At 44.2% G+C, this 72,089-nt stretch overlaps 1 protein-coding gene across 1 annotated transcript; it reads right to left on the bottom strand.

Moving 5' to 3' along the window:
- Positions 1–31,124: 31,124 nt before the first annotated feature.
- On the bottom strand, positions 31,125–59,262 carry FGF6 (fibroblast growth factor 6). The gene is made up of 3 exons (XM_088478983.1): positions 58,482–59,262; positions 53,534–53,637; positions 31,125–31,301 (listed from the first exon to the last, which is right to left on the bottom strand). Exons 1-3 carry the CDS (start codon positions 58,816–58,818, stop codon positions 31,125–31,127), a joined length of 618 nt encoding a protein of 205 aa, XP_088335109.1. The 5' UTR covers positions 58,819–59,262.
- Between the last annotated feature and the right edge of the window lie 12,827 nt (positions 59,263–72,089).

Genomic DNA, 72,089 nt, shown 5'->3' with positions numbered 1-72,089 from the left:
ACACCTCCCCAGCCATTTTTTGGTGCTCGCTAAAAGCAGTTCTCAGGGGTTCAGCCATTCAAGCAGCAGCCCGTCTACATAAGGCGTCTATCCTCCAACAAGCTAACATCGAGTGTCGAATAGCAGACTTAGATTCTAAACATAAACTTACCCCAAACGACGATTCAATTCATAGGGAATTGCAGAATGCCAGAGATGAATGGAACTCTTTGGCACTTAAAAAAGTCCATCAGACAATGTTCAAACTACGTCAAAAGCTCTATACGCAGGGAGACAGAGCGGGTGGTTTGTTAGCACGAAAGTTAAGAGGGAAAAGAGCAAAAGACAGCATAAGAATGATTTCCAATATTAGAGGTCTCAAACTCACAGATATCTATGCTATAGCGGAATCCTTCGCGCAGTATTACTCCTCCCTAAAAGATGACCCTATGATTCCCCAACCATCATTAAACCAGATTGATGACTTTCTTAGTAAAGTGAATCTACCATCCTTGGATGCCGACGCTTTGCACGCACTAACGGTTCCCTGGTCCGAAGAAGAGATATTATCTGTTATTAAATTCCTTCCCTTAGATAAGGCTCCGGGACCAGATGGTTATATAAACAAATTCTTCAAAAGTTTTCAAGAACCCTTATCTCCTGTTCTAGCGCAATTGTTTAACGATATTTCCTCTGGGGGCTCCTTTCCGAGAGAAATGTTAGAGGCAAAAATAGTAGCTTTCCCCAAACCAGGTAAGAATTTGACATCCATGGCTAACTACAGGCCAATCACACTCCTCAATACGGATATTAAAATATTCGCTAAACTCCTAGCGAATAGACTTAACCCATTGCTACCAACTTTAATACATCAAGACCAGGTAGGATTTGTGACGGGAAGGCAGGGACCAGACAACACGAGGAAGGTGATCAATATAATCGAATCCTTTTCCAGCTTAGACCAACCCCTCCTACTTCTATCACTAGACGCAGAAAAAGCATTCGATAGATTGAATTGGAAATATTTAAAAGCAGTATTGGTCAAATTGGGTATTAAGGGTAATTTTCTAACATCAATTCTTGCATTATATTCATTGCCTTCGGCCAGAGTCTTTGTTAATGGCATTCTGTCTTCCCCTTTCCCGATCACAAATGGTACGAGACAAGGATGCCCCTTATCCCCACTGGTGTTCGCTATGGCGATCGAACCATTAGCAGAAGCCATCAGAAATGACCATAATATTGCAGGCCCCATTCTTTTCGGCAAAATATATAAAACAAGCCTGTTCGCAGACGATATCCTGCTGACACTCACAGATCCGATGAATTCCTTAGTAGCTCTTCATACCTTTTTGAAAGAATTCTCTGGGGTCTCTTACTATAAATTGAACTGCTCCAAAACGGAGGCGCTCCCTATCAATTTCACACAACATTTATTGGATTCCCTTAAAACAAATTATACATATGCTTGGCAAGACCATTCTATTAAATATTTAGGAATTCGCATAACAGCCACTACCAATAGCTTAATAGCAGCCAATTACCTACCATTGATATGTCGAAGCTGAATAATTGGCTGAGACAAGTTCAGTTTAAAATTTAATCACAGCGATGCCATCTTGCGAATGGCCGCAAGACTCCATTTTAGAAATGCGATCGCAAGACGCCATTTTGCGAATGGCCGCCTAAGCGCCATTTTAGGTGAACTCACAATATAGTACATGTGGCGATATTTTGATTAGCACTATGCGATCGCTTCTTTCACCATTTTTCATACGCACAATTATACTCACAAGGGCGCTATTAAATAATCGCATATTAGCGAATGCATGAGACTTGGTATGAAACCACTGAAAAGGTAGCTTTATGCGCACACATCTGCCCCAAGTTAAATAGCGTCCTTATATCAAACCCCGAATACTCACACACTACATATTCGCACACAAGGTTCCATAAGCATCAAAATGTATGATTCAAGTTGGTTAAGTTAGTTTAAATGCTAAGAAATAGAGGTTTTTGATAACTAAGGTATTGTACATGATAAGCAAGGTGTGTTTGGTTTCGTTCTGATGCGTACGCTTTTTACAGCATCCCGGTGTTATCGGTGGAGAGATCGCATCATGCAAACTCAAGTTACGGATCGCAGAACTTACAAGCAACAAAATGTTTAGCTGATGGAATGTTACAGGAGGCGTTACTAGAAAGACCCCTGTTGTTGGAGGCAGGGAAAGTCTATTTGAAACAACCTGTTAAATGTGCCGTAACATATGCTTCTCCTCTGGGAACCAATGAGATCAGCAGGAAGTTTTCCCTTTGTCCTGCTTCAGTCTGGGGGGAATAAATACATATGTCCGAATACTGGTTTTCCAGTCCATGCTGAATTTTGGGTGTACTGAGGATCTCTAGTCTGAGGTCTATCTCTGGGTCCGGAGGCGCAGCGTAAGTATACTGTACTTGGGTCTGTATTATTTCCTTTTACGCCTAACTTGTGTATGTATAGATTGCGTGTAACTGACTGTACTTTTACCTGAATAATACTTGTGCGTTGGAACCACAGATTCAACTCCTGTCTTTATTTGCAGTTATACTGCGTACGCAATTAGCGTTATGTTTAGAAGTTTATAGGCAGGTTTTGTCTTAGAGGTTCTAGGCAGGTGAGTCTTAGAGGTTTATAGGCAGGAATATACTAAAGGTTAATACGGACGATTCAACAGTTGGGGGCTCGTAGGTTTATCACACTATCTGATACACGATAACACTCGGTCAGTCCTCTCTCAGCAAAAGGGTGGAGGCGCCTTTTGAGAGACACATTAGTCTTTCATTACCACAGTGTTGCTGAGAGCGTACTGCCGGTTATTGTGTAGAGGAAGCGCTGATCAGAATCCAGGGACAAGAGAGAAAAAAAAGTTTTTTTTCTCTGTTGATAGAACCTTACGTTTAGAGGGGTGCTGCAGTATTGCGTATGCAGCTAAAACGCATTTTTGCGTACGCAGTTAAAAAAAGTAATACGCTTGTGTGGTAGTCGCATAATTGTGTATGCGGCCGATCGCACAATAGCGTATACGCACTTCCGGTTCTGCTGCCACGTGTTTGAACAAAGCCATCGAGGTTTACATTTTTTTTCTATCTACCAATATCTGGGTTAACGTTTATTTTCTGCGCAGGAAAAAGTGTGTAATAGTGAGTGTATTGTTGGTAGGGGTAATTTATTCCCTAAAGTTAAGGGTACCGTATGATCCTTAAGGGCTAGGTGCAAGGGTTAGCCTAGTCGCTCAGTAAGCAGCTTTACCATTCTAAACACAGTAGCAGGTGTACATGTTGTCTTTGTTGTATAGAGGTGCGTGAGAGTGGCCGACATATAAACTCTCATAGGTCTGGAAGTTACCTTACTAAAGCTTATCCGGGTGTGGAAGTTGCCTGTTTCAAATCTTATCTAGGTGTGGAAGTTGCCTTACTAAATCTTATCCAGGTGTGTGGACGCCGCCAACTTAAATCGTTCACAGGTAAGTGAAAGTATCTTGATTGTCTTTCACCAGCTTAAATTTTTATTGAAAAGCGTAGGAGTTGTCTCAGAATGGGAGCCACGCAAACAGTAGAAATGTTAGGCAATGATGTGCTGCTATTGGAGGCGCCAATCGGATCGGCCCGTCGTATCATGCATACCAAGTACGGTACTTATGCAATAAGGTATTGTGATATATGGTTTAATATGACGAGAAAGAGTGTTAGACTGTTTCCCAGAATTGGTAGTTTTGACAAAAATGTGTTAGATAATGTCCAGGATCACATCAGTATGGTGCGATCCCGAGAGAAAAAGATTAAGTATTTTGAATGTTTAAAAATATGGCAGCATGAAGGGGATGCTTGGCTTAAAAATGTGCAAATGACGCAAACTAGCGTTGCGAACGCATTGCCAGAAAATTCATCCACGACGCTGAGTTGCAATACGGGCGAGCCGCAAATTGGCGCGCACGTGCGGCAAAGTAGCGTCATGGAGAGTATTGCCAGCAGTTCACGCTCACCTCCCCCACCTTATGTGGATAGAGGTGCAAGTACAGTTACCAAAAATACCCATAAAAATGTAACAAGTAATTTGTACCCCCTCTTAAGTAACCATAAAGAAAATGTTTATGATGTAGAGGATGAGCCTATTGTAATGTCTGCCATTTCCCATGCTGTACAAATGATAGATGCTGCATCACCACAATCACGGGTGGTGCCGCCATCTCCATCGGTAACAGCAAGGGAAGTGTTAATACATTCTGCACCCATCGAGGAAGTTGTTAATACCATACGTAGCAGCAGCAGATTAAACCCCCAGCCAGGTAACCAGGTCAGAGGTGGCAACGCTGCCGGTCTGCATCCCATTCGGACAATAACTGTTTCCGAATGGAAATGCGGATGCAAACGGTATAGTACCCACGAGGGAAGTAGTGATGCATTGTCCATGGACAAGGGCAGAACTAAGGCCCTCATTCAGAGCCGTACGCTCTGAGCAGAGCACACGGTCTAAATGAGGGCCGTCCTCCATAATTATGGAGCGTCCTCCTGGACGCTCGTATTGCTGTGGGTCACCACCCACAGCCTATACGAGCGTGCAGTTTGATGGCCGCGATGGTCTTGACCATCGCGACCATCACCACTGTGAGCCGAAGCCTGCGGTTGAGTTTTTCAACCGCAAGGCCCGGAGTGATTTTGGCTCTATCAGAGCCAAAATCACTCCCACTGACATCACTAGTGATGTCAGTGGGCCGGCTTCTGACGGTAGGCGTTCCCTTGGGAACGCCCCCATCTGGGAGGCACGCCCCCGGCACGCCCACCAAAGGGGGCGTGCTGTCAATCAACATCGACAGCACGCCCCCTTTGATCAGACACAACGAGCGAAGGAAAGTCCTTCGCTCGTCGCGTCTGGCGCATGCGCACGACGGAGCTCCCGCCGTCGTGCGCATGCGCAGTGCACAACATCGACCCACTTGCGAGCGAACAGCCGCTTGCGAGTGGGTCTGAATCAGGCCCTAAATTCCATCATGAATGATTTCCCTGATCCAAAAAAAGAATTAGCCAAATGTCAAAGATTTTTGAGAAATTTGGGTAGTTCTCATGAGCCCACAAATAAAGATTGGCGTGTGGTGTTAAGGGCCTGTCTACCACGCAATACCGACGTGACAAAATTTATCACGGACTGTGTATTGGATGGCGACGTTCCCTTAACAGACCAAGTAAACCAAGGTAACATTTCCCGCATTGTGACTCAATTGGGTGTATATTTTCCAGTAGTAGTTAACTGGAACAAAATCTTCACAATCAAACAAAAAGAGAGTTAAACTGCAGAAGACTATTGCGACCGGGCTCTGCAGGCTATCACCCAGTACACTGGGATAGAAGATATTAAAGATAGCATTCACCACAGGGGAATGATAGTCACGATATTAATGGATGGTTTAAAAGAGAATTTAAAAACTCGGGTTCAGACCTCACAGCCTGGCTGGCAGGGACTTACAATAGATAACCTCATAGAGTCTGCCATAGAACATGACAAAAACATCTAAAAAAAAAGGGAGACCCAGAGCGAAAAATTAATGGCTGTCAGTATACAAGCTCTGGAGGGAATGACGTTAACATCACAGCCAAACGAACATGCTTGCACTTGCACACACACTCTATCCCACTAATCCAATGCAACCACAGGTCCCAGGCTATCCACCTACTTCTTATCCCCCACAATACCTTTACCCTCCCTACCCTTACCCATATCCACCACCTTTACCCTCTGCTCAAATTTCACAACAACACATGCTTTCACCTGAATCACAGACATGTTTTAATTGCAAACAAACAGGACACTTAAGTAGAAACTGCATAGTAAAAAGAGTATGGATCCCACATCAAGGAAAACCTGGATACCCCCATAAGGGATATGCACAGAGACCAGCAAATGCTCAGCAAGCACCAGCTTCAATTGTAGCCGTAAATGCTTTATTGGAGAATGGTAGCCAACGCTAGGGGTCAGGTCATGCCTGTAGTCTACAGATAGTCAGGTTAACGGGAAGTACTAGGGAAGAACCGGTCTTGATGGTTGATGCAGCTGGTACTGAATATCCTTTTCTTGTAGACACAGGGGCGACCAAGTCAGTCATGAAATCTCCCATTAATTTACAGGTGACCAACGAGACAATACCAACAATGGGTGTGACAGGTAAAGTGGAACATTATCCTTTAACAAAGTCCGCAGAGGTTAGTATTGGGCCGTTGCATACCAGACATTCTTTTCTCCCGGCTGCCGTGGCTCCTACTAACCTGCTGGGCAGAGACTTGTTATGTAAAATGGGATGTGTCATATATTGCACCCCTGATGGTGTATATTTAGATATCCCAGAGAGAATGGTATACGAGGTGCGGGATATGTTAGACACCCCTCAAAGGATAATGTACCACTCTACAGTTTTAAAAGAAAATCCATCACAAGTAGATGAAATGTTGTCCAAAATTCCAGATTCCCTTTGGACAAAAGATGGACAGGACACTGGATTAATGGCAAACGTAAGCCCGGTAATGGTAAACTTAAAAAGCGGTAGGCAAGCTCCAAAAATTCCCCAGTACCCACTAAAACAGGAAGTAGAACTAGGGGTGTTTCCAATAATCAAGCGATTATTGCAACAAGGAATTTTAGTTCGTACAGCTAGTATAGTCAACAGTCCCATCTGTCCAGTAAAGAAGAGTGGTGGGAGGGGTTATAGGCTGGTGCAAGACCTTAGAGGTGTTAATAAGGTAGTAGAGAGCCAATTCCCTGTAGTGCCAAATCCAGCTGTCATTCTGATGCAGATCCCACCAAATGCAACCCATTTCACTGTCATTGACCTCTGTTCTGCTTTCTTCTCTGTGCCTCTCCACCCTGACTGTCAGTACCTATTCGCATTCACATACAGAGGTGTGCAATATACATGGACACGATTTCCCCAAGGTTTCATAGACAGCCCTAGTATTTTCTCCCAGGCATTGCATGACTGTTTACAAGCTTTTCAACCTGCCAATGGATCAGTTCTAATTCAATATGTGGACGATTTATTGCTATGTTCTGACTCTTTTATGTCATGTGTGAATGATACTAAACTTTTGTTACTTCATCTCTCGCATACAGGACACAAAGTGGCTGAGGACAAGTTACAGCCGTGCCAGCCCAGAGTAAAATATTTGGGACACTGCCTAACCCAGGGGTTACGACATCTCACAAATGATAGAATCCAGGCCATACAAAACATGACACTGCCGCAGAATCAACAGCAAATTCGTACCTTCTTGGGAATGTGTGGATATTGCCGAATGTGGATACCAGGTTTTTCTATTTTGGCCTTGCCTTTACAGGAACTAGTCTCTTCCTCAAAGCCCGATCGCGTCATACACACTGAGGAATCAGAACAGGCTTTCCTTAATCTTAAGGATAGTCTGACAAAAGCTCCTGCATTGGGAATACCCGATTATGAAAAACCTTTTGATTTATATTGTACGGAAGCCGATGGTTGTGCTGCAGGTGTCCTTACACAAAAACATGGTGATGCCAGTAGGCCCCTAGCATACTACAGTGCCCAATTGGACATGGTAGCAAGATCACTCCCCACCTGTTTGAGAAGTGTAGCAGCTACCGCTTTACTGGTGAGTAAAAGTGAGGACGTAGTATTGGGCCATGATATGATTGTCTACACTCCCCATGCTGTATCTGCCCTGTTGAACTCAGCTCAAACCAGACACGTCTCCTCGGCTAGGTTCACCAAATGGGAACTAGCCCTAATCGCTCCTGCAAATATTACAGTTAAACATTGCAGTACGCTGAATCCAGCAACATACCTGCCATATGTACAACATGATGTACAAAGGGTGGAAGGAGAGGAGTTGCTGGTGGGAGGTGAGTTCGGCAGACATGATGATACTCACGATTGTATGACATATCTGATTCAGACCTTTACTGCTAGACCTGACATACATGACACACCTTTAGAGAATGTGGATGTAACTTTCTATACGGATGGGAGTTGTCATAGACAAACAGACACAGGTGAATTATGTACAGGTTATGCTGTTGTAAATGACACAGACATCATGGAAGCTAAACCTCTCGGTCCTCCTCACTCAGCCCAGGTGGCAGAGTTAGTAGCACTGACTAGAGCATGTGAACTGGCAGCAGGCAAATCTGCTAACATTTACACTGACTCAAGGTACGCGTTCGGGGTGGTACACGACTTTGGGGCTCTATGGAGAAATTTTATGACAGCAGCAGGCACACCAGTTGCACACTCCCGACACATAAAACATCTTTTAGAAGCAATCCAACTGCCCAAAGCAGTGGCAGTAATTAAATGCAAAGCCCACACATGTGAGGATGACCCAGTGTCACTGGGCAACAACAGAGCTGATGAAGCTGCAAAATGGGCAGCAGGGTTAAAAATGTCTTCCCCAATTGAAACAATTATGTCATTCCAAACCATTGATATGCTGAGATTAATTGAGATGCAAAATTTGTGTTCAATTCAGGAAAAATCCATTTGGAAGTCCAAGGGGTGTGGACAAGAGTCCTCTGGGCTCTGGAGGGACGGACATGGTAAACCAGTAGCCCCCAAGGCATATTACCCCAGCCTGGCTGAGGCAGCACATGGTCTGACTCATCTGGGTAAACAGGGCATGTGCAAGTTGGTGAGGGCATACTGGTGCGCACCAGGGTTTTCTTCACAAGCAGAGAAGATAGCAATGTCCTGTCTGACCTGCTTGAGAAAGAACATAGGGAAAGCGATCCCTACCGAACCGTCCCACATTCCACCGACTGATGGACCTTTCCAGGTGATACAAATTGATTTAATCCAATTACCACCCTGCAGGAACCTTAAGTATGTATTAGTGTGCACAGACTTATTCTCTAACTGGGTTGAGGCCTACCCAGCAGCCACTAATACTGCTGCGTTTACTGCCAAGAAAATAGTTCAGGAATTTGTATGCAGGTACGGTATCCCTAGAATCATTGAAAGTGATAGGGGTACCCATTTCACAGGTGATGTTTTTCAAAATATGTGTAAGCTGATGGGTATTAATAGCCGACTCCACACCCCCTACCGACCGCATGCCAGTGCCAAGGTAGAGAGGATGAACGGGACTATTAAAAATAAGCTAAGTAAAATCATGGCGGAGACTGGACTAGGATGGCCAGAAGCTTTACCTTTGGTCCTACATAGTATAAGGACCACTCCTAGATTTCCTCTGAATCTGTCCCCATTTGAAATATTGTTTGGTAGACAACCTCATTTAATTATAAGTCCACAGGAAGATCTAAAGGGTAACAACGAGGTAACTGTGAAGTATCTTATATCAATGAGTAAGCAGTTAAAGCAACAGCAGCAGAAACTGATATTGTTGTCCCATGATATGCCTGAAATGAACTGCCATGATGTTGAACCAGGAGAATATGTAATGATCCGAAATTTCTTACGTTCAGGTTGTTTGACTGATCGGTGGGAAGGTCCGTACCAGGTGCTGCTGACGAGTACTACATCTTTGAAGGTGGCCGAGAGAGATACCTGGGTCCATTCCACTCACTGCAAAAAGGTCAATCAACCGGTGGAGAAACAAGTCGGAGACAAAGCTGATAGTGTGGATCTGTCGCTCGCGAGCTTGTTCCAGGAGGATTGAAAAGGTCGTAGTGAGATACCTGAACTGAGAGAAATTTGCAGGTCTTGTTGTGACAATGGACGGGCCTGCTGTGTTCATTTTCATATTCTCTTTTAGAGTGCTCACCATCCTGGTCAGTTCGGGAATATCCAGTGTCTGTGATGGGGGACCGATTGAGGAAACAGGAGCTGATGGCAGTGCTGATGGAGTGGAGAAAGGAGGAGTGCAATGCCAATCAGGGGAGTGTCTGACCAATCTTAGTACTGTTATTGTTAAGAGAGCTGTCATTCCGGATACTCGGGGAAGATGTGGAGGTTTATCGTCTGAAGATTCCTGTATTTGTGAGTTTTGTGGGTCCCTAGTTGATGAGAACTGTATTCAACAGTGCCAACCGAAATATAACCCGTACTGGGGAGGGTATCCTTTAGAGGATTATCACAGCATGGTAGGCAAAGTGTTAAATCAAACTGATTGCTGGGTGTGTTTACATGTGCCACAGGGACAGCATAATGTAGCGTTGGTGCCATTTCCGCTGAATATCACGGAAATTTTAGAATTACAAAAAGGGAAAACATTGGATGGAAAATTCCTCTAATCCAAACCACCTCATTTCAAACTCTATCAATTTCAAGTAGATAAATCACTTTTGTGTTTAAACATAACCAACCCCAATAAACCCGGAGGTTGGGAAGTGACGGGGAATAATTAGACGATGACCGTCTCGCAAAGAGCTGATAATGAGTCCATAAACTATGATCTGCTACGCTCAATTAAATCAAATGGGAAATATTTTAGGTACCGATATACATTGAGTTCCACCAAAGAAATGATTGGTAAAGTACCAGATGGTTATTGTGCTAAGATAGTACAACCAGAAACTTGCATATACCAGATGGAAGAGCCTGAGATAGGATTGCTTGCAAGAGAAATGTGTTTAATGATAATGATGCATACCATTCCTTATATTCTCCCTGATAATGTATATTTTATATGTGGAAGAAAAGCGTATAAATGGCTCTCCCCGAGTTCCGAAGGTTTGTGTTATCTGGAAAGAGTAGTCCCAAAAGTTATGACCCTCACACATGTTGAAATGTTGGGAATACATAAAAACACACCGTCACCATATCTTCACACACAATATGAGCACAGAGGCAAGAGAAATATGATACCTGGTGATATGCATAAAGCCGCTCAGTTAATCAGTGAGACAACTGGCTTCCAAGTTTTAGTCGCCCTGGATCCCACCAGAATTGCTAGGGGTACATTAAATTTTAGATATATCCAGGAACTTGCTAAATTAATAGATAATATCACCGAGATGTACGATGACACATTCAGGTACACAGGGAGAGAATTGCAAGCGTACAAGAAAGAACTAGTGCAACACAGGCTAGTGTTGAATTATTTAACTGCTGTTACTGGAGGGTATTGCGTAACGTTAGCCACCCAATTTGGAGTAAAGTGTTGCACTTATGTCACCAATGATACCAGCGACCCTAAAGAGGTGATAGACCAGAAGGTGGATGAGATTCTGCAGCTAAAGTGTTAATTTCGTAAGAACCATAACGCATCAGTGGCTGAAGCAGGGGAAGAGATAGAAGGATGGGTGTCATGGCTGAACCCAGTGAAATGGTTCTCGGGTCTAGGAGAGTGGGTCCAGGAAGTGATCACCAGCATAGGCAAATTCTTGATCCTTATACTGATTGTCATCATAGTAATTGGCATATGCGTCCGGTGTGTTCCTATTGTGTTGAAGTGTGGAAAATGTGAAAACAGAGTGAAACGAAGGAATGAAACTATGATGGCGGTCAGAAATGATAATATGTATACCGAGGTAGATACAGAACTGCATTACAACCCTGAGCTAGGAAGTACCATCATTTAAATGTATAATATTTAGACATGCATAGAAGATATTATTGAAATGTTATTTATAGAACACCAAGACAATGTAAAGTCTCAAATTCCCCTTCAAGACTGCTGTTATAAGACTGGTGCATTCCCACACCTGTCACATGATCTCCCAAGATCCGTGGTGTGCGTATAATAGTAGTTTTATGCCCCCATCCAGAGACACATTATTGATGGATTAAGAACCACCTTGTGCCATCCCATAATAACACTAAATAATATGTGAATGTAAGCCTAAAATAAATTTATATAGCAGATCGTGATAGCATGTTGTTTGCTATCAAAGGGTGGACTGTCGAAGCTGAATAATTGGCTGAGACAAGTTCAGTTTAAAATTTAATCGCAGTGACGCCATCTTACGAATGGCCGCAAGACTCCATTTTAGAAATGCGATCGCAAGACGCCATTTTGCGAATGGCCGCCTAAGCGCCATTTTAGGTGAAGTCACAATATAGTACATGTGGCGATATTTTTATTAGCACTATGCGATCGCTTCTTTCACCATTTTTCATACGCACAATTATACTCACAAGGGCGCTATTAAATAATCGCATATTAGCGAATGCATGAGACTTGGTATGAAACCGCTGAAAAAGTAGCTTTATGCGCACGCATCTGCCCCAAGTTAAATAGCGTCCTTATATCAAACCCCGAATACTCACACACTACATATTCGCACACAAGGTTCCATAAGCATCAAAATGTATGATTCAAGTTGGTTAAGTTAGTTTAAATGCTAAGAAATAGAGGTTTTTGATAACTAAGGTATTATACATGATAAGCAAGGTGTGTTTGGTTTCGTTCTGATGCGTACGCTTTTTACAGCATCCCGGTGTTATCGGTGGAGAGATCGCATCATGCAAACTCAAGTTACGGATCGCAGAACTTGCAAGCAACAAAATGTTTAGCTGATGGAATGTTACAGGAGGCGTTACTAGAAAGACCCCTGTTGTTGGAGGCAGGGAAAGTCTATTTGAAACAACTTGTTAAATGTGCCGTAACATATGCTTCTCCTCTGGGAACCAATGAGATCAGCAGGAAGTTTTCCCTTTGTCCTGCTTCAGTCCGGGGGGAATAAATACATGTGTCCAAATACTGGTTTTCCAGTCCATGCTGAATTTTGGGTGTACTGAGGATCTCTAGTCTGAGGTCTATCTCTGGGTCTGGAGGCGCAGCATAAGTATACTGTACTTGGGTCTGTATTATTTCCTTTTACGCCTAACTTGTGTATGTAAAGATTGCGTGTAACTGACTGTACTTTTACCTGAATAATACTTGTGCGTTGGAACCACAGATTCAACTCCTGTCTTTATTTGCAGTTATACTGCGTACGCAATTAGCGTTATGTTTAGAGGTTTATAGGCAGGTTTTGTCTTAGAGGTTCTAGGCAGGTGAATCTTAGAGGTTTATAGGCAGGAATATACGGACGATTCAACAGATACGACAATTGTCGACATTATTCAAGGATTGGATGATGTCCGATATATCATGGATGGGCAGACTCTCTGCCCTAAAGATGGTGGTTCTACCAGTTATTGTATTTTTTTCGGACATTGCCAATTTTATTCCCTCATTATATTCTCATTAAGATTCAAAAATTCTTCTCTTCATATATTTGGAAGGGTAAGAAACCTAGGCAAGCAAGGACAACAATGTCTTTACCCAAGACAGAGGGAGGCTTGGGATACCCGGACATACAGCGGTACCAAATAGCGTCTGTATTAACACAAGTGAACTCTTGGTTCTCAAATGGGAAATTGATGCCATGGGTCCAGTTAGAGTGGGATATGACCTCCCCTTTTCCACTCACAGACTGTCTCTGGTTACCGCCTCGTGTTAAGATCCCGTGGATTGAAAAATGTACAGCGATATCCACAACCAGGAAAGCCTGGTTAGAAATGATTAAAGAGACACCAGAAGTTAGTCTTCCCTCCACTGGTTTTTCACTGGCGGGATTGGCCACTTTAATACCTAATTTAAGTTTTGAGACCTGGAGATCACAGGGTATTCTATCACTTAAAGAAATTACATCATCCGGCACTCTTCAGCCATTCACCCAAAATAATGCCCAATTTCACATCTCTTTTAGAAAGTTTTATAAATATTTACAAATCAGACATTGGTTACAAAGTATAACCCCACTCCCATATATCTATGACCTACCGAAACTTTTAACTAACCAATTAAATAAAGTCAATAACAAAGGAGGTATTACATGGTGGTATTCTCAACTAATGACCCCCACTGAATTTAATAAACCCTCAACGATTATGAAATGGGAAACGGACCTTTCGTGTGTCTTCTCCTAAGAAGACTGCCGTATAATTTTTTTAAATAATTATAGGATCTCAAAATGCATGTCGCACATAGAACAATACTACCGATTACTTCACGACTATATTTTATGCCTAAACTGATGCACGTTATCTCACCATCTCACTCCAATTTATGTTTTCGGAACTGTGGCCATGTAGGCTCGTTATTCCACATATTTTGGACCTGCCCATTTATTTCCTCATTATGTAAAGAGGTATTCATCTTAATATCAAAAATTTTAAAGATCACTATCTCTCCACATCCGGTTATAGCTATTTTCCATCTATATAAAGTAGATATGACCCCCAATGATCGTTACTTAATGGGACACATCCTTATTGCCACTAAAATAATGCTAGCTCAACGATGGAGATCCCCTATAATCCCCACTAAGGAGGAAATAGTAAAAAAAAGTCCAAGCTCACTATGAGTTTGAAACTGCTGGGGTGAATTATTCCTCAGCGTCATCAAACCCGCTGATCCAGTGGTTTAATTGGTCTGACTATTGGTCCTCGGGATCCAAATCTTGAGAACCTAGAATTTTGATTTGAGAATAGGTCCCCGAATATAAATAGATCAAGGGTTACTACTCGGAGAGTTCTCCTGTCCCTTTTTTTCTGGCCCTGACCATTTGGATCACCCTAATCTAACTAGTAGTCTATATATCGTCAGTCTAGCGGCCCACCATCAGTGACTACTGGATTAAAGTATTGTATTCTTTTATTGACGGATGTGAACACTTGTTAGTTCCGAACTGTAATATTATTATATTAAATATGTTAGCTCCTTTAAGCAAACATTGTACCTAATTCTCTTATTCTGTTTCTGTGTACCCCCACCCTCCTTTTTTTTCTGTATCCCAAACCCAACCTCAAAAACATTTTTAAATAATAAAAAATTTAATGTTTCAAAAAAAAACAACACATACATGTATGAACATACATACATTACTTGTAATACACACATATTTGAAATATACGTGATACATTTGGGGGCGTATGTGTCGGGGCTTGGTGGGAGATAGAATTGTGAGAGAGAGAGTATTAGCCACTCAGCACCTAACTGTCAGTTTTCAAACACAGCCTATAAAATGTAAGTTAGAAGAAGCTGATTGGTTGGTGATTTGTATCTCGCGGTTTTGTCTCTCATCGGGCTTTGGTGCATGGGCCCCTAAATCATACATGCCTACCCTCCCGGAAGTTGTGGAAGGCTCCCGATTTTTCTGGTAACCCCTGAACCCCGGAAGGGGCAGAATAAGGATAATTTTTTTGCAGACTGGTGGGTCCACGAGTAGGGGACATGGCCTAATGACGCGTTTCTATGATAATTGTAGGCCCGCCCCTTATTTAAATATGTGCCCCCAACACCTCCCACCTGCTTCTCGTCTTCGGGCTTCTCCCGGGGTGGAACACTCCAATGTCTGCAAGTATGCCCTAAATCCAGACTCATGAAATCCACATACTCCATGTAATCCAGACATATATCCAATGCTCATGTCTGCAGTTTTTCTCTGTACATATATAGTTTATGGGTGTAAAGTAACCGCTGTAGTATGTAGCACGTTTTTTCATATGTATCTAGGTTTACATGTAACTATACTTTTGGTATTATAGATTTTCCAATTAAAAGCTCAGGCAGGATTATTGGCTATGTAATACTATAATTCTAACAGTACATACAGTATATGACTATACATATAGTATACTGTATACACAGTCGTGAACAGAATAATACGGAATGAGAGCATGACACATGAACATTTATGGTAACACCACCTTTTTCCTTTTCACCAGTTTATATACAGTATATGTCCCCACTATGCAGGACATATGATAAAATGACAGGCTACACTCATTAAACACTATTGTATAAAGAAAAAAAAACTAATGGTTGTACAATGATTTTGGTGTCAAATTATCATTTAAGACTAATGTTTCATTTGTATTGCAATGTACTCGTTCTATATTTGTTCTTTGGTATGTTGTTTTTTGGCACAGAAACACAAATCTCAGGTGCACAACTCCAAATTATTAATGATATATATAAATGCAATCAAATTTTGCAATCAATAGAGGTTTTTAGCATAATCATGGCCAAGGTTATGGGCCTACTCACCAATATCCAGGTAACCTCTTTCGGGTAGGTCCCTAACATACCAAGGTTCAAATCCAGAGCGCAGGACCCCCAAAAAACTGCCCCAGCCAAGCCGCCCCAGGGCACCAGCATAGTAAGGAAAGTGCAGTGTAAAGAGATAGTTAAGGGCAGCTACAGCTGTGTGTTTAATATATATGTACTTCACCTTTTTTTATTTTTTATTTTCATTCTTTATATGCAGCTGTAGCTGCTCTTAACTATCTCTTTACACTGCACTTTCCTTACTATGCTGGTGCCCTGGGGCGGCTTGGCTGGGGCAGTTTTTTGGGGGTCCTGCGCTCTGGATTTGAACCTTGGTATGTTAGGGACCTACCCGAAAGAGGTTACCTGGATATTGGTGGGTAGGCCCATAAGCTTGGCCATGATTATGCTAAAAACCTCTGTTGATTGCAAAATTTTATTGCATTTATATATATCATTAATAATTTGGAGTTGTGCACCTGAGATTTGTGTTTCTGTGCCTGCAATTAGTCTCATCAGGTAGCACCTCCCACTATATATTAGGGATGTGCGCCGGACCATTTTTGCCGGATTTGGATTTGGATTTGGTTCTAATTCGTCGTCCGGCTTTGGATTTGGATTTGGATTTGGATTTTTTTACAAAAATTGACAAAAAAAGCTAAAATCACATAAATTGGTCTTTTTTTTCTTCCTAGAGTATTATTAACCTCAATAACATTAATTTCCAGTCAATTTAGACCATATCACAGCTTATAATATTGTTTTCAACATTATTGGCCAAAGGTTGCAGTGAGCTGACTGGTTACTAAGCGACAAAGCAGCGGCACAACGACACAGACACCACAGTATAAAGCACATCTATGACACATTGCCACACAGCAGTGGCAGAAATGAAAAGTAGTGCACCCACCCAGTGGGGTACGGCCAGCAGAGTCACAGTACTTGTTTACAAAGTGGGCTACGGCCCTAGGAGTCACAGTGCACAATCTTATTCGCATTACACCGCACATAGGGCCTGATTCACATTACACCATAAAGTAGTGTCTCTTATTTATGTTACGACACACAGTAGTGCCCCTTTTACACAATGCCCACAGTAGTGACCCTTTTACACAATGCCCACAGTAGCGGTGTCCCTTACACAATGTCCCCCAGCAGTTGTGCCACCTATGCAGTCCCCTTAGTAGTAGGGTCCACTATGCAGTCCCCCCAGTAGTATGCCCCCCATTAGCAGGCCCCCCCAGTAGTATGCCCCCCATTAGCATGCCACCCAGTAGTATGCCCCCCATTAGCAGGCCCCCCCAGTAGTATGCCCCCCATTAGCATGCCACCCAGTAGTATGCCCCCCAGTAGTATGGCCCCCCCAGTAGTATGGCCCCCCCAGTAGTAGGCTGCCCCAGTAGTAGCCCCCCCTGTAGTATGGGCCCCCCCTGTAGTATGGCCCCCCCTGTAGTAGGCTGCCCCAGTAGCAGGCCCCCCCAGTAGTAGTAAGCCCCCACAGTAGTATGGCCCCCCCAGTAGCAGGCCCCTCAGTAGTATGGCCCCCCCAGTAGCAGACCCCCCCAGTAGTATAGCCCCCCCAGTAGCAGGCCCCTCTGTAGTATGGCCTCCCCAGTAGTATAGCCCCCCCAGTAGCAGACCCCCCCAGTAGTGCAGACCCCCCCCAGTAGTATGGCCCCCCCGCACCCCCAGTAGCAGGCCCCCCCAGTAGTAGTAAGCCCCCCCAGTAGTATGGCCCCCCCCAGTAGCAGGCCCCTCAGTAGTATGGCCCCCCCAGTAGCAGACCCCCCCCAGTAGTATAGCCCCCCCAGTAGCAGGCCCCTCTGTAGTATGGCCCCCCCAGTAGTATAGCCCCCCCCAGTAGCAGACCCCCCCCAGTAGTGCAGACCCCCCATAGTAGTATGGCCCCCCCACACCCCCAGTAGCAGACCCCCCCCAGTAGCACCCCCGGCCCTTGCACAAATAAAAAATAAAAACTTACCTGTATCCCCGCTCCCGCGCCGTCCGCTCTGTCACACGCTGAGGAGGGAGCCGGAAGACGGAGCTCATGTGTGAGCTCCAGCCGGCTCCCTCCGTGCAGCAGCCAATGAGAGTCTGTGTGACTCTCATTGGCTGCTGTAACAAACACACAGCTGCCGCTGGCGGCTGTGTGTCTGTGTCTGTGTAGGGCAGAGCGCTATCACTGCGCTCAGCCCTACACGCGAGGAGACCTGATGTCGGATTCTCTAGTGAGAATCCGACATCAGGCGGCCGCCGTTCGGCCCCGAACGGGGATCCGAGTCAGGCGGTGAACACCCGAACAGGGTTCGGGTGGACTCGGATCCCCAATGTTCGGAGCGGTTCGGATTCCACAGAATCCGAACCGCTCATCTCTACTATATATAGAGTCAGGTTGTGCAGTCCAGAAATCTTTCCCATATGTTGTTTTTTGGGTCAACTATTATTCTACAAAAAGAGATTTAAAAAAAATACCAGTGGTGATTTAAATAGGGAATTAATGTTCCATTATAAAAAGAGCCCTTATTAAGACATCTAACAGACCTGATGGACCTGCCCATAAGCATGGCATTACTGTGGTATAAAAGGCAGAAGGCAGGGAGCCTTAATAAGGATAGAAACCAAGGCAGGTTTTGGAGGGAGAATTGTGCGAGATTGACAAAATGATTTTGCAAAATCTTAATTTCCTCCTGCAAAGACCTAAAAATCGAGACCCTGATGGCGAAACACACTCAATTCCGATGTTCATGTAGCTGAATGTAATCAGCTGGAGGAACTGCACCTCCCATAGGGCTGGTGCAAGATTTGATGGTGTGACTTATGGTGGCATCTAAGGATGCACCAATCGGTATTACTGCGTGTACAGACACTGAACGTGGGTATCTCAGTCCTTGCACACTCAGCCGCAAGGATGTACACAAGAGAAGAAGCTTGTAGGCCATGTGTATAAAGTAACAGATGGGTGACGGCCAAGAGACGCTGCATCCATCTCTAAATCACGCCCTAAATTGCTATTTGTATGTTGCTGATAGGTATCAAAATGAATAAAATGACTCTATCTGCCTCTTATAGTGCATGCTACACTAATGGAACAATGTATGGTCTGTGTAAGGTTCCACTATATCAGTTAGGCACACACCCATCTTAACGTAGGTGCCATCATTAGCCCCACCTGCTTACTGTATGGATAGTAAATACATATATAACATAAAACTCATTTTCACCAACAAAATAACAAATCACAAAATAGTATGTAAAAAATTTATTTCAGGAATACATGAAACGTTTGTGCACAGCACATTTGTATAAAAATAGAAGCAATACATTTTAGAAACAAACGACTGGATTTTTCTGTTTACCTACAAATTTACAAACTAAGATATAAATTAGCACTACTTCAGAATGAGGTATATTTCATTGGTAAGAGCATTATGAAATGGCACCATTTTTGTGTGTAAGAAATGTGGAATTGGAAAATAAATTATCAGGTAAAAACAAAACAAAAATAAGCAAGATGTTTTCAGGGATTCATCAACAAGTTGACAGAACTTCACCCACAATTGCTTTTCTTACTCCATATCTGCTGTAAACATTAAAGATCTGTAGTTATGGACACAATGGAAGCAGCCATTTTGTGGGCTGCACCAATATTCAAGAGAACCAGGCCTGCCAAGAGAATTTGGGAACTACTGCTGCCTTACACCCAGTCTGCGCAAGCATCCTAATTGGCATGTAGCAGCAGTCACTTTGCCCAGGCTTTGATGTGGCTCAGCCCCAACCATAATCTGCCATCGCTTGGCCCCAGGCAAGACCCTTGACCGTGATTTGTACCCGCCCCAACTGAGAATTCGTCCTATCAATTCAGTATGATTCAGAGATTCTTGAACACTAGTTTGGCCGTGTCATGCAGTCTCTCAGGGATGTAAATGATAGGCTACATTTCCATGTATACTAGTATAGCCATAGCTCCCAACATGACCCAGTCCAGGAGAGACAAAATACTCTGTTCCTGGACTTCTCTTAATTTATGATTGCCATCACCTGTGTTGAAACGCCTTTCTGATCAATTAACAAGTTCAACACAGGTGATGGCAATCATAAATTAAGAGAGAAGTCCAGGAACAAAGCATTTTGTCCCTCCAGGAATGGGTCATGTTGGGAGGTATGTAATAATCCACAATATGGCTACCTCCACTGTGTGTAGGCAATAGGTTTTATTTTTTTAAATTGAACCTCACTAATGACACTTTGTATATCGACCCCTATAAAAATCTTACATTTTATCAATTAAACAATATATAAGTGACAGAAACATTATATAGCTATGCATGTTTCATGTCTAGCATTTTATATAATTACTCAATTTTACTAACATCCAAAGCAATATTTCTTTCCAGACTCCAACATTCTGTAAGTAAATAAAGTAAAATAAAGGGTTCATTGCTTTAAAGGACTATTAAAACTAAATTACAAATCGATGACATTTGAAAAGGCATCTGGTAACATTGACAAAATGTGCATAGAAACCATAATTCTCACTTTCCCCGCGCAACCAATCCTGTGTCTAATTGAATTCCCCTAAAAATGTTAAATATCTGATATTGTAGGGGCTCTTGCTTTTTATTGTAGCAGTTATCAGACAGTTTAGGGAGGCTGCAGTATATTTTTCTAAGCAGATAGGAAAACAGCGAGGAAAAATAATCTTTCCTTGAAATCATAATTTAGCAACCATTTTCAGTTCCGGGATGATCCTGAAATATTTGTGAAAAGTGTTAGCAGCTCCTTCATTGCAAATTTAAGAGCAGAAAATTAAATAACAGGGTTGCACCTTATTGCAGCATTGTTAAAAATTGAAAAGTAACATTTAAATATGTAAATCCGAGCAATGAGACTATAAGAATAGTGTGGTTCCCACCATACAAACCTCCACCAGTCCCAAAATGTCCACAGTAAAACACGACTAAATAAAGTAGTCCCCACACAGACCATGAATGTAATCCACTATGCAGCAATAGACAGTCTATTGCCTAGGGCAGTGTTCAAAGGGAAATCATAAGGACTAGAGCCGCTACCCGGCAGATCTGTTGACTTGGCCTCTATTCGGCCTGCTTGCGGTATCTATGTTCTCTCTGTTTTGGTATGGATAGTCTCTAGGTGCTTTTTTTTATCCCTTGAACTAAATTCTTACAGGTTAAATGGCTTCCAACTAAAATTTGCCCTAGGGCTTATGTAAAAGTTATAGTAAATTTAGATTGCACATTTCAATAGTTCTAGGAATAATGTGTCTTAATAAAATTATAGATATAATGTGTTAGTGATTTACTAAATATAAACAAGTAATATTAGTTTAAAAATAAATTTTAGGGTGATATTAAACTGTGGCTGATATCTGCAAAGTACCGCACGAATGATGCCAGGACAGTCAGAACAGTGGCACTTTGTGATCACCAACATTGGCAATTTTCACCCGCACCCAATAGAGATGCGTAGGAATATTTGTTATGTTTCGGTACCATATTCTACTGTGACCAGTGCAGCTGAACATAGCAGATGCATAATGCAGATAATTAAATATTTATGTTCATTTAATTTACATTTTTTCCTTTTTTGGGGTTTTCCAGGTTTTTGTGTGACAGTGTCCCATTTTCCCATAATGCAATGGGGGTAGGGTGTTTGTCAGTGTAGTATGGAGCCAATTAAAGGTGTTTACTTTACAGCTGCCGACAGCAGAACAAACTTCAAATATGACTCTTCCCAGCCTCATAAAGGAACAATAACCCAATGTACACTTAATTTGCCCCGCAGTTGACTTAAATATAAAATATTTAGGGGATCTAAGATGTGTGCGCCTTCCATAAGGTCAGGTAAAAATATCTTCAAGAAGAGGCTCTCGAGAGATTCTTTGTGGAGCAACGCATAAATATGACAGTGGAATTGACTAATTATGGCCTTTGATTCCCAGGAGCCAACTCGTTAATGCAAACCTGACCTTTACACACTGGGCTGTATATTTTTAGGTGGTCTAAATAGGTTTGTCATAGAATGTGACTGGCTTACTGGGTTGGTCTTTGAGAATAAGGACCTTTAGACTGGGGCACTGATATAAAAGAGAGGTATACAGTAAACTAATATAAAAACATGTCATAAAATATATATAATAGATTCCCTCTATCTGTGCTGTTATACAGACTAGTATACCTTTTAATTAGATATACTTATGGGACAGCATGGTGGCATAACAGTTAGCACTGCTGGACCACAGCCCTGGGGTCCCGAGATTATTTCCTGAGATGGGTCCTATCTATATTTTCTCCCTGTGTTTGTGAGGGTTCCCTCCCACATTCCTCCTAGAGGTGTTGCTGCATCACACATGTGACCTACATTAAAAGTCCCCATCGGGCAGGAAGTAGCAGGGTAAATAATAATGTAGCCTGTTTATAAAGATTATTATGTCAGTGCCTATGACAAAGACACGGTGCATGGCAGATGTAAGGAAACCGATGGATCACAAGGGATGGGATTTCAGTTAGGATATTTCAGTTTTCAGTTTTGGGTGGAGGTATTCCCCAATTATAGTACATGGGCTCCTGAATAATAATGAGTGAAGAAAAAAATATATAATAGGAGTTATATTCAGATGTGTGTTATGCAGCACTCATTTTTTGTTCTGAAATGTAACCACTCATATTAATAATGAATCACCTACAAAACATGACTTTGCACGAATATACGATGCCCTCTAATAATAACCCCATCAAAAAGCATGTGAGGAAATAGGTGAGGTTACCATGTGGTTCTTAATTAAGCAAGTAAAACTGTTCAATAAACATATTAAACATGGATTACCCACCGCTTCATATTGGTATGCAAGATTATATGTTGCTTTGGAAGACATATGGCTGGTTAACACTAACACTAATAACCAGTTAAAAATGCCTCGGGCTATAGATCGAGAATATTGTGCAACTCCAGGAAAAGCTACTTTAATGTGTAGTTCCCAGTGTTCGGTATTGGCCCAGCATGCTATGTACTATGCCCCAATAGGACAATCCTCCCCTATTCTGTGCCTGCCCACATGACATGTTTATTCCACAAGTTTACTCCTCCCAATACTCCATGCAAAAAGTGTCCTATCTGCGCAGTCTGCAGCCCATCTCCCATCTGAACCCACAATCTACCAAACTTGTCTGACTTTATGTTGGTTACGCCTCCTGGGCAGCACCCCTGGCAACACCGATTATTTGGTAGGTCATGCCCATTTTACATACATCCAAATACATTTAATTGACTGCCGTTTGTCAGAAAATTATCAAGACTGTCCAATTTCTGGTGGGGAATATAAGGGGAGCTTTACTAATTTCTTCGGGATCGGTATGATTGCGGCCGGCGGTTCAAATCCTGACAGCGGCTGCCCGGCAGGGGTGAAAATGCAGATCGTCTAAGGTAAGTATTTCCTAATCCTATTCTACCCCCTAATCCTAACCCTCCCTTAGGGGTGCCTAACCCTAACCCCCCTCTAAGTGCCTAAACCTAACCCCTCCTTCCCCGCCGCCGAAACCTGGGGGGGGTGCCTAACCCTAACCTCCCCCCGGGGGTGCCTAACCCTAAGGAGCCCGCGCCCGGCGCCCAGCTTACCTTAGATTGGGATGCCGGGCGTTGGGCTTCCGGCGTTTGTAAAATGACAGGCATCGACATTTCGACGCCTGTCATTTAACCCTTGCCAGGATTAGACAGTCGGGAAGCCGGCGGTCAGGATTCCCTCCATTGGCTTCCCGACTGCATACCGATTTCTTCAACTTTCAGAAATGTTATTTTACATTTCCCATGCAGTTAGAAAAATGCTGTATGAACAATGTGGTGTAAATATTATTCATATAATTTTAAAGGAATCTTAAATTGCTATACTTTGTTATAACATATATAATCTCCCAAAAAAACACATTAATTTTTCTTTTCCATATAATATTATATAGCCTTGAAAAAGTGCACAGGCATACAACACTCATCACTGTATATATTTATCTTTGTGCTGTCTGTGGGCGTAATACAAAATACAATATCTTTATTACTTCAGTTGCAGAGTTGAACACAAGTTGGCCATAAATGCTCCCGCATAGCATGCATGAAACTAAGGGGAAAATGTGAACCTGTTACAGCACAGTACTGCTTACTGTGAGAAGTGGCGATGTATTCGGTTAACATAAGACTCTGCATTGCCTGTACCTACATTCACTTAATTAAGGAGCATGTGCAAAGAACACGCAAAATGCACTCCGCAATCATGTTATCAACTTCGCCTCAGCCCCACAAGGTACTAAGGGCCTGATTCAGACCCGCTCACGAGCGCTGAGCGCTCGCAAGCGGGTCGATGTTGGCCAAGTGCGCATGCGCACGACGGAGGCGGCTCCGTCGTGTGCATGCGCGAGACCTGAATAACGACGGCCAAGCAGCCGTTATGGGCCTCGCACAAAAGGGGACGTGCTGTCGATGGTGATTGACAGCACGCCCCCTTTGGTGGGCGTGTCGGGGGCGTGGCTGCAGAGACGGAGGCGTCTGGGGCCGGCCCCACTGACATCACTAGTGATGTCAGTGGGAGTGCTTTTGGCTCTGATAGAGCCAAAAGCACTCCAGGGCTTGCGGCAGATGAGACCCTACCATAACGGTCTCGTCGCAAGCCCGATGGTCGCGATGGTCTTGACCATCGCGACCATCATTTTGGCCACTCGCTATAGCTGTGGGTGGTCACCCACAGCTATGCGAGCAGCCAGGAGGCCGCTCTTAAAAAAGATAAGGACGGCCCTGATTCAGAGCGAGCGCTCTGTCAGAGCGTCCGGCTCTGAATCAGGGCCTAAGGTCCCAATTCAGCAAGGATCGCTGCTGCGATCGCACTCGCATGGACAACATGCAGACGCCCACTTCCCCTTTCGCACATCCGTAAAACCTTGCAATCCAGCCAAAACATCAGTAACATCGAAGTACATTGGAGCAGCTCACTCATTTCCTGCAGGTCAGACCTCAGTTATAAATTGCTAACATTCCTGTATGCACTCAAGCTGTGTATGCCATCGTAGTGGCTAATTTATGTACGCCCTTGTAAGGGCATTCAAACGCACTGGCACGTCTGTGTTTCTCTGACCACCCCCCAAAGGTCCCTCCTGTCAATCACTCTGCGTTGGGTCTGCGTAGTCACTGCGATCGCAGTCCCGATAATAGTGAGGCACAATCGGCCGTCTGCATACGGAATCTCATCAGCGATCCTTGCTGAATCAGGCCCTAAATCGTCTACCTGCTACTTTCATCCAGAATATACTGTAGCTTTCCTGATCCAGAGCTGTGCATTGCACCCTACACTTCATCCCTACCGCAGTTACGGTACACAGGTATTGGCTGTTTAATCGAATGGTCGATTTATCGTTTGTGCTTTGTCAAGTGTATACCAACCGATATGTCTGTGAATGATGTCGTTCACAGACATATCGTGTTGGCTGTGCTGTACAGCCGCTGCTTAACATATCTGCAGATATATTGGTGCATTGTGCTGTGTGTACGGGCGGTCAGCCGACCGCCATACACTTGCTGTAGAGGCCGCCGGGGAGGGGTGCGCGATGCGATCCCTGGCCAGCAGTACCCCCGGCCAGATGTCTGTGATGGTTGTTCAGTGTGTATGAATAACCATCATCTGCAGATATATCATATGTTTACCCAGCTTTATACTTATATTAGTTAATTTTCTCATACTGTACCATCATTTTTCTCTCCTAATTCGACAAACATATTGCACAAAGAAGTCACTTCCTATCCCACCAAAGGTAAAGGCCTAAATCATAGACGCTTTTACCTATACGTCTCTATACCGTAGCACACTATCCTTTATGTTTGGATCAGTTTCAGTTATATGTGTATTATATTGACGGAAGTTAAGACACCTATCTGGAATGCCAGCCTGTCATGAAACGCGTCACAAACAGCATATCTATGAATAGAATAAATATAAACATAGCAAGTATACCTTTCTACTATCTACATGCTTAACCATAGCCAGTATAATTTACATACATATACAAAGATATATAGAAAGAGATGGTAATGTCTATTAGAAAGGAGAATATCCATGATATAAATCTACATGAGATCTGTTTTCAGTCATTAGGGAATAAAATGACATGCAATATAATTAGATAAAGATCTAAGTGTTGCTTTCATTGACCTTGGCACAAGTTGGCTGGCACATGACGGAACCCGCTAGCGTGTCTATGCTCATAGGCTATTATGATAGGGAAAGAAGATCTACTGTAGCAATTTATGATGACAGCCATGGTTTTCTGCAGGCCTGTAACAGCTGTAACAATTTTCTCAAAGAGTGCCCTAGGGCTAGATTTGCCTCAGTCGAAATGAGGACGCAACATATAGGCCAGAGGGGGCCCAATATACATGACAGCCTAGGGGCCCGGCCATGGGTTAATATGGTCCTCCATATGCCCCCTGTCTGTATTGTGAGGTTCAATTGTAAAGGAAGCTCTGTCATACTCTACTACCAGCATTCATCTTCAATGATGATTGTCCTCCAACCCCAACCATGCCATAAAATGAAATTCTACATACTATATTGCATTGGGACAATGCCCCTTGTAATTGCATTATCCGGAATACTGTACAATATTTGCTAGTGTTTTCCAACAGCTTATATTAGAATTGGAACATTTTACTGGAGCAAAACACCATTATTATACCTTTATTATACCTTTTTGCCCTATCTGACAAATGGCACATTATTTTGTTATATATTGGCATTAAATGCCTGCATTATAAGAGAACCCTGCCCTACATTATTCTATAAACTACAATGTACATTGAATATACAGTTTGAATGCATGAACCCTGCAATTCTGTTATTTATGGTTAGAAAGCAGTTTTTTTTTTCTTAATTAAAGCTTCAATACATAATGTATGGATGACAGGTTCCTGTATTTCCTCCCCATATAACCAAATCCCACTAATTCTGGTAATTAAACAATTTCAGCTAGCTGTTGGATCACAACCCCATTCAGTTTACAACATGTTAACCCTGTCTAATAGTAATAATGACACTAAGGGGTCAATACAATTGCAGACGATGCCTATGATCTAGTGCATATGCTACACTTACGGTAGCCCCGAGATAGCATATTGTTATACACACACCCATGGGGTGAAATCAGGTTGAATTGGGGGTGATTTGGTGTGCATTGCTGATGCAATTGAATTGGCCCACAAGGAGGTCATCTTGCCGACCTGTCCTGCTGCTTGACCTGAAAGCTAAGCAACAGGACCCTCCTTCAATGGAACTAGATCAAATGGAGCTTCAAGCAGTGCAGTTGGCCACTGACCGCACACATATGCAAATTGAGGCCACCAACCTCTCCATGTATACTGTATGTGTTGATGGAGCAATCTGGTCTCCCACATCTGCCAGTAGGTGGAAAGCATTAGCTAGCACTGAAAAGGTAAACTGTCATTGTCTTTCAATAATAAAAGTTGGATAATAATAACCTGACTTACTCCTACTGATGAAGACATAAGAACATACAGTACATAGCAAATAGTTATTTTGAGTTACTGAAACCTCTGAAATTCTATACAGAGAATTTTATTTAAGCACAGAGGTAAAATTGTGCTTTCCCGGACCCTATTGGTAAATTTGGCTAGGGGCCCAACGATGCCAGTCTCACCACCAAGACGCCCCGATATGACATTGTAAGAATAGACAAATGCAGAGATGAGTCCCTTAGTCTGGTCTTTTGAAAGTAAAGTGGATGCCTCAGGGAGTGCAAAGGGTTCCCGACTGTCAAATCCCGGCAGGGTACTGATGACAGGCAACGAAATCCTGATGCCTATCATTAGACATACGCCGGGAGCCCGACGCTCGGCATACCAAACAAAGGTAAGCCGGGCGCGGACAGTTGTGTGTGTGGGGGGGGGGTGGTTAGGTTTCAGGGCTGCTGGGGGAACTTAGGGTTAGGCACCCCCCAGGAGGGTTAGGGTTAGGCTAGGGAAAGGGGGGGTTAGGGTTAGGCACCCCTGGGGAGAGGTTAGGGTTAGGCACCCCCCAGGAGACTTAGGTTTAGGCTGCGGGGTTGGGGGAGTTAGGTTTAGGCACTAGGGGGGGAGGATAGGGTTAGGCACCCCTAAGGGAGCGTTGGGGGGGGGGTTAGTATTACTCACCGAAATCCGCTGTCGGGATTTTCACCCCTGCCGGGCTTCCAGCAACGGGATTTGTACCGTACGGCCGGTGGTAATACATACTGATCCCGTATGAATATGTTACTAGTTATCAATTGATACATTAAGATCTCCATATTTTATTTTTATATCTTCTCTGGAAAGGTCTACAAATCACATTCCCCTATAAAACTATGTAATTGGTGGTATTCCATCGATGGTCACCATCGATGGTACCATCAAGGTTAACCATTGATGGTACAATAACCATTTGTGGTGAACCATTGATGGATACCGCTGCTGGGTGCAAGGCGGACTGCGGGCCAATCAAAAACGTGGACAGGGTTTAGAGGGCTGCCAGTGGGCAGAGCTAAGCTCGGTGTCGGGAGCAGAAAAAAAAACCCTTTGGGTTCCACTTTGTCATCTATGGAGGAAAACCATTGGCTCTCTGCCACTGATGGCAAACCATCGACCACTGGTAGTGAACCATCGATGTTCACTAACTATCGATGGCCATCCCTGGAGCATGTGCAGTACTAGAAATGGCAGCTCATGAGTTTATTTGTACTTTATAAATCTGGCCTAGAGGTCTATGCCAGCCACTTATACCTCCCTCCCTCAGCACTTGCCTATGAGAGTGCAGTGAAAGGGCCAAGCGTTCATTGCCTGTAGCACAATTAGCTTATTTTATTAAATGTACCCTGGGTTGATCTACCTATGATAAGTAGCTAATCTGCAAAAATATATACAGTACTCATGAGCCTTGTCTTACTTTTAATAAATAATGAAATCCTGAAATGCTGCATTCATGTTTTGAAAAAAAAATTCAAATAAATGAACCCCTTTCCCTTTAGCTGGCATAAAAGTGGGGTTCCCATGTGCAAAATGGGGGTAACCAACAGTATTGTTATGTTTCCACAGAAAGGCGAAAAAGTAGAAAATCCAAAATTCAATTATCTGATTTAGAACCTCTTTCCCATTCATTCAGGGGGCCTGACAAGCACTCAAGTTGTCTGACCCAGGTAAATTTGTTTACCGCTCGCGTCTGTGGGTGGGTATGCTCCGGTTTCCTCCCGCGGCTCCAAAAACATTCTACTAGGGTAATCGCCTTCTGACAAAATGAACGAGTTTGTGTGCAGACTAGTATGTTAGACTGTAAGTTACAATGAGGCAGGGACTGACAAATACTGTACAGCACTGTAAATGGATGGCACTATATAAATAAATAGTAATAATAACCCAGGATGGACACTGGGTGCAGTGCCCATTCAGGACTTTTTTATATATTGTATGGTTGTAGCAGGTCAATAGCCGAATCATCTTCAACAACAAAAAAAGAGAGAGATAGTTTCAAAGCAAGTTTCTAAGGATCGGATCAAGGGCACGCAAGGCATTTCTGGCAGCTAAGTTAATGAATGAGTGGTTTCATCAGTTAGACAATCTCTGTGTACTGTACAACATGATCCCACTGCTGACAACATAAGCAGACCCTATGGAGACGCTACCTTCATTCTAAGCATAAAGGTCGCAGAGGTTTTCTAACTTTCTACCCTCTATGACCAGGTCTGCTCAATCCATAGTGATTATACACATTTTAACAATTGAGAATAACATTTTCATTTTTAAGGTTAACAAAGCAAATTTTATATATACGAATTATTTTCCTTTGCTGACATTTTTGCATTAAATGATTTGCACAGCTGGTAAGACATCGTGGTAGCGGTTGTGCGGTTTTATGTTAGGAGGGCTCCATTGTTTTCCGTTTTGCCGCACGCTCCACATTTTTTTGGAGCCCCCCTACCCTGAATGTATCACTTATATCCAGCATGTACTGTAAGTAACAGATCAGGTCTGACTGCAGATAACTTGTCAAAAAGTACTGAGGGGAGATGTATCCAAACTTCCAGAGAATTATAAGGTGCAGAATCTGCCAATGGCAACCAATCAGCTTTAACCTAACATTTATCATGCCAGGTCTACAGGGGCACCGAGGGGGGGAGGTGTACTAATTACCCAAGTCCAGGCTTCTTGGAGGGGCCCAGATTCGATGCCGCCCCCCCTTCCTTTTACCTGTCTGCAGCCCAGCACATGCTGCTGCGTGCTGGGCCTCAGTGGGAGACCAGTCTCCTCTCCTCTGCCTGTGGTGGTTAGCGATTACACTGATCGTGCCCCCTCCCCCCTGCATTTGCACCAGCCTGATGGGCTCACAGTGCTTCCCTCCCCAACGCGCAACACTGCATTACGGCGCTGCAAATAGGGTTTTAATTTTTTTCTTCTAAGTGGACGTGGCCACGCCTCCCATGATTAGGTCACGCCCCCTATAGTAATGAGGCCCAGGCCGCATCTTTACGGCCCTGACAGTCTATAAAATGACAGAAGCTGATTGGTTACTTTGGCCATCTTTTCCACTTTTGCTCTCCATGGTTTCATACATCTCCCCCATAGACCCATAGACTGCTATTTTGGGTTAAAATAAATACACTTTGTCATTAATATTATAGAAGCTAAATTCTCGTTTTCTTCAAATATTATTTCATTAGCATGTTAAATTCAGTGTCATAATATAATCCTTACAAAATAGTACACATGCACAATTAAATGCAATTATACTGAGAGCTGAGATTCGAGGTACGGGAAGTATTTTCTATACTTCTAACAGATTCAGGGACTTTGTGCTTATTTTTCCTACTGAAAAAAATACAATTTGTAAAAGTCCTTTGGAAAACAAAGCTTTCAAAATTTCTCCTCTATCCGTCAGGGATCAATTAAGTTTATTATACTAATTATAGCACATTTTTCTGTCCTTCGCCTTCTGTCTGTGTTGCAGATTGCAGATGGATGCAAGGATCCAGTACAAATATCTTCATCTAAATATACATATATTCTGTAACCGTATAAATATTTTACCTGGGAGATTATTCACATGTGCAAAATTAAAAGACACATTTCATATTCTTTCATATTCTCGGAAGAAAATGCGTTACTGTCATGGCAGGTGAAATTTTGGTTCCTCTTTTAATTTTCCCATGCTTGCTGATTCCAAGATAAGCACCTTGATACATTTTGGACTCGTAGGTATTGTAATTATTGGATAGCAGGATTTCCTTAAACTTGCACTCATCCTGAAATGTAGGCTGGAAAAGAAAGAAAAGTCGGTTACGTATTATATAGAATTTGATAATGACACCCTATCATGTAATATATTCGCTTAAGCCAAAATGACCTGAGCTTGTTCATAGTCAGATACTACAAAGTATCACTTGTTTCATGTAATGTAAAATAGCAGGATGGGGTGTGAGGTTGCTACACATGGGAGCTATAAACCCTAAAGACGTTGGACTTTTATAAAGCGCCCAGCCTGTTTTTATAGCTGGGAAAGTGCCAACATATGAAGTGTAACTTCACCCTTAAGGACCTTATATGTAGTTTTGAAAGATCAAACATATTATACTGTAAGCTGAGTAAAAACCTAATTGCAATGTAACATTATTAATGCACATACTATTCTTGATAAAATAGGCTATAAAACTGTGTCTCTCTATTTCTGTCTTCCATTCTGTGCCAGGGTTACCAGGTGGGATTTCTGCAAATAGACCAACACCAGTTCCTAACTAGCCAAAATGTTTTAAAAATACCCCAATGATAAACTGTATTTTAAAACAATGAAATACAAGCAGGGTCCACATGAACGCAATGAGAGACCTTAGCCAGTGCTAATGTTGACTTACAGTATTTAGGACTATGGAGGACCCTACAAGAACTCTGAGTTTGCTGTTTCTGCATGTTTTAGTTACCAGTCCATTCATCAACACGGGTTCGAAAAGGACCCCCTCATATTCAGCAAACTCCAAAAACGGAAAGTTTTTGGAGTTTGCTTCTGAGAACAAGCGCCATCTTCAGACGATGCTTGTTCTCGGATCCCCACTCCTTCCTATGGGAAGGAGTACCGGGGATGTGAAGAGGGATCCGAGCGGATCCCTCAGCCGCCTCCTCACTGCCTCCCAGGTGATGGTGCGCATGTGTAGTTTTGATGAGGAGGTAATTAACGCAGCTATATCTGTAGCTGCGATACTAACCGGAGCAGTTGTCCCCTCACCAAAGCAATGATGAATTGCTCCGGTGTAATCTATCCCTCGCAGCGAGTTCAATCCTTCATCACCGGAAGCTATACGACCTCCGATGATGAATAGGCCCCTATGTCTTGATATGCTCCTCTAGGGAAACGTTCAGTATTCTGACACAGAGGATGCCGGCACTTAGAATACCGGCGCCGGAATCCCAACACCTGTGAGAATCTTGGCGCTGGCATCCTGACAGCATGGTTGGGGGGAGGATTACGGCTTATGGTTAGGCACTAGGGGGAGGGTTATGGTTAGGCATTAAGGGGGGAGGGTTAGGGTTAGGCATTAAGGGGCGGGGTTAGGTTTGGGCACCAGGGAAAGAGAATTAGGGTGTCAACAGGGGAAGGGTTAGGATACCTACAAACAGGTGTTGGTATCCTAACCCTGTCGGGATGCCACTGCTGTGATTTGACAGCCGGGATCTGAGTGCCGGCATAGCGGACCTATCCCGCTGCTTTCTATATCCCCATCCTTTAAGATGTTCCTTGGCACCTCTGCAATATACACATACACCCTGATATTACCTGCTCTTTCTCAATGAGACCTATTCCTACCTTCCATCCCCATTGCTCCCTGCCCTTCCCTTACCTCCTCGCCTATACTACACATACACCCCAGCACACTTCACTATGTTTTCCTTCTTACGTCCTGTTCCTTGGCAATGCAGCTGCTACAGCCTGGGCTCCATGAGATGTCAATGTACACCTTGCTAATGTGGTGTCCGTGTGGGATTGGTATGGAATACCGGCAGTTCTAATCCTGACGGCGGAATACCGGCAGTGAAGATCCCGACAGGTAAGTATATTTACTATTTTCTAAACTAACCCTCCCCTAACCCTCCCTTAGGGGTGCCTAACCCTAACCTCCCCCCAAAGTGCCTATCCCTTACCACCCCTGTTAGTGCCTAAATCTAACCCCCTTCCCCGCAGGATAAACCTAAGTCTCCCAGGGGGGTGCCTATCCCTAACCTCCCTCCAGGGGTGCCTACCTATCCCCCCCTTCCCATAGCCTAAACCTAACCCTCACGGGGGAGGGGGTGCCTAACCCTAAGTCCCCCTCGGGAGCACCTAACCTAACCCTCCCCCCCCCGGTGCCCGCTTACCTTCGGTCAGTATGCCGGGCGTCGGGCTCCTGGCGTAGGTAAAATGACAGATGTCGGGAAGCCAGTGGTCGGCATTTGGACCGTCGGCTTCCTGACTGCATCCCGTCCATGCACCTATGTTATTTGTGAACTCTGTAATGATTGCCTATTGTCTTTAACTTTACTGATTTGTATTCTTGTTATCAGTTGTGAACTGTTTTTATCTTCAATAAAAGAAACAGATTGCATAAAAAAATACAAGCAAGTCCATGTTTATAGCTATACTAATATTATAACAACTGTGTTTCTGTTTGTTTTTTTGTTCCAAGTTAGTGCAAAACCTACTGAACCGATTTCCATGAAAACTGCATCATTTTGTAGTGAAAACTCCTAAAAATAACCTGCACTTTGGGTCTGATTCAGACCAGCTCGCAAGCGGGTCCATGGCCGGGCAGTGTGAGCGCAGCGCCTCGGAGCGAGAGAGAAAATCTCTCGCTCCGGGGCTCGCTACAAACTGGGCGGCTGTCGATGTTGATCGACAGCTCGCCCCGAGTTGTAGGCGGGGAGGGGGGTGGCTGGCCAAACGGAGGCATTCACGAAGGAACGCCTGCCATTTGGGGGCTGACCCTACAGACATCATGAGTGATGTCAGTAGTGAGCTTCCGGCTATATTAGAGCTGGAAGCTCACTGGGGCTTGCGGTAGACGAGACCCTACCAGAAGGGTTTCGTCGCAAGCCCGATGGTCGCGATGGTCACAACCATCACCTGGCCGCACGCAAAAGCTGTGGGTGGTCACCCACAGCTTAGCGAGCGGCCAGAATGCCGGACTGAAAAAAAAAAATACGCCCTTCAGATCTGCGAGCTGCCTTCGGCAGCAAGCGGGTCTGAATCAGGGCATTTGTTTCATTTTGATCTGTAAAGTTAAAGCTGAACAATAACAAATACATTGATGATATAAATACATTTGTAAGAGATAGGTGTGGCACCATGCGTGCGGCTGGTAAGCGGTTGGGTAAAAGTTGCTTTGGGCCCGCGTTCACATGAATATAATAGGCTGCATAGCAGTCTGTGCACAGGGCACACAGTGACATTAGTGTGAGTGGTGGGTGAATAGGATAGATTACATAGCAGTCTGTGCGCAGGGCACACAGTGACATTGGTGTGAGTGATGGGCGAATAGGATAGGCTACATAGCAGTCTGTACACAGAGCACACAGTGACATTGGTGTGAGAGGTGGGTGAATAGGATAGGCTACATAGCAGTCTGTGCACAGGGCACACAGTGACATTGGTGTGAGAGGTGGGTGAATAGGATAGGTTACATAGCAGTCTGTACACAGAGCACACAGTGACATTGGTGTGAGAGGTGGGTGAATAGGATAGGCTACATAGCAGTCTGTGCACAGGGCACACAGTGACATTGGTGTGAGAGGTGGGTGAATAGGATAGGTTACATAGCAGTCTGTGCACAGAGCACACAGTGACATTGGTGTGAGAGGTGGGTGAATAGGATAGGCTACATAGCAGTCTGTGCACAGGGCACACAGTGACATTGGTGTGAGTGGTGGGTGAATAGGATAGGCTACATAGCAGTCTGTGCACAGGGCACACAGTGACATTGGTGTGAGAGGTGGGTGAATAGGATAGGTTACATAGCAGTCTGTGCACAGGGCACACAGTGACATTGGTGTAAGTGGTGGGGGAATAGGATAAGCTACATAGCAGTCTGTGCACAGGGCACACAGTGACATTGTTGTGAGTGGTGGGTGAATAGGATAGGCTACATAGCAGTCTGTGTACAGGACACACAGTGACATTGGCGTGAGTGGTGGGTGAATAGGATAGGCTACATAGCAGTCTGTGCACAGGGCACACAGTGACATTGGTGTGAGTGGTGGGTGAATAGGATAGGTTACATAGCAGTCTGTGCACAGGGCACACAGTGACATTGGTGTAAGTGGTGGGGGAATAGGATAAGCTACATAGCAGTCTGTGCACAGGGCACACAGTGACATTGTTGTGAGTGGTGGGTGAATAGGATAGGCTACATAGCAGTCTGTGTACAGGACACACAGTGACATTGGTGTGAGTGGTGGGTGAATAGGATAGGCTACATAGCAGTCTGTGCACAGGGCACACAGTGACATTGGTGTGAGTGGTGGGTGAATAGGATAGGTTACATAGCAGTCTGTGCACAGGGCACACAGTGACATTGGTGTGAGTGGTGGGTGAATAGGATAGGCTACATAGCAGTCTGTGCACAGGGCACACAGTGACAATGGTGTGAGTGGTGGGTGAATAGGATAGGCTACATAGCAGTCTGTGCACAGGGCACACAGTGACATTGGTGTGAGTGGTGGGTGAATAGGATAGGCTACATAGCAGTCTGTGCACAGGGCACACAGTGACATTGGTGTGAGTGGTGGGTGAATAGGATAGGTTACATAGCAGTCTGTGCACAGGGCACACAGTGACATTGGTGTGAGTGGTGGGTGAATAGGATAGGCTACATAGCAGTCTGTGCACAGGGCACACAGTGACATTGGTGTGAGTGGTGGGTGAAGACACTGCTGCCACCAGTCTGTATAGCACTGCTGGTCACATGGGTCACTCCCGAGACAGGGCCCTTATGCAGAGCAATACAACTAGAACACCTCAAATTAAAAAAAAAATGTTGGCAGAAGCAATTTCATCGTGTGCGAAGCCGCGGACAACAGATAGAATTTCTATAAAACTGCATCCTAGCTGGAGTTTGTATAGGGAGAGTAACTTCCAGGGAATCTAACTTCTGTGTCTGTTTCTGGACATAACAAATAAAAATGATAATGTTAGATCTGCATGAAAAAAACTTGCAGACAGTTTTCTAGAAGCTAGTGTATATTCCCTGGAAACTGTCCTAAATGCCCTGGAGATTGTCCTTCCTGTAAACCCTGCTTCCTGCATCGTTACCCTAGGCATAGGGGAATTGGAGAAAGAGAGTGGGAATGGACAGACCTCCCAGGGGCGTGGCTAATGCCTCCGATGCACTACTACTCCTCCTGTCGCTTTCCATCCCCCTTAAAGTAACATTTTGACCTCATGTTCATCTACCATGGAAATGAGTACTATACATTGAAGTAATGAACGAGACATACCTCCCAACATTCCTCCCTGATTGGACAGAGCTGTCCTGGTCAAGATGAATGGACACAACCCCCAAAACAGGGCAGTGCATCTATATCAGGAAAGTTGGGAGATATGCTTTAGGCATTATTTAAATTAGTTTGTGGATTGCCTGAACGCATCTCAGAGCCTATTAGTCCTTGCCTTGACTTCTGGCAGACTTATTCCAGTTTGATTCTTCGACTCATAGATTCTCATGTTCCAGCCAGTAAAAGCAAAGTAAATATAGAGGGAATTACATCTACAACACACAATTAATGTAACATGTAACAAACACAGGCTGTCCACAGCAGAGGCCTAGTCTGAGCATACACAGTAGAAAGCATGATTAGGAAAGGTCAGAGCTCTACTTTCAAGAGCAGAGAGAGTGCCTCAAGGGGAACCAGGGGCCTCGGAGGTGGAGGTGGCTGGTATTGCCATTCACACCTTGTCTCAGGGCCCTTTAGTTACCACATTTCCAGCACCCCATACAGTGCCAACCCTGGTAACATAGCTGTATTATTTTTTTCTCTATTCAGATATACGTATATTTTATGTGCTTATTATAGTTAGGTGACAAGTGCTCTTTACGACTAGTGCATTTTGTCATAATACACTATGTGGACAAAAGTAATTAGACATCCCTGCTCAAGTGGAATGCATACCATTCATACCATTGCACACAAGTTCCAAATGGCCACTAATGTGGCAGTTTCAACAAGAGCATTTCGCAGGGAGGCCCATGCACTTGCAGTTCTATGGATACAACAAATGTTTTTATCAGGACGACAATGCCACCTGTCATGTTTCCAGGGCGACGCTGGACTGGTACACATAAAGTTGGGTAACCCGGATGGACTGGCCAGCTCAGAGTCCAGATCTTAATCCCATTGAGAACCTCTGGGACCAATTGGAGTGATGGGTGCGTTCTAGCCCGACTCGACCTTGTTCAGTGTCACAGTTGGTCACTGTACTTAAGGCGGAATGGCAAAACGTACCACCTGCTGCTGTCCAGGAACTTGTGGACAGTTTGCCAAGAAGGGTGTCTGCAGTAATCATTGCACGTGGTGGACCTGCAAAGTACTAACGTCAATAAAATCTTGTTAATCGATTTGCTGTCAGTGTCCAATCACTTTTGTCTACATAGTGTATAATAAAAACATTGTATCAGTCTGTTTGTTAATGCTACCGCAAAAACTACTGAACCAATATACATGAAAACTGCATCATTGTATAGTGGAAACTCCTAGAAATAACCTAGAAATAACCTGCACTTTGTTTCATCCCGATCCGTTAAGTTAAAGCTGAGAACTAAAACAACACAAAATTTATTGACATCATCAATGTAAGAGATAGGTGTGGCACTATGCACGCGGTCGGTAAGGGGTGGGGGGGGAGGTGCTTTGGGCCTGCATTCACATGAATAGTATAGGCTGCATAGCAGTCTGTGCATAGGGCACACAGTCACATTGGTGTCAGCAGTGGGTGCCCTCTCACCCATAAGCATAACCAGCCCCGGGCTCTGTAGAGCCTGTGCTGGTTTTTAAAATACAGGGGACAAAATGCATAAGGGTATTTAAGTACCAGCACAGGGTTTTTCTGAGCCGGTCCTGGTTGTGGAAATACAGGGGACAAAACTAGTAGGGGTCTACTGTATTTTCCATAACCAGCACTGGACTCTTTCTAGCCGGGGAGTAACTACAGGTACCAGAGGGCCCGTAATGCCCCGCAAGCTGGTACTTGTGGTTCTCCAAGTGCCAACATGCGGGGGAGGCTTGCTGGGACCTGTAGTTCTATTGCAAAAGACAATGGGCCTGATTCAGACCCACTCGCGAGCGGCTGTCCGCTCGCAAGTGGGTCGATGGTGTGCACTGCGTGAGACGCGACGAGCGAAGGACTTTCCTTCGCTCGTTGTGTCTGATCAAAGGGGGCGTGCTGTCGATGTTGATTGACAGCACGCCCCCTTTGGTGGGCGTGCCGGGGGCATCCAGACGGGCCAGCCAGACGGAGGCGTTCCCAAGGGAACGCCTACCGTCAGAAGCCGGCCCCACTGACATCACTAGTGATGTCAGTGGGAGTGATTTTGGCTCTGATAGATCCAAAATCACTCCTGGCCTTGCGGTTGAGAAACTCAACCGCAGGCTTCTGGTCGCACTGGCGATGGTCGTGATGGTCAAGACCATCGCGACCATCATCCTGCACGCTCGTATAGGCTGTGGGTGGTGACCCGCAGCTATACGAGCGTCCAGGAGGACGCTCCATATTTATGGAGGTGGACCCTGATTCAGAGCGAGCGCTCTGATCAGAGCGTCCGGCTCTGAATTAGGGCCAATATTTTCACCTATTTTTTACACTACATTTACACTATTAACCCGGCACTCAACGGGCAGGGGTGCTGGGGATAGGCCCGGGCCTATCCCCAGCATCCTGGGGTGCCCTGGAGAGGGGGAGCCATCTCCCTAGGAATGACAAGCGGTCAGGGGTAATGCTTTGGTCGGGGGACTCGGTGAAAGGGTTCCCCTGGCTGTGGCATTACTCCCCAGCTAAAAAGAGTCCAGTGCTGGTTATGGAAAATACAGGGTACCCAATACTCATTTTGTCCCCTGTATTTCCACAACCAGGACCGGCTCAGAAAAGCCCTGTTGTGGTACTTAAAATACAGTGTACCCCTATGCATTTTGTCCCCTGTATTTTAAAAACCAGCACAGGCTCTACAGAGCCCGGGGCTGGTTATACTTCTGGGGAGCAAGTGCACCAAATTTTTTTTTACAAAATGTTTTTGTTAATATGTACACACAGAAACATGCATGTATCGCATAGATATGTGCATGTTTCTGTGTTACTCTGACCTGCTCAGGTTAAACTCGCTATCCTGAAGCTGGTCTATTGTTTTTGCGAGTTCTCAGGCAGCAATATTTGCGAGTGAAGCATTCGCACTCTATTACATTGCCCGAGTTCTACCTAGAGAATGGGAAAACATCTGGATGTGAGATGCTTTTATTACGATTAATATTAATACCCGATAAATGCAAGTTTTACTATAGTCACACCCTATTACATTTGCGCGTGAGTAGAAAATGCGTGTTTAGCGCTAAATTCAAATTTTTTACAAATTCGCACCCTATTACATTTGGCCCATGGTGATTATCATAGGGATTAATGATCCCTAGTCTATCTCACTCTCTCCTAAACCTACTGGAAGAAAAATGGAGAGTAAAAATATGTAACTTAGCTTTAGAGATAAAAATCTACCAAATCTAAAGAAGGTTTATATTTAATTTGTTTTTACAATAAAATATTATCAATAAATATCAATAGAACATTGTCCCAAGTGGCCAAATTGTCATAAAATATAACAACTTGCTTAGCATAAAGTGTGTCCGTCACCTATACACTGTAGACGCAGTCAGTGGGGTCGATTCAATTGAACGCAAATTAAATAGCGTCGGGAGGAAGCTCCCAAAGCTATTCAGTTCTGTGCACTGTTAAGGATTTCTTCTCGCATCCCTCCAGGAGTCAGAGCAGAAATCCGACAAAAGTACAGACGCGATGCTGTTTTCTGCCCTTAGCGCTGTGGAAACAGCATCGCGCCACGCAGTTTAGTCGGAGAATGCCAGTTCTCTCGACTAAACACCATGTTTAAGGCACGAGGGGCGTGAGAACAGGCATTCTCCGGGAGCTCCTTCCCGGCACTATTTAATTTGCTTTCAATTGAATCTAGCCCAGTGCTTCAGTAGGTAACATCTATGTGCACACATAATACATGGAATATTTCAGCAAGTTAGGTTACATGATGCATCTGAACTAACAGACTTTTGCTACATGGGATCATGTCATGTGTCCAATTTTAAATGGCTGGCCTGGCAAGTCTAATTCAGTTCCACTTTAAATAAGCCTTTTAGTCTTCTTGAGTAATTGCAGCACTGGTGTAAGAAAGAGTATGGGAACAAGCTGTACTTAGCAGAAGAACATGGATGAGCCTGTGGTTATGTCTAATGGGGAAATTATTGAAGAGAGCTCTTATTTAGAGACTAAGCTATATTGTACATAACGCCTTTCTAAGGATACTGATAAAATCTGACAATAATATCTCAACTGCTTCCACTGTAGGAATTAAAAATGTGATCTCACCTCCCTGAGCTTTGCTTGTAGACCAGCACCCACAAGCAGTGGCACCATGATTATTCATTATCAAGTTGCGAGGGGAGATACTTAGCTAGAGGACCAATTTAGCTGCTCTGTAAATTAGCCACACCGCACACCCTGCACCCATATAGTCTTTATACTTACCTGTCCGTTGTCTGCAGAGCAGCAAAAGTCACTGTGTAAATGGTGACGGACATTTTCCCGGTGTCTCACGCATGCACAGTACTGGTGTCCCGAAAAAAACATCACAGGCGCCATTTTCCTGGAGACACACACGGACGCAGTAGATTCTGGCACTAAGTCGGCCGCCACGGCACCGCTAGAAAGAGGAGGGCGCACGCACTGAGTCTGCATATGGGTCCCCTCCTCTCTTAAAAAGCCCCTGATTAGGTGGATCCATCTGACTCCTAATTATGAACAAGCCTGTTCAAAAAAAGTGTGGAAACTAGTGTTTCTGTAAGTGTAACGGGCCCATTAGGGATCATGAATAGGCCCCGTAGGGATAAATGATAGCTAGAATCTGATTGGTTGCTGTGATTGTCTTCTTTAGAATGTTTGATACATCTCCCCCAAAAATATAAAATGTCCTAGTCTCCCTGGGTCCTAAAGCCTATCAATACCCGTAGTATATGTTTTATATGAGTCAGTGTCCTTCTTTTCACTTATACTGTACATATTTATTCTGCTTCAATTTAGCAGCCCCGTACACAATGACCTCCAGTGAATCCAAACCAGCAAGCATTAAGTTACTGTGAGGATTACAGTAGGTTTGGTGTTTCACAGAATATGAAGTGGTCATCTTATAGCTGACTCCTCTGAACAAACCTTAGCATATGCCGAACCGACGCCTGAATGTGGATAATCCTTAACACTAATAGCTAAAACAGTCTAAAATAGTGTCTTCATATCTGTGTATGAGATCAGGCAGCTCTTATAGTGTGGACCAGAATTACCATGACGTAGGTCCTTGCAAGAGCAGCACTGTGTGCCTCTATCCTGAGTGACCTTACCAGCTAAGTACAGTATCCTGAGATTTGGTGCCTTTACAAGACCCTCTAGAAAGTCATTATTTGTAAAGGATAAGAGCATGTTATGACAGACGGTGCCTGGAAGTCTACAATAAATCTCGTCCCTCTGTTAAAAGCTGCCTGGGTCAGATGCCACCTGTTAGGCTTGCTCTCCCTGTGTGCTGATATACATTAGCAAGTTGCTGTTTTATTTGGCTATCATATATTTATAGTGCAACTTATATTTGACAAGAAATGCACGTTCAGTGACTGAATGCAAAATTGAAATGAGAAAACTTGACATTTAATACGGTAAGAGATTTACTCAAACGTCTTTCCACCATAGTGAGCTACTGTATAAGGAGATAACTTATTTATGCTAGTAAGGGGCAGATTTATCAAACCTTCTAAAGAGGGAAAGCAAAGGTGTTACCCATAGCAACCAATCAAATTGTAGCGACCATTACTATAAGAAGAGTTTATACGCAGTAAGCTGAGTATTTACCATTCATTGGGAATCGGTCCCGATAATTATTTATTTTCTACGCCTTCGGATCCCTCTCCCAGAAAATGTCCCATAGCTATCAGAGATATGTGCTGCGCCCCCTTCATAAATCCTGGGGACATTTAGTTTTTACAGGTAAATATGCCCCTAAATGTGATGTGATACAAAGAGATTTTCAAAGGTTGGGAACATGAAGGCCAAGAGGGATGGGGGTGGCGGTGGGTTCTAATTACTCAGGCCCGGGTTTTTTGGAGGGACCTGGCGGGGGCCAAGGTCCAACGCCCCCTCCTCCATCTTACCTGTCAGCAGCAGTAGCCTCTCTCCCCAGCCCAGCACAAGCTGCTGGCTGCTGTGAATCCAAGGAGGCTGCAGAAGCTGAGCAGCATTAGCAGTCTTCTCTGCTTGCCTGCTGTGTGGGGGAAGTGATTGCACTGATTGCCCCCCCCCCTGTATCTTTCCCTAGCTTGCCCCCCTGTACAGCGCAGATAATAATAAGACCACGTACCCTGCAGTACCCGTGCACACAGGGGTGTATCTAGGGGTCCGAGCTTCCCTGGCAAAGTAAGGGGAATAAATACGCTTATAAACTGTTCATGTTCCCCACCCACTTCAAAACTGGGGTAATAAGGACAATCATTAGAAAATGTGAAATTAAAAAGACTCAACTTCAAAAGAAATGGTCACCAAATGATTTCAAGTTATTGTTCCTAAGGATTAAAGTATACATCTTCCCATACTGTGTAATCCGCTGTTTTTGTAGAGCCGAATGCCCTGAAGTCTGATGTGTGTGCCACGTGCCACTTAATCCCAGCTGCACACTGTACAGGCCATGGTGAGAAGCGATGCTGGGTTAGTGCAAGCTCCATCAAAATTGCTATTTAAATATATTAGCTATATTCCAACATGATGGGACTTGTGGTTCCACAGCAAGTGAGTGGTGCCTGTCCCTTACCTGACCTGTGCCTCTGATTCTGTGGCCAATCTTCTCCTCCCACTCTCCTGACACTTCTTTCCGATTTGTCAGTCACTCAGGGGCCACCAGCTCTTACAAGTCAGTGTCTGAATTCTGGTAGAGGAGGCGGAGCTAGCCTGTGATCTGGGGTGTTGCCAGCCCCTGCTCCGCCTCCGGCCCTCGCCGCATTGCCCGACTGACAGATTATATGTGGCCGGCTGGCCCTTGTCACCCTCCACTCTCCTCCCCTCCCTCTTCGTCCAGCACTGAGGCTTGCTGATGCTTCTGGCTTAAAGAGAGCAGCCGCAATACATACAGATTTGGGTGCGGGTTGCAACACTGGACGCCGCCCCCCTATCGGCGGGCGCCCCTGGCGAGTGCCATCCTGGCCAATAGGTAGATACGCCCCTGCATGCACAGTCCCGCTCTCTACGGACTAGGGCTGGAATACAGGGTTAGTATCCACAATTATCGGTCAGGAGGCTTCACAAGATCTTTATAAATATTAAGAAGACAACAAACTGTTTTATTTCAATTTATTGTGTATTTTTTTACTGCATTTTTTTTTTTTTTAGAGAATCACGGGTCTATGTACTAAGCCTTGGAATGAGATAAAGTTAATAAAGATAAAGTACCAGCCAACCAGCTCCTGTCATGTAACAGGCTGTGTTTGAATAAGTACAGTTAGGAGCTGGTTGGCTGGTACTTTATCACTCTCCAAGACTTAGTACATAGACCACTCAGTTATTAAGGAATCTTTTAGCTTCTACAGTGATGTGGGTGGGGCCATGGAGACACGCTTCACAGTAAATCCCATAATTGTGGCCCCATCCATTCTTCAAAATTAGGCAACATTGCTGCACCCTGCTGTGTGGTGGAGTGTACTGTAGTGCTTCATGGTGCTATTCCCCCTGCAGTTGCTCCTGGGACCTTCCCTGCAGGATATCCTGGAGTGGAGTCCCGCAAAATCGGCATTCATGATTCTCCCTAATAAGTGCCCTCCTCTAGCAGATTTTGTAGGGTGGTCACAGGCAAACGCTGCTAACCTAAATCACAGCACAGATCAGGCAGTTATGTCAGGCAATTGGAAATAAGCCAAAAAATATCAAGTTCTGATCAGTTCCTTTCATTGATTTGTTGAAAGTATTTAAAAGAATTAGCAGAAAAGAACAAAAAAAAAATAATCTGTGTATTCAGTCTCGGCCCTCTCTCATCACTCGCTGGAAGCTGTCAGCAAAAGAGTTGATTACATTTCTACAGGTTATTGTGCCAAGATCATTGTAACTGTGTCTCAAACAGCTGTGCATTCGGCGAACTCATTCTGTGATATATACTGTACAACACACACTACTTTCCAAAGGAAATAAATGTGCATCTCTGTAACATGAAACAAAGCCAGGATCTGCACTTTTCTGTACAGATATGTCATTTATTTTTTCTAAATTGCTTTTCAGTAAATCACAGGAGAACTGTTGTTCCAGACTGTAATGTCAAAATTGTCTGATACAGGGATAGATGTACTAAGGAGAGAGATAAAGTGGAGAGTGATAAAGTACCAGCCAATCAGCTCCTAACTATTATTTTTCAAACACAGGCCCGTATTCAATTAGCCGCTTTCCGACGCATTCGCCTGTTTGGGATGCGAATTTGCAGCATGCGCTTCCCCGCGTTTCACCCTATTCAATTGCAGAACTGGGGAAAACGCAAATAGGCAAATACATAGCAGGCGGAAAGTACTGAATACATTGGGGGAATTAGTCTGTACCCCAAAATAAGACACACTGACAGTGGAAATCATTACAGATGTGTACTATTAGCCCTAATAAATGTACTTTGTGTCCTTAATTTGTGTTAAAAGCTTTCTAGGAGTATATTTGTAAAAGTGGTGAAGAATGATAGAAAACAGTTTTTATTGGGGAAAATAAATAGTCCAGTCAAATTTGGGGTACTTTTAAAAAAAAAGTGAAAAATCCACCTTCTGCATGCACCTGCAATCCTAAAAACACCTGCCCCATCCATATAGCCTCCCCCCAAGGAACTGATTTCGCAACTTTCTATCCACTTCTTTAATTTTTGCCCCAAAAATGTTCTCAGGTTATTTTTGTATTTAAATTTTTGGGGGCTGATTTGTCCTTTGGGGGGGGGGGTGTCCACAGGGTTCTGAATCAATTCCCCACATTTGCACCCCGAAATACAGATTTTCCGCCTGCCATTCATTGGAGAAACTTTTCCGCCTGTTACAGTGCATTGAGTTTCCGCTTAGGCAAAAACGTCCTGAAATTGAATTTGGAGATAAGCCGCAAGCAGCTTTGAATTTAATCTACAGTCTGTAACATGGCAGTTAGGAGCTGATTGGCTGGTACTTTTTCACTTTCCACTTTATCCCTCTCCAAGACTTAGTAAATAGACAACGCAATCTGCTCTCCAAAACCACCCAGCAATGACCTGCACCCAGTAAAGTTATTGCTATATCTCTCATTCACATTTTGAGCTGATTCTTAAGTACTTACATATTATGTGCAATGCATTACAGGCATGATAAATGGGCCACAGTAACTGGATTTCCTTGTTGGTCCTTTATCTCTATTTCTAACCTTTATGTGATGCTTGCAAACATTCCTAAATGAACAATCCCATGAGTCTTAAATAGTTTTAAACCATTATTATTATTATTACCTTTATTTATAAATAATCAACATATTACATAGCTGTATACGATCATGTAACACAATCTATGCATTACGATTCTCAATGTTTCAAACTTATAACAGTTAAAGGAAAACTATACTCAAAAATGATTCTGCCCAATTGAAATAATTATTCTGGCTACTAGAATTTACTGGAATAACTCCTGAAACTTAAAACAGGACTTCTTCCTGCAATAACTTGTTTAAAACTCTATAAAACACTGTTGTTGTCATTTAACAGATATATTTTTAAAGATTGCTACTCCTTAGCCACCTCTGTAACCATGGAAGCAAACTGTGGGCTGCTCCAATTATTTTCAATGCTACAGATGTTACAACTATTCACAAGCTATCTATTAAATAGCAGCAATAGTGTGTTCATGAGTTTTAAAGTGGCTATTTCAGGAAGCCGTCCTATTTTAAGTGTCAGGAGCTATTCCAGTAAAATTGTAGTAACCACCATAATAATTTTTGAGTGGAGCTACTGTTTAAATGATAGAACTTTTCAAAAAGGAATAAGAAAAGTTGGTGGAGCAATCCTTTAAATTCCCAAAGAATTTCCAATCATATGAAGAAAGTGGTGTCTGTTCCGGGCAGAGCCATAACTAGGGTGGAGTGACCACACACAGGGCACCGCAGGTGAGGGGGCGCTGTTTGGACCTGTCAATTTTCCTGTTTATTATCATTCTCACTTGTAGCTTCCTCTTCTTTTATCCCCAGCATCTTCTGGCCATCCCCTGGCCCTTCCCCATGAGGCCATGGCCCTTTTTTAGGTGCACTATCTTATGTCCCTATTTAATAAATGGGTGGGGTTGGGGGGCGCCAAAGCTTTCTCTGGCACAGGGCACCAAAAAGTCTAGTTACGGCTCTGGTTCCGGGTACAAAACATGTAGAGAGGTGAGGTGTGTTATAAGAAACTCAACTCAGCCCCCCAACAATTCCATCACCTGAGATCAGGTTCAACTCTAGAATGGACCATGGGGTCTATTTACTAAGCAGTGTTAGGAGACAGAGTGAAAAGTGATAAGAAAGTGATAAGGTGCCAGCCAATTAGCTCCCAACTGTCATTTTTCAAACACAGCCTGTGAGATGACAGTTGGGAGCTGATTGGCTGGTAGCTTATCACTTTCTTATCACTTTTCACTCAGTCTCCTAACACTGTTTAGTAAATAGACCCCCATGTCTGTTGACATATAAGCCAAAAAGGAAAACGCCTAGTACAACACTATTCACTGGTCTTTTCCAATCGCCTGTTTCTCAGAATCAATAATGGAATGCAGCCTGTTGAATACGGTACATAGTTATATATATAAATGAATGAAGTAAATAAGCATTAAGGGTATACAGTTACTAATTAACGTTGTGTTTTCTAGTGTCATCACTTCCATGTTTATAAGAAAATGTGTTTATTATAAGGAACACTGCACCTCCTGCTGTAATTTACTATGGATATTAAGGTCACTACAGAGTTCTGTATAAAATCTCTCCATCATCTACACCATCATCCCAAAATATGGAGCGACACAATGCTTTAATTCACAAATTGTACCAGTACAAAGTAAAATTCTTACTTTTTTCTTGTGTTGTATATTTAAAAAAAAAAAATTTTTAAGAAATGTTTTTATTTTATTGACATGTATTATTTTCAGTACTGCTAACTCAATGCAAAAATTAAACCAAAAATAAAATATTTCATCCAAGGAGAATGGAAACAACTAATACCCCTTTCAGACATACGCCCCAGCAAATAAATGGCTTTGACCCGGATTTTTGTAACACGGGTGTAACTCGGGTCCCAGCTAAATTCACAAGTGGAACAATCTTAGAACATGGCTAATAAGCATCATACAGAACCTCATTCCAAAAAAATAATAATAATAATAATAAATAAATAAAATCCATAATTGGGACACAGTAAAACACCTAAATAAATACAAATATCTCAAATAATAAGCTGTATTATTTACAAGTCACATAAACTACACAACAATAAATGCTATTTATTGGGAAGATCACAAAATTATTACACCGCAATCTATCCGTTTACTTAGAACTAGGGGTGTGCACCGGCCACTTTTCGTGTTTTGTGTTTTGGTTTTGGATCTGGATCTTTCTTCGTGTTTTGGATCTGGATTGGTTTTGCCAAAACCACCCTTCCATGTTTTGGGTTCTGGGTTTTGTGTTTTGGATCTGTATTTTTTTGAAAAAAAGCATAAAAACAGCTAAAATCACAGAATTTGTAGGTTTTTCTGCTCCTATGCTATTATTAACCTCAATAACCTTAATTTCCACTCATTTCCAGTCTATTCTGAATACCTCAAACCTCACAATAGTGTTTTTATGTCCAAAAGGTTGCACCGAGGTAGCTGGATGACTATGCTAAGCGAACGAGTGGGCGGCACAAACACGTGACCCATCTAGGCGTGAAACTGCAGTGGCAGACAGGATGGCATTGAAAACCTAGGCCCCAAACTGTACATAATGCAAAGAAAAAAAAGAGGTGCAAGATGGAATTGTCCTTGGGCCCTCCCACCCACCCTTATGTTGTATAAACAGGACATGCACACTTTAACAAACCAATCATTTCAGCGCCAGGGTCTGCCACACAACTGTGGCTGAAATGATTGGTTCGTTTGGGCCCCCACAAAACAAGCTGGCAATTTATCTGTCCCTGCACAAACTGGCTCTACGGAGGCAAGATGTCATCCTCATCCTCCTCATCCACCGATTCCTCACCCTCTTCAGTGTGTACATCCTCATCCTCACAGAGTATTAATTCGTCCCTGCTGGAACCACAGGTCCCTCTGTACGTTCTAGAGGCTGGTCTCCCTGGAAGAGTTGATAATTCATTTTATGAACATCATCTTCTCCACATTTTGTGGAAGCAACCTCCTACGCCTTTCGCTGACAAGGTTCCCGGCTGCACTAAACACTCTTTCGGAGTACACACTGGAGGGGGGGCAACTCAGGTAAAATAGAGCCAGTTTGTACAGGGACCTCCAAATTGCTTCTTTTTCCTGCCAGTACAGGTACGGACTGTCTGACATGCCTACTTGGATGCTGTCACCGATGTAATCCTTTAACAGACAGACGCACGCTTGTCGCTGCTGCTTTGAGGATTCAAGTGCGGCTACAGCCCACACAATTCACAAAGACAGAAAAAAATAAAGAATATTTTTATTGTTTGTGGAGCACACTTTGAGGGTTACACCACCCTTTAACAGACAGACGCACGCTTGTCGCGCTGCTTTGAGGATGCAAGTGCGGCTACAGCCCACACAATTCACAAAGACAGAAAAAAGAAGAAGAATATTTTTATTGTTTGTGTAGCACACTTTGAGGGTGTCACCACCCTTTAACAGACAGACGCACGCTTGTCGCTGCTGCTTTAAGGATGCAGGTGCGGCTACAGCCCACACATTTCACAAAGACCAAAAAAAAAGAACAATATTTTAATTGTTTGTGTAGCACACTTTGAGGGTGTCACCACCCTTTAACAGACAGACGCACGCTTGTCGCTGCTGCTTTAAGGATGCAGGTGCGGCTACAGCCCACACAATTCACAAAGACAGAAAAAAGAACAATATTTTAATTGTTTGTGTAGCACACTTTGAGGGTGTCACCACCCTTTAACAGACAGACGCACGCTTGTCGCTGCTGCTTTAAGGATGCAGGTGCGGCTACAGCCCACACAATTCACAAAGACAGAAAAAAGAAGAAGAATATTTTTATTGTTTGTGTAGCACACTTTGAGGGTGTCACCACCCTTTAACAGACAGACGCACGCTTGTCGCTGCTGCTTTGAGGATGCAAGTGCGGCTACATCGCACACAAGTCACAAACACATTAAAAAAATAGTTTTTTATTTTTTGGAGCACTTTGAGAGTTGCACCACCCTTTAACAGACAGACGCACGCTTGTCGCTGCTGCTTTAAGGATGCAGGTGCGGCTACAGCCCACACAATTCACAAAGACAGAAAAAAAAAGAACAATATTTTAATTGTTTGTGTAGCACACTTTGAGGGTGTCACCACCCTTTAACAGACAGACGCACGCTTGTCGCTGCTGCTTTGAGGATGCAGGTGGAATCTAGACGGGATTTGGAACCGAGGACACACTACCTCCATCAATTGTCTAAATCCCACTGCACTAATGTCGGATACCGGACGCACGTCTAACACCAACATAGCAGTCAAGGCCTCAGTTATACGTTTTGCTTCAGGATGACTGCTGTCGTACTTCATCCTCATCGCTAGGGACTGTTGGAGGGTCAATTGTTTAGTAAAAGTAGTGATGTTCCTACTTCCTCTCTGGGATGATGAACAACTCCCAGCAGCAGCAACAGCACTAGGAGGAAGTGGTTCTTGATCTTTCCCTATTTTATTTTTATCGGAGAAAGTTTGGTCCTCCATTTATGTTATATTGATATATATACGTGCGGCTAAAGCGCACACAAACACAGAAAATATTTTTTTATTTTTACTGGAGAGTAGTGCACTTTGTGGGTTACACCACCCTTTAAGAAATGAGCCAGCCAGCTCTTTACTTATGGGACACAGGCGCACGCTTGGCGCTGCTCCTTTGTTGATGCACGTGCAGCCACAGTGCACACAAGTCACAAACACAGAAAATATATATTTTTTTGGTTTGGAGTGTACTTTGGGGGTTACAGAACCCTTTAACGGTCAAGCCTGCCGGCCCTTTACTTATGACACAGGCGCACGCTTGGCACTACTTTGTTGATGCACGTGCGGCTATTGCGCACACAATTCACAAACACAGAAAATAATTTTTTTTTTGGTTTGGACTGGAGTGTACTTTGGGGGTTACAGCACCCTTTAACAGTCAAGCCAGCCGGCCCTTTACTTATGACACAGGCGCACGCTTGGCACTACTTTGTTGATGCACATGCGGCTACTGCGCACACAATTCACAAACACAGAAAATATTTTTTTTTTTGGTTTGGACTGGAGTGTACTTTGGGGGTTACAGCACCCTTTAACGGTCAAGCCAGCCGGCCCTTTACTTATGACACAGGCACACGCTTGGCACTACTTTGTTGATGCACATGCGGCTACTGCGCACACAATTCACAAACACAGAAAATAATTTTTTTTTTGGTTTGGACTGGAGTGTACTTTCGGGGGTTACAGCACCCTTAACGGTCAAGCCAGCCGGCCCTTTACTTATGACACAGGCGCACGCTTGGCACTACTTTGTTGATGCACGTGCGGCTACTGCGCACACAATTCACAAACACAGAAAATAATTTTTTTTTTGGTTTGGACTGGAGTGTACTTTCGGGGGTTACAGCACCCTTAACGGTCAAGCCAGTCGGCCCTTTACTTATGACACAGGTGCACGCTTGGCACTACTTTGTTGATGCACGTGCGGCTACTGCGCACACAACTCACAAACACAGAAAATTATTTTTTTTTTGGTTTGGACTGGAGTGTACTTTGGGGGTTACAGCACCCTTTAACGGTCAAGCCAGCCGGCCCTTTACTTATGACACAGGCGCACGCTTGGCACTACTTTGTTGATGCACATGCGGCTACTGCGCACACAATTCACAAACACAGAAAATAATTTTTTTTTTGGTTTGGACTGGAGTGTACTTTCGGGGGTTACAGCACCCTTAACGGTCAAGCCAGCCGGCCCTTTACTTATGACACAGGCGCACGCTTGGCACTACTTTGTTGATGCACGTGCGGCTACTGCGCACACAATTCACAAACACAGAAAATAATTTTTTTTTTGGTTTGGACTGGAGTGTACTTTCGGGGGTTACAGCACCCTTAACGGTCAAGCCAGCTGGCCCTTTACTTATGACACAGGCGCACGCTTGGCACTACTTTGTTGATGCACGTGCGGCTACTGCGCACACAATTCACAAACACAGAAAATATATATTTTTTTGGTTTGGAGTGTACTTTGGGGGTTACAGAACCCTTTAACGGTCAAGCCTGCCGGCCCTTTACTTATGACACAGGCGCACGCTTGGCACTACTTTGTTGATGCACGTGCGGCTACTGCGCACACAATTCACAAACACAGAAAATAATTTTTTTTTTGGTTTGGACTGGAGTGTACTTTGGGGGTTACAGCACCCTTTAACGGTCAAGCCAGCCGGCCCTTTACTTATGACACAGGCGCACGCTTGGCACTACTTTGTTGATGCACGTGCGGCTACTGCGCACACAATTCACAAACACAGAAAATAATTTTTTTTTTGGTTTGGACTGGAGAGTACTTTCGGGGGTTACAGCACCCTTTAACGGTCTAGCCAGCCGGCCCTTTACTTATGACACAGGCGCACGCTTGGCACTACTTTGTTGATGCACGTGCGGCTACTGCGCACACAATTCACAAACACAGAAAATAATTTTTTTTTTGGTTTGGACTGGAGTGTACTTTGGGGGTTACAGCACCCTTTAACGGTCAAGCCAGCCGGCCCTTTACTTATGACACAGGCGCACGCTTGGCACTACTTTGTTGATGCACGTGCGGCTACTGCGCACACAATTCACAAACACAGAAAATAATTTTTTTTTTGGTTTGGACTGGAGTGTACTTTGGGGTTTACAGCACCCTTTAACGGTCAAGCCAGCCGGCCCTTTACTTATGACACAGGCGCACGCTTGGCACTACTTTGTTGATGCACGTGCGGCTACTGCGCACACAATTCACAAACACAGAAAATAATTTTTTTTTTGGTTTGGACTGGAATGTACTTTCGGGGGTTACAGCACCCTTAACGGTCAAGCCAGCCGGCCCTTTACTTATGACACAGGCGCACGCTTGGCACTACTTTGTTGATGCACGTGCGGCTACTGCGCACACAATTCACAAACACAGAAAATAATTTTTTTTTTGGTTTGGACTGGAGTGTACTTTCGGGGGTTACAGCACCCTTAACGGTCAAGCCAGCCGGCCCTTTACTTATGACACAGGCGCACGCTTGGCACTACTTTGTTGATGCACGTGCGGCTACTGCGCACACAATTCACAAACACAGAAAATATATTATTTTTTTAGCACTTGGGGGGAGCACCCCTGATGGACAGAGCACCCCCTGGACAACACTTCAGCACCCCTTTAGGACTGGGACACTGCACAGGACTTTGGAGTGGACACAGCCCCTATGGAGAACTGACTGCACAACACAGTCCAGCCAGCCCCTATGGACTTTGAAGTAGTGGACACAGCCCCTATTAACAACAGCAGCACAGCACAACACAGCCAGCCCCTATGGACTTTGAAGTAGTGGACAACAGCAGCACTACACTACACTACACTACACAGCCCTAACTCCCACCCTCCCTCTTCACTGTCCACAGCCGAGTGAGAAAATGGCGCCGACGTGTGTACCTTATATAGGATCCAAAACCCGCGAGACTCGGAAGGCGGGAAGATGACGTTTTGCCTCGATTTCAGATCCGAGTCAGGCGGGAAAAGTCGAGCCTGACTCGGATCGGACTCGGATCGGGGGGGCTCGGGGGGGTTCGGATTTCAGAAATCCGAACCCGCTCACCCCTACTTAGAACCAATGAAATTACTCACAAACGCAAGTTATCAATATCAAGTGCCTCAGCGATGCACCAGAATCCTAGTACATTGATATGATGCCTGCTCAAGAAAGACTTGTATTATTGCTATTATTATTCATGTATGGTTTGTAAGATTTGCCATCTATTGAAATGCTGATAAGTACATAATACTTACTGAAGAATATACTCTCCCTTTGTCATTCATTGCTACAAATAGGTTGGTTTTCACACCGAGCAAGCTGATGACCCCTCTTTCTACTGTAGAAACTTCTAAGAGACCTGAGGAAACAAAACACAGTAAGTGAATGTACCAGCTACAATGCATTAACCATTCCACTATAGCCAATCCTCCTTCAAAATTGCTCATACCAAAAAAATGTTTGAAGACATGCATCCATTAATGATCTGACACATAATATTTACTATATACTGTACATTACAAAAGTCCATAGATAGAGGAAATACATATAGATAATTCTGTCTCTCACTGATATTCATATTTATGCACATGTCTCATTCAGCACGGAACGCAAGTCTTCAATCACACGCACCCGCTCGCTGCGAAATTATGCAAATGAATGCGATCGCAGCAATATACCAAAAAGTCCACCACTGTATAAAGTAACATCGGACCCATACTCACAGTTGTGGTTGAGCTGACCCTGACTCACAGACTGCAAAACTTTCTGTTGCCATCTAGACCTCTGCCAACGCAGAGGCTTAATTATGCACGCCCCTGTAACAGCGTTCAAACGCACAGGCATGCCTGTGTTCCTTCGACCACCCCCCCTCTCCACCCCCTGACGATGCTTCCCTTCAATTACTCTGCGATGGCTCTGTGTGTCCGCTGAGTTCGCTTTCACGATTGCAGCGGCCAGTTCGCACGCACGCGCTGCGTTGCAAACGCATGCACAGAACACAATCATCGGCCGGGTGCGTGCATCCGCAGACTTGCGATCAAAGCTGAATGAGGCCCATACTTCATAAACTGTACACATAGCATACCTAGTACACAGTAGGAAACATTACTGAAACTGTTCCACAGGTTATTGTCAAGAAGAGGTTCTGTTACCCATAGCAACCAATCCAATGCTTCCTTTCATTTCATAAACTGTAGTAGAAAAACAAAAGATAGAATCTGAATGGCTGCTATTAATGTTGACAGGGCTGTAACTAGGGTAGTGCGACCAGTGCCATGGCAGGGCATGGGGCGCTGTTTGAGCCTGTCATTTTTCCAGTATATTATCATTCTCCCTTGTAGTGTCCTCTTCTTTTATCCCTAGCATCTCCTGGCCTCCCTTATCTCCTCCCTGGCCCTTCCATTACCCTTTTTTTGATGCACTATTTTATATCCCTATTTGAAAAATGGGGGGCGGGGGGTGGGGCGCTAATGCTCTTTCTGGCACAGGGCACCACAAAGTCTAGTTACAGCTCTGAATGTTGTACAAAATAATCAAAACTACTATGTAAAATACATTTTGCCAGCAGAATGTGACGTGTTCTACCCAGCGCACACCATACAGCAGAATGTGACGTGTTCTATCCAGCGCAAACCATACAGCTAATGACAACTGTCGTTCCAGCTCTATTCATAACAGGGCAATTCAATTGGTGGCAATGGTTGCACTTTGTGACCACCAACATTGCAAATGTTCCCTTGCTCCGCATAGGCATGTGCATGGAAATTAGCAATGTTTTAATACCTCATTCTACCGCAATGTACGCAGCCAACGTCGCGGTAGAATTGAATACAGACCAACTGCATAAATTTTGTGAAATAGAAATGTACATAAACAATGCAATAGGAAATGTTACAGCACAGTGAAGCTGCAGCAGAACTCTGACAGGGTATCACCTGCCCTCTGGGATATAGCCTATATGCAATGTGTGCAGCCCTTTTGTGGCCTAATCTGTCTCAATTACACACAATTTTGCCAAAACTTTACTCATATCTAGCTGCTGTGGACAACACCCTTTGCTGGAACAGTCTATAAAATCACACTCCTTTCATAGATGAGTACATATAAGTGCTTGAACAGTGCATCTTGTTTAGGGGGGATTCCTTCCTTAATATTACAGTGAACTTGCCTCAAAATTGTTATATATCTCACCTTGAAAGATAAACAACAAATCCTTCTTAGTGAATAGTTTTACGAGTTTGGTACAGGATGCCGGCGTTTGGGATCCCAGGGGTCAGAAAACCGACGGCAGCATCCTGACAGGGTTAGAATACTGACACTTTGTTGGTCGGTATGCTAACCCTCCCCCTCTCCCTACCATAACCGTGACCGTCCCTCCCCAGTGCCTAACCCTAACCCCCATCCCTAGTGCCTAACCCTAACCTCTCCCTTCTCACACCCTAAAGCCAACCCTCCCCCCTTAGTGCCTAACCCCAGAGCTTTTTAGTGCCCTGTGCCAGAGAGAGCAAAATTTTTTTAAATAGAGACATAAGATAGTGCACCTGAAAAATGGCCATGGCTTCATGGGGAAGGGCCAAGGCTTCATGGGGAAGGGCCAGGGAAGAGACAGGGGAGGCCAGGAGATGCTGGGGATAAAAGAAGAGGAAGCTACAAGTGATAATGATAATAAACAGAAAATTGACAGGCCCAAACAGCGCCCCCTGCCCTGCAGTGCCCTGTGCCATGGCACTGGTCGTACCACCCTAGTTACGGCCCTGCCTAACCCTAACCCTCCCTCTAGTGCCTAATCCTAACCCCTAACGCTAACCCTCCCCCTAACTGCTGTACTTACCTTCGGGATTCCGGCGGTTGGGATGCTGGGATTCTGACAGGTGTCGGGATTCCGGCGCTGGCATTCTAACTGCCGGAATCCCCTCCGTCTGTATTTTAACCGCATCCCCAGTTTTACTACACACATTTAATCTGCATGACTTTTTAGGCAGCCATGTAGCCACATTAACTATCTTCAAATAGACTATTATGATAATGTGAAACGTTTCTTGTGATAGGTCCTACTAAAAAGAGCTTGTAACCTATATGACTATACATATGTTATATAGCATATGCTCATTATAAACTGACGTAATCAGTTAGCAGTCCAATGGTCAGGCATAGATTTGAAATTCGCTGCAGAAAAAGAATTTCTTAGGAAGAGCTCAAATTATCATTGATCATATTCATGTGTTTATATGACTGTGTAACTGCAACTACCATTCTATACTTATATTTCACTTCCAAGTTTGATAAGTGTGGAACAAATATATCACATATATCACTGCCATGAAACATAAAAGAAGTCAGCCCTGGGAACTATAGAGCATATCATACAATGTACTATAAAATATATTCCCCATAACTATAAAATATACCACCCATCAATTTATCACCCCATGAGTTCTAACATATATCACCACCATGAGCTATAAAATATATCACACACGAACAAAGCAATATATTGCATTGTGAACTATAGTATATAATATATCACCCCCTGGGCATATGTGAAACCAAACATGCATCTTTTTAGTAAATTGCAGTAATATGTTTTATAATGGCCTTATCTAGATAAACATCAGATTATCCATATATAATCCAGATAAGCATAAGAGTATCCATCTATTATGCAGATAAACATAAGATTATACTTGGGTAAGGTTAAAAAAAAAAATGAAATACATTCTAAGCTTACTTTATTAGTCTATAATCTATATCAGGATAACTACAGCAGGGATGAATGTAAGGATTGGAGGTAAGAGCAGTACAAGGATTATAGGGACTGAATAAGAAATGTACCCTATTCTGATTGTTACGGAGTTTAGCGATTATCAATAAATTGCGCATGAATCTATGTCGCACTGCACATGCGTCACGGTATCACACCGTAGTCACTCGCAGCACCTCTTTACTTGCAGTGTGATTGACAGGGAGCATTTGGGATAGTGGCAGCAAAGAAGGCGTGCCGCGACCGTTTCAGGGCGTGTCACACTTGGCTACTGCGGACGCAAGGAATATGGCTGCGGCGTCTCAATTCTCACGTACATTCTACTGTACCATAGACTCACTCAGGACTGTGACAATGGAATAATCTGCTACTGATACTGCATCTTTGTACACAGATCCTGTGACGTTTTACCAAGATGCCCAGTTTTACAAAGCCGCAGGTGGTCATCTCAGTAGATCTCCCGGTAGCTGCGACATTTGCATACTTTCACTTTGCAGCTGTCTACAAATTCGCAACTGTAACGGCATTAGCTTACACCTCTAAATCAGGCCCAAAATGTACTGTTTCCTAAATATTATTTCTTTGTACACAGTTGTAACCTAAAACGGTTCCTTCTCTATATAATTAGCAGAAGTTTATTCCCTGGACTGACCTATGTTTATCACAAATGTATATCCTGCTCTGTCAATTATACCTGCTGGAGGTGTGTCAAAGCATCTACTACTCTTTAAGTAAAAATAATTATCATCTACTGAGCGTTTATACCAGTAATCTTCGATTGTGGCCCCTACATCTAGAGCAAGTCTTTTTCTAGAAAATAACTCTCCTAATGTTCCTTTCCCCCTTAGTGCCACAGGCAGATATAAAGTAGCCCCTAAACAGCATCTATCCCAAAAATTATACTTGTAATTCAGCCGGTCACTTAAGAAAAACACTTGCAAAAATCATCAATAGACTTTAATTCATTTACTTGATAAGTTTGTGTAATGTCAACATTATTAATAACTAGATAGTATCCATATTTCGTCCCAAATAAGTGGTGTCACGAATTTGGAGCATCTTGCTGAAAATCTACTAAAATACATTAACAAATCCCCCCACCCCGTCTTTCCCAACGGTGCCCCTGGCAGTCTCTTCTTCATCAAATTGTCTATCAGAGCTCCTCATAGTACCTACTGGGAGAAACACTAGCTGATAAACTAACAGAAATTCACTAATATTTGTTTCCCATTTCCTTTCCTGCACTATCTAATGTGGTATGGATGGGAATTTGTGTCAGTTTTAAGCCTCTGAAACCTGAGATTCGTTTGTCCGACATGGAATTCCAACAGATGCTCTCTGTTTAAAAGTATAAAGTAACTAACAACATTAGACATGCACGTCGTAATTAGCCGAGATGGGTGATTTCCAATTTCTGTACTAAATGTGAAGCTGTAACTCACTATAGGGGCTCTCATTGTGTACTCCATTTATCTTTCCATCCGGGAGGACCTGCAGGTGAAACCCAATTCCGACATTGCAGTAAAGCCTCCGTTGTCTCTTAATTCCCTGCAAATAATCGGTCTTCCACTTTGCATCTGATTTGTCGGAAGTCATTCCAATCGATCTGGAAAGAAGCGATTCCCAAGTTCTTTCGAATAATGTTCCATTAGCCCTGCTCGGAATAGGATAAGACCAGACGACGTCAGCCATAAAACCCAGCAGAAGAATAACAGGCAACGTCCAGTGAATTCTGGCTCCGTAGGACATAGTGATGAGAAGCCTTTGTGCAACAACCATCCGGTTCACCTTCTGGACACGTGGTCAGAATTAATGGCCCTAAAAATACCGCCCTCCTTGTTTTTCTCTCTTCAGCATGGCGGCAGGAGCTTATTTTTGGAAGGCAGATAGGGGTTGCTGACATGAAACCAAAGCCTGTGAGCAAATGAGTAAATACATAGAGCCCAGCTAACTTCAAAGTGGTAGGGACCATGTTTTGTAGCTCTCGAGTACTGGTCGGCAGCCTAGATATATTTGCTCGGCCTATCTTTATACTTTAGAGGCCGTCCTACACTCCAACGTCATTCTGACATCAACAACACTCAGTCATAAACTAGCAATACGGAGATTCCCTCAGCACTAACCTGCTTAGCCACCTCTGCCGTTAGCCTGACATAAACTGCTACAGAGGATTCAGGCTGGAATGGATTACTTCAGACAACTTTCTGAAAGTGAAATATATGAAGGGGCCCTTCAGGGTCCAAATTCGTTGAATGGTCATATGTCTGGCTTGCAGTTTCCTTATTTAGAGAGCAAGGAGTAAAAACAGTTCTTCGCCTCATCACTGAGCAATGATAATCCTGCAGGCACTTCCTCATCAGTATGTTCACTGAGTTAACATTAGGATAACTAAATAACATAGTCGAGCCTTGGGAAAATCCATAGGAAATGTATGCTGTCTCTTTCTGCCTCCAGAATGGCTAGGTAACCAGCCCAGCAATAAATTCACACTTATAATTGTAGCGGCGTGACAGCCATTGTAAGGGATTATTACATTAGTGTAAAACCATTTGACAAGAATAAAACATTTTCCTACGTGCACTTGCTGATATAATAAGGCCCAAACATCCGCAGGGAGGGAGAGATTAGCAGGAGCAATTCTATCACGAGGAAAGAGAATTCAACGGTCTCCGACAGCAGATATATATATATATATATATATATATATAATTATATATATAAGAAGTTTGTTTGCTGGTGAATATCTTCCACAGCTGTCAAGGTATTTAGTATCGAAAAAGTAAGCTATTAGACCACATAGCGACAAAAATTGAAAACTTAATTATTTTTGGGTTGTAAACAACTGTTTGACTGCTGGAAGGGAACCTCGCAACAACATGGTCTTACAGCACCCGAGGGAACCCAGCATGTAAATGAAGAGTTAGGTGGATTAGCTATAACATGTGGGATTCAATCATTGGGGTTCAAGCTTTAAATGGAATAACTTCAGATACTATTAAAAGTACCCTTGACTATAGTGATAAAATAGATTCATATCTTGCATGTACAGTATGTAATGTAATCTGGTCTGAATATCTTCTATATAAAATTAATTGGTCTGTTTGTTTGTCTGACTGTCCTGTTATGCATTTGGACACCCCTGCACCAATTGGGATGAAACCAACGCGAAAGTGGTCCAGTTGGATCATGGCCAGGTTTTAGGGGAGTTAGGGTCCCGGTCCGACCTCCTGTTGGTGTACGCTGGGCAGAACTTTGACCCTGAGGAGCCTGTTCTGAGTCTTCCACTGGATGGATTTGGACGAAAACATCACAGAGTGGTAACATTGGATCCCAGCAGTCATACAGCACTAGGGGGTTGAGGTCCCAGTTGCAGCTCCCATTGGTGTACGCTAGGCAGAACTTTAACCCGGGGATGCTGGGAAGAACTTTGACCCAGGGAGCCTGTTCTGGACTTTCCACTGGATGGATTTGTATAAAAACTTCATGGAGGGGTGGCAATTGGTCTGGGATGCCTAATGGAGTGGTTGGGGTAGAGTGCAAAAGGCAAAACTTTGACCCACGGAGCCTGTTCTTGGCCTTCCACTGGATGGATTTGGACGACATCACATAATAAAACGTAATAATTTGAAGATTTAAACCCGGGCAACGCCGGGTACTTCAGCTAGTGAATATATATATATATTGTAACACGGGGTGTAGAAATGAGGACACAAGACAGGCAGGTACTCGGTAAGGCAGTATCTTTAATAGCAGCAGACCCAGCACTTCAGCATACATGAGCATAGGCCTGGACACACACAGGCACATAACAGAATATAAGCAACTGAACATAAAAGATCCCAGCACTCCTTGTGCTAATCAGTTGGCAGCGGCTTGCAGCCACTATTGGCCATGTTCTCCCAGCATAGTCCTTGGTCCCTGGCACTACAACACTAAGGCCTACTAAACTGGCTGCTAGTCAGCATCAGTGCCAAGAGCATCAGGTGTATGAGAGTTTTAAACCCTTCCTGTGCTGCTGACTTCCTGCTTGCTCTGGGCGACCTGGAAAATCTGGAGTTCCATATCTCCAGTTTGAGCTGTACAGCCCAGAAAACCCGGAGTTCCAAACTTCTATTGCAGCTGCAAAATGTGCCGGTTTTGTCTTCCTCTCCCTTGGAGGGAGCTGATCCCACCAGAATGTGGGCAGTTCAGGTGAGAGACAACCCCTCTCACCACAATATAATAATCCTATTGGTCCACACTCACTCCATAATCTCCATTACCGACTAGGGTGCCAACCAATTCCTTGTTGCCAAGAGATCCATACAGTATTCAAAATAAGGGGTGCACTCACCAGACTTGAAATATATAGGGCTATTTTTATGGAAAAGTAGGTTCAGGAACTGGGGGTGAAGCTATAGAAAAACAATTATATATATATATATATATATATATGTAAATATTGTATATACATATATATAGTATTCAGAAAATAGGGTATTCAAAAGGGACTTTAACACTTATGGAAAATACAAAAGTTCCTCCATGGTTTCTAGGATGCTGATAAATCTGCAAATAACTGAAATGGGAATATTTGCTTGCATCCTCCTCTGAGCATTTGTGTAACATGATATCAGACTTTCACAATTATAGAGTCAGGGACTAAACACCTGACCTAGGAGCTCATTCAGACCCGGTCGCAAGCGGCAACTTGCTCGTATGTGGCCGATGTTAAGCGACCGCGCATGCGCACGCTTCGTAGTGCACGTGCGCGAACTACTCAGAGTGATCGGAATCCAATCGCTCGCCCAGCAAAGACAGCTCAGTGTAATGAGTGACAGGAGCGGCCGTTTGTGGGTGGTAACAGGGGCAGGACACTAATAACGGGGGAGTGGAGGTGCGAACACAGGCATGCCTGAGTGTTTCAACGTCGTTTCAGAGGTGTGCATAATTAACAGCCAGCGTCATAGTACACGTCACATGCCTATTTTTTACACTGAAGTCCTCGCAGTACTTGCGGTAGGGTAAGGTAACCATAAGCACTGCGATCGCTTCCGATGGTCCTCGATGTACCAATGATTTAATACACTTCCTGGAGATGGCGTGCACTAGCGGGCGTCTCTACATAAGCTAATGGGCGTCTATACACACAAAGTCTATAGACACAATACAAAGTGGGCGTGCTTATGCCTTTCCGAGCGAGCGCCTGCCATACCGCAAGTTTTGTTTGCTCATTCAGACCTAGAGGCGTGAACAGACCGCAAACAGCGAGCGGTTCATTTGAATAGCCACCCCTATTTTCTGGACGAGCGAGTGCAAATAGTGACCGGCTCTGAATCAGGCCCTTTATTCAAAGTGTCCATAAACATTCGCATTCACATCTTCGCCTTTCCATAGCGGTTTATTTGGAAGCTACATGTTCCATTACACTGTGGGCCTGATTCAGACCCGCTCGCGAGCGCTGATGTTGGCCAAGTGCGCATGCGCACGAGGGAGCCGGCTCCTTCGTGCGCATGCGCGAGACCCGCATAGCGACGGGCAAGCCGTCGCTATGGGTCTCGCACCAAAGGGAGCGTGCTGTCGATGGTGAGTGACACCACGTCCCCTTTGGTGGGCGTGCCGGGGGCGTGGCTGGCCAGACGGAGGCGTACCCATGGGAACGCCTACCGTCTAGGGCCGACTCCACTGACATCACAAGTGACTGAGCCAAAAGCACTCCTGGGCTTGCGGCAGATGAGACCCTACCACAAGGGTCTCATCGCAAGACCGATGGTCGGGATGGTCTTGACCATCGGGACCATCTTTTTGGCCGCTCGCTATAGCTGTGGGTGGTCACCCACAGCTATGTGAGCGGCCAGGAGGCCGCTCTAAAAAAGAGAAGGAGGGCACTGATTCAGAGCAAGCACTCTGAAAGAGCGTCCGGCTCTGAATCAGGTCCAGTGTTCAAAGCATCTCAGTCACTTACTCTATTAATGTCCAGGGCTGCCATCAGAAATTGTGGGGCCCAGGACTGACAAAATCGGCAGTGCCGCCCCCCTTCCTCCGCTACCTTATTGCTACAAAAAAAAATGTGACCAAAAAATATCAAGCTTGCCCTCTTCTATGTCCAGCCAGCACCCCCTTATGTCTGCCCAGCCAGCCCCCCCTTATGTCTGTCCAGCCAGTCCCCCTTATGTGTGCCCAGCCAGCCCCCCCTTATGTCTGTCCAGCCAGTTCCCCTTATGTCTGTCCAGCCAGCACCCCCTTATGTCTGTCCAGCCAGCCCCCTTATGTGCCCAGCCAGCCCCCTTATGTGAGTCCAGACAGCCCCCCTATGTGCATCCAGCCAGCCCCCCTTATCTGTCCAGCCAGCCCCCCTTTTGTGCGTTCAACCAGCCCCCCTTATGTCCACCCAGCCCTCCTCATGTGTCCAGCCAGCCCCCCTTCTGTGTGCAGTAAGGCCCCCTTATGTGTCCAACCAGCTCCCCTTAGCTGTGTGTCCAGCCAACCCCCCTTATGTGCCCAGCCAGCCCCCCTTCTGTGTGTGTCCAGCAAGGCCCCCTAATCTGTGTATCCAACCAGCCCCTTTTCTCTGTGCATCCAACCAGGCCCCCTTATGTGTCCAGCCAGGCCCCTTTCTCTGTACATCCAGCCAGCCCCCTTGTGTGTCCTGCCAGGCCCCCTTGTGTGTCCAGCCAGCCCACCCTCCCTCATACAGAACAGCGCAGCACAGCGCATTTAAACTTCCTTACCGGCTTTGCATGCCGGCGCCCACAGCTGTCTGTCTCCTCTGCTGAGTCCAGGGCATTGACACGCATGCGCAGTCATTGCCGGACAGCCCTGGCCTGTTAGGTCCTAGTGCCTGCCGGCTCAATCTTATCTACTAGAGCCAGCAACAGTGCTGCTGCGCGCCGTAAAAAAAAGTCAGAAACTACAGGAGTAAAAGTGAGCCCCGCCCCCTTTCTGCTAGGTGTCCCCCCCTGATGGCGGCCCTGTTCATGGACATGGAAACTTTTCTTGAATATGACCACTTGGAATTTACACAAATGGTTTAACTTGCTCTGTGCTGTATTTTCCCAATTGATGTATTAGGCCCATTTTTATTTCTATAGGCCATTCATTTCAATGTAAATTGTGCACCAATGAAATGAATGGGCTGTGGAAACTAGTGGGGGGTTATAGAAATGAATTGGCTATTGACTTCAATGAAGCAATATATTATTTTTCACCACATCAATAGTAGTATTCAGCTACCCTCTATTGAGGTGTAATCACAGTGTAAAATCAGAAGAACACAAGTCAACTCAGATGCTTGGCTAGGGGGTCACATGCAGGAACTTCCCTCTAGGTAAGGTGCAGTAGCCCCTGTAACAGGTAGAACGATGGTCCCTCAAAGGAGGGATTCAGTACAACCCCTCACCACTAGCAGTTACTGGGCCTGATGCAGCACGGATCACAAGCCTGTGTTTGCACGCACGCAGCCGATGCTAAATTATGCAAATGAATGCGATCGCATCTGCCGCTGCAGCACAATATGCAGACGCCCAGCACTACATAAAGCCGCCCCCTTACCTTTTTCTTACATTCGCATTAGTAAGCAAGACAGCAAAAACATTGGTAACATCGAGAACCATCGGACCCATACGCCTAGTTATGGTTGACCTGACCTTCACTCACAAACTGCTAAACTTCCAGCACGCAGCAAGTACTTAGGCTGCGTATGCCGACGCAGGGGCTTCATTATGCACGAACCTGTAACGGCGTTCAAATGCACAGGGACACCTGCGTGTCTCTGACCTTCCCCCGTCACCACCCCCAAAAGGACAGTTCCTGTCAATCACTGCATGAAGACTCTGCATGCTCACTGTGATTGCTTCCCGATCGCAGCAGCCGGTTCACGCACGCGCACTACGATGCATACGTATGCGCAGAATGCAAACATCGTCCGGGTGCAGGCTTGCGATCCGTGCTGAATCAGGCTCACTATTCACAAAGTCCAATAGGGAAGGGGAAAAGGAGCACAAAACTCACTGACTGCCTACTTGTCACTTAGATCAGGGATCACTTTGTCCTGTGGGAAACAAAACACACCCATCCCTAGGACTAACCTATTCTGCATTGTAGAATGCCACCCTACCTGCTTAACAATTCTATCAACAATGGACCCTACAACTGGCCAAGTGTAAATATAACCTTATTTCAGGTGTGTGCGCAATCCTATAACCTAGACAACCATACCTTTACAACGTAATAGTGATCTGCAACATAAGTAATAGGGGGCCTGATTCAGCAAGGAATGCAGTTGCTAATACGCATGCAATTGGCCAATTGTTGCGCACTGCGCATGCATAAGCATCGCAGTGTGAGTACACGAACTGGCCACTGTGATCGGGACTGTGATCGCAGTGGCAACACAGACCCATCGCAGAGGAAGTGCCATTTGTGGGTGGTGACAGGGGGGTGGTCAGGGAAATGCAGGCGTGCCAGTGTGTTTCATCGCCGTTGCAGGGATGTGCATAAATGATTCACTGCAATGCCATACGCAGCCTGATGTCTGATAGCGTGCGATGAGGTTAGCAAGTTCTGAGTAAGGTCAGAGCTTATGCAAGTGTTCGTGATACTGCGATGGTCCTCGATGTTTTCGCAGTCTTGCTAAACATTACGGATCTGTGTAAGGTAAAGTGGGCGGCCTTATGTTATGCTGCGCGACGGCATAGCGATCGCAAAGGATTAGCATGATGTACTGCATGATAACAGTACATGTATGAGCTGAGAGCTAACTTACCTTGGAGGTACCCCAAAAAACCTCCACATGGCACTATAAGGATCAGCACCTCCTCCTAATGCTGACTCCTTTCATGCCTCCAAACTCCAAGCAAAAAAAACCTACCATGTACTGTTATCATGCAGTACATCAATTTGTTATTATATGACCCAGAGTGGGTGCTACTATTATGTAGCAATAATTATTTTGGGGTGAGCGTTTGGGAGTGGGGCCCCCGGGATTGTTCTGGCTGGACCTTGCTCATGGCATCACCACTTAATTCACATAGAATATTTTTTCACTTTTCCATGCGTTTGTGTATTATTTATGTCATTTTAATTCTTTTACATCTCATTAACACTTGATTAGTCTTTACACACCTATCCTTTAACACTTCACTATCACCTTTATTCCCCTTTTCGTGTGATGCCCTGGGGATGGTCCTTGGCTGGAATTTTTTGGGGTGCCTTGCTTCTCGGACGTGAACCCCTTAATTTTAGGGACGCTGGTATAGAGGAGCCTTGACGACGGCCCAGCGCTTATTCATATATTTGCAAATGTATGTAAACCAATACCTCTGAATTTCTATTATCATGTAGGATTCAAGTATTTTTGATTTATCTGCAGTGTGCTGGGGGGCAATTTTCTTTTTTCTGTGTTCAGTGTAAACCCCGCCCTTTACAAGCACCTGTAGTATATTAAGCTGATTGAGCAACTACCTTTTTTTTTGCTTACAGACAAATAGATAACAGTATTAACAGCACACCTGCTTCTGTATGCCCCTCCATAATGCGTGCAATGAACCAGGGCCCTCATTCAGAGCCGTTCGCTATTTGCGGTCGTTCGTTCAAAAACAAGGGGTGGCTATTCAAATGATCCGTTCGCAAATTGCAGTCTGTTCACACCTCTAAGTCTGAACGAGCGAGCAAAACATACGCTCGTTTATTTGTTAAAAACGCCCCCTGGCCGCTCGCACCATACGTCATGTCCGCTATTTATTAGATTAATCGAGTACATCGACCAGCGTATGAACTGCTCGCTATTCTTGTGGTTGGTGTTTGCTACCACAAATTTGCGAGCAGTTCTGGCTATAAAATAACCCAGTGACGTGGTCAATGACGCTGCTGTATTAATTATGCACACCCATAATACGCCCGTTTTGACCTTTAAGCACGCCTGCGTTCGGATCTCCACTCCCCATTTTCAAGCACCTTCCCCTGTTACCACCCACATACGCCTCATTCTGTCACTCAAAATAGCAGGCACTCGCTATATAGCGTACAAACGATTTTTGGCCGCACTGACTGGTTCGCGCATGCGTACTAAAAACCGTACGCATGCGCAGATGTGCAAACATCGCTCGGAACGAGCGTACTGCCGCTAACGAGCGGCTCTGAATGAGGGCCCAGGTATCCTTCCTCTACTTTCCCACCAAGTTGGGGGAGGCCACTCTGATAAAATCTATTAGGAGTCTGGGCTCAGGATTCCCTATAATGCCCTATGCCAAGGGTGGCCAACCCAGACTTCAAGAGCCCCTAACATTACATATTTTGCAGACTAAAGGTGCATACACACGTAACGATTTTGTAACGAACGATTATCTGTCAGATTTTCTGTCGGATTTCCCCTTGAAAAGTGAACGATTTTTTGAAGTGTAATGAACGATTTTTACAACGATGAACGAAATATGTTCCTTCCCTTAATGAAAATGGTTATGTTGGTCAGTCTGAAATGAACTACAAACTACAAACTACAAACTGGAGCGCACTTGAACGATTTTCGTTCATTGTCATAACTCAGGAACTGAACGATTTTTTGAACGATTGAACGATAACAACATCGTTATAGTTAAATCATTTAAAAAATCGTTACGTGTGTACACACCTTAACTGTCACATTTTAACACATGTGGTGTCTTCATTTCTAACTGACACGTTCCACAGATCCACAGGTGGCCTGCAAAACATTAACTGTTAGGGGTCCTTGAGGACTGGTTTGGCCACCCCTGTCCTATGCTAATGCTGGCTGACTCCTAATTTAGGTAAGGCCCTTGTGCCCTAGGCATGTATGGTAATATCTTCTATGTTAGGAGGGCCTCAATGCCCTATATTTACGTGGAGGATGGGGTTTTGGCCTTATAAGAGTAAAATTGGGTTTTGGTCTAGGCTAGCGGGCAATTTAAATGTGGACCTAGCACCCAAGGTTATCAGCAGCACAGGCCTAGCGCCCAAGCACAGTGCCCCAACTGTGGAACATGTCTGGCACCCAAGGTTGTTGGCGGCATGGGCCTAGTGCTAAATGTAAACAGCAGCACCCAGGGACCTAGTGCTCAGATTTAAACAATGGTCCCTACAAGCCTAATGCCCAATATGAGATACCCAGTGGTCTAGTGAGTTATACATAGGAGGCAAGAACCCAGGCCTTCCCGATAGGAGAAGGTGCAGTCGGGGCTTCATAGAGCTCTTTTGCTTTCCTCCACTGATGTTCTTTCATGTCCATAGCTTCTTTCTTGGCTACTGGGAACAGCCACCATCATTTGCTGCCGTCTCATGGTCTACTTCAGTTGCACTTGCCATCTTTTGGCTTGAGCCGCTGTCTTCTGGCCACTTCCATTGCGCTGGAACACTTTGTTTGCAGGAACTATTCACTCTACAGCCACCCCCATCAAATTGGCTCTATTCTGCTCACTGTGGCAGAGCTATGAAACGGTGAGTCAAGATTGTCATGACGTAGTGACTCTCTCCAACTACTGTGAATTGGCTGCTTCCCTGCGAGCCGCAATCGGTTCACCAGGGGGGCGACATTTTCAACTAAATGAATGCAGAACTAACTGAGCTTGAATCTGCTGTACATATTACTGGGTATTACTGTTACTCTTGAACATATTACTGGTCATTACTGTTGCTTCTGACATTTTTTTGGGTATTACCAAACTTGGTGACATCAGTAGACATTACATTCACTGTTGGGATATTACTTCAGTTGGAGAAAGTGGTTTCTGTACATGATGATGTATTGAGCCTCCCTACAAAGTGGAGAAGTGAACAAGTGCAGAAGTTGTAGATTTCTCCACTTGTCCACTTATAATCAGCTTTCACCTATCATTTTTATTGAATGTACTTGGTAAATGTTAGCTAGAAGCTGACTGGTTGCTTTGGGTAAAATCTCCAGTTCTCCACTTTTTAGGAGGCTTGATACATCTCCCCCTACCTCAGCAGAAGTGGTTGCACAGTCACTTAGAACACACTTGAGATAAATAATATAATCCCTGGGCGTTACATGCAGAGGGATAATTAGGGTCTTTGGTGCCCAGGGCAAGATGTTAAATGGAGCCCCCCCAACTATGTGCAAAAAAATGGGCATGGCCACATGCCACAAGGGGCGTGGCCACTGAAATATGTGTTTCTCATCACTCTGGGAACATTCCTTTCCATTCCATATGCACCTTACCTTAATGGTGGTTTCTCACAATGGGGAACAAATGTATCCTCCCTGGTCAGACGGCATCTTCAGTCAGTGTTCATTATTCATGTAGGATATCATGGTCTGGAAGATGTCTGTTTGTGTAGGAATATTACCAAGATCATCATCATACAACTGCGGATCAACCAGACTTGTGCCCCCTATGTCACTTCCTGCCCCTTGCGTCTCTCAGCCACACTATCATCTCTTCCCTACGTCATCTCTCAGCCATACTATCATCTCCACCTACGTCATCTCTCAGCCACACCATCATCTCCACCTACGTCATCACTCAGCCACACCATCATCTCCACCTACATCATCACTCAGCCACACCATCATCTCCACCTACGTCATCTCTCAGCCACACCATCATCTCCACCTATGTCATTTCTCAGCCATACCATCATCTCCACCTACATCATCTCTCAGCCACACCATCATCTCCACCTACATCATCTCTCAGCCACAACATCATCTCTTCCCTGATTCATCTCTTAGCCATGCCATATCTCCCCCCTGCATTGTCTCTAAGCACACCGCACAACATCATCTCCTGCCTGCGTGTCTCTGCCACACCATCATGTACCGCCTGCATCTCTCACCATCCCCCTTCACTCTGTATCTCTCACTCTCCCCCTCCCTTCGTTCTGTGTCAAACAGCCCCCCCTTCATTCTGTGTCTCTGTGCCATTCTATGTCTCTGTCTGCCCCCCTTATAATTCTAGGTCTCTCTGTGTCCCCCCCTCCCTTCTTACTCTCTCTGTTTCATCCTCCCCCGGTAACTGCCAGCTGCCCTCACCTCTGCCTTCTGTCTGGATAAGCTGCAGATGGTGAGGACAGGTAGGCGTCGCAGGAAAGAGGCGCTGGCGTCGCGCTTCCGGCAGCAAGGTGCGAGGTGCAGTCATGCCACTGAGCACCATGGGCCTTACTCGGCTGAGCAATGGCGAGTCTGTGGTGGACGGTAGGTTACGCTGCCCTGGCCGGCGGCGTAAGCCTAGTTCTTTTGGGAAAGTAGAAAGTTCATACAATATCAGTGCTCAGTGTCACAAGTGCAAAACAAAGACAGCTGCCTGCAAAAAAGGGGTATCTCAAAAACCCTTAAACGGTAAATACAATTAGAAAGTCAAATATGCGCCACTCGTCCAGATTCCTTACAGTGTATCTTAAGCACGTATTTCTAGTGATTCAATATACGTCAAAGTGTCATAGATTAAAATTAACATATATTTACTCCTTCAGAACGTCTGCTTAGTATTCCTCCAACTCAGCCCTTATTTTCTTCGTATTATTAGGAATCCAGTCTCATATAATCCTTAAATCAAGTCTCACTCCCGGATATCAATTGTGAACTTAATGTCAATCCACCAATGTGGTACCATATAAACAAATTCCTTCAGCCACTTTCCACACAGGGTCCATGATTACGATGCCTAGTGGATGTGCGCCTTAAGTGTAGTTAAACATTTAAATACCTTTCTCCCGGAGCTCCGATCCCGTGATCCCGGTACTTGGACAGAAGGAGAGACCAGCAGAGATGGAATAAATGGGTGAGTAATTTCCAACCACCTCTCTGTGCCATATAGGGCCAAATGTAATAGGGTGAGAGTTTAGAAAATGTGAGAGTTTAGCAGTAAACTCTCACATTGGTTGAGTTTTATCTTCAAAATGGGAAAACATCTGAATGAGATTTTAAATCGTGAGAGTTTTTTAAGTCTAAAAAAACATGCAAGTTCGCTCTGTTACTTTGTTTTTGGACTTTATTACATTGGCAAAGTTTAAAAAGTGTCAGAAACTCTCACTTTTCTAAACTCTCACCCTATTACATTTGGCCCATAGTGTCTGATTGGAAACTGATACTGTCCTTATCCTTAATACTAAAGGTGCTGATTTAAGGAGTGAATTTCTGGAGGAGTTTGTTAAAGTGGACCCTGTGTGGAAAGTGCCTTAAGGAATTTGTTTATATGGTACCACATTGGTGGATTGACATTCACAATTCATACCCAGGACTGAGACTAAGGAGACGTTCTGAATGAGTAAAGATACGCTAATTTTAATCTATGATACTTTGACATATATTGAATCACTAGAAATACGTGCTTAACATACATTTTTGGGAAAGTAGCAACACTCCTGGGTATCGGAAGTGTCTGACCATAGATACAGGAAGTGTAATGTCACAGTTTTTATAGAAGAGCATTTAAGTCGGATATCTGGGGTCCCTGATGCTTTCTGGTGGTCTACAAACTAGGGATGTGCGCTGACCCCCATGTTTTGGTTTTGGATCTGTATCTCCTTCAAGTTTTGGATCTGGATTTGGTTTTGCAAAGCCACCCTCAAGTGTTTTGGTTTTGGATCTAGATTAAAAAAAAAAAATAGATAAAAAGTTGAAAAAACATCTAAAATCATGTAATTTATGCAATCCAAAACCCGAAATTTTGATTTAAAATCCAAATTCCGAACCGCAAAAAGATCAGAACCGCGACCCGGATTTACCCGGATCTCCTCAGGAGATCAGAACCTCGACTCGGATTTACCCAGATTCACGAAATTCGGGTGGATTCGGATTTCTGGAGAACCGAACCGCCACTCTCTACCACAAACACTTTTAGCTATTAAGTGCTTGTTTAATTACAGTACTACCAATGTTTAAAATATATATTTTTCTCTTTGACAATTTATAAACAGGGCTACTGCTGACAATAAGTATCTAGTACATATTTATCAAGTGCTGTGTCTTAGGTGCCTTATATATAGCTGAGTATTGTTCGGATGCTGCGATGGTAAATAAATGTTAAGTAAGTCTTATACTGAGTGGTGATACCATACCCTGTTCTATAACATCACTAGTTCAGTATAAAATCCTG

The sequence above is a fragment of the Taudactylus pleione genome, unplaced genomic scaffold (assembly GCF_031769625.1).
Source record: "Taudactylus pleione unplaced genomic scaffold, aTauple2 ptg000225l, whole genome shotgun sequence".
Taxonomy (NCBI): domain Eukaryota; kingdom Metazoa; phylum Chordata; class Amphibia; order Anura; family Myobatrachidae; genus Taudactylus; species Taudactylus pleione.
Note: the sequence above shows the minus strand (reverse complement) of the source record. Positions and strands in the feature narration are given on the sequence as shown.

What these genes read in the sequence shown, in the direction of transcription:
- FGF6 (XM_088478983.1), bottom strand. Translation starts at nt 58,818, where the DNA reads ATGGTTGTTGCACAAAGGCTTCTCATCACTATGTCCTACGGAGCCAGA. An exon ending in ACACAATGAGAGCCCCTATA is followed by an intron (nt 53,638 to 58,481) that starts GTGAGTTACAGC and finishes TTGTTTCCTCAG; the next exon opens with GTCTCTTAGAAGTTTCTACA. An exon ending in AAGGGAGAGTATATTCTTCA is followed by an intron (nt 31,302 to 53,533) that starts GTAAGTATTATG and finishes TTTCTTTTCCAG; the next exon opens with CCTACATTTCAGGATGAGTG.